Below are 65,341 nucleotides of genomic sequence, written 5' to 3' on the forward strand. Positions count from 1 at the left end.
ATAATTTTCCAAATCAAGCATTCATTTATTATTTGACGTTGGATAGAGAATATCACATGCCACATAGAGATAGAGTTCCGACAGTCCATCAAATCAATTTAAACTACATGCAAGTAGTGTCTCACCTTCTGGTATAGTAACGCCTATCTTTGTTGAATAATTATCCGGCCACTCTCATTGTAGCAAATAAATAAATTTCTCCTTCCCGGTAAAAATGATATATTTTCCTTTATAGCTAGTAATATCTCACTAAAAATAATATATTTTTTTATTAATAATATTATTTCTATATTTTTTCTCTCTGCATTTAACACATAAATTAGCACTACATAAAAATACATACTCCACCCGCCCCATGAAAATATATGTACTTTTTATTTTCGTTCGTCATATAAAAGTATGAGTATTTATATTTATAAAAAGTTGTTCCCAACTCAAACCCACGTACATCAATTTATTTAAAAACTAATAATAGTGTGCTATCCATCAACACTACTTTAATTATTCTTCTTTTCCTCTTTTTTTTACTTTAACAATTGTTTATTAGTTTTTCTGCTATTTCAAATGCAATTTTTTTATGGAATAGAAAGATTATTAAAAAACAAATATTCCGTATTTCATATTTAATGGACACAAAGAGAGAATATTTCAATTTTATTCATACAAAAATGGTAGTAGTTGATAGGACTCCACGCAACAAAAATGTGACGACCCGAACTTTTGATATTATAAATGTAAGAAGTGACGGCTAAATATGTACTATATGAATAATAATCGAAAACTAATTTTGGTTTTATGAATTTGAAGCCTTATACAGTTGTATGATAAAGTTGTGAGTTCAGGGCGAGCCATGTAGAAAGTTTCGTTGTAATTTGTTAGTGTCGAAGTTGTTGCCACCAATTATAATAAATGCTTAACTCAAATAAAATAATAATAACCCCAAAAAAGGAAAATATAACTCTCGCATATACGTGTTCGAAAATTCAATATAAATCAATTAGATATGCACACCTCTATATTTTTATATATATACACCAACACTTTGACTAAATATAAAAAAAAATTATGTTGGCCAAAGTTATGCATTGAATATAGTAGTCGATATTTTTAACTGAAGAATAATATGATTAATGTGATGAATGGTGAATCAAGATAAACTCTAGTATTCAATATAAAAAAACACAATATAAAAAGTGGAAGGAATAACAAAACTTATACATCCATCAAATATTAATTTAGGATAATGATAAAAAAAAAAAAGAAGCAGCCATCATTATATCTAACAATAGCAATGCTTATTAAGGTATCAAATAATATATACATCAACTATGCCTAAGCTACGTGTAACATCAGAATCTTGTGTATATATAGGTATGTGTCCCCCATCTCCTCACTTTTAAAATAAAACCAAAAAGACATCATCTAAATTTCCAAACTATACTATAACTCCTAGAAATCTAGAAAGAGAAGAAGGTATATTTTGTAACTCTTCATTTTTAGTTAAAGAAGGTAGTTCTTGTTTTGTATTCATTCCTTAGATAGAAATTGAATTGAAAGACTAAATAACACCTACAACATGCTTGATAAACCCATGATTTTTTAATTAGCAACATAAATTAGAGGACATTTTGAAGAATAGTTTCGGCTCAGATTCCGGGAACACCTCGGATGATCGCTCAGGCAAACCCCATGAGAATTTCGTCCCTAATAAAGATAGAAACCTCCCAACTTATCCAAAGAGTTAATTGTTATGTTAAAGATTTAAAATTTGATAAAAGAAAGTTATCGAGAATAATCGTATGATGCTGGAACGGAGAATAGAAGTCTTCCATGTTAGGGTTCGGGCGATAAGATTTTGATGCGACCGAGCCGCCACACGTACCGTGGGACTGCAAGGCTGGAGCGACGGCGTCAGTTTGGGCTGAACGTCTCTCAGTGGCGCGAGGCGTGGGCGAGTGGCGGAGAGACTGTCCCTTGTCCATGTCAGAGAATTTAAAAGAGAGGGTCAGCGGTTGTAACGTGTGAAACTTTTAACAGAGGGCTGCTAGGAGAGAGAGAGGTGTTGTCGACAACGGCCATGGCACCGGGGGTTGGCAGCAGGGGATCTCGGGAGAGAGAGCTACTCTCTCTTCGTTGGGTCTGAAATCGGGAAGGGATGAAAACTTCCAATCCTTTATACTCCCTCCGTCCCGCTTAAGATGACACGTTTTCCTTTTTAGTTTGTCCCAACTAAGATGACACATTTCCTTTTTTGGTAACTTTCTCTCTCCAATTAATACACTCAACCACTTTTTCTTACTCATATTAAAATATTCATCTATCTTTATCTCTCTACTTTAATACTTACACCCACCTTCTCTCTCTCCAATTAAACCCTTTAACCAATAACTCCTAAAATCCCGTGCCGGCTAAGCAATGTGTCATCTTAGCCGGGACGGAGGGAGTAGTTTTTATAGTTAAGCCCGCTCAACTATTTAATTGAGAGTTGAGATGTATGCATGAAATAAAAGAATCCATTTTAAGTTTTATTTGTTGCTACAAAAATAGTTGTGCCCCAGCTTCTTTCCAAAAAGCATTAATAACTTAACTATTAATATAAAAATAAAAGATGAAAAGATAAGAACTAGTAGCATATCTTGAGTTAAAATATTCCTCATAGCTAAACTTGGGTTGCATTTTGATTGAAAAGAGAGGAAACGGAAGGAAATTGTCATTGAGACAGAGTAATTCCCAATATCTTGGAAAGCGAATAAGGTGAGCATTCTATCCTACATACTAATGTGGATAAAAATCCCAAAGTAATTTCGAGATGAGTTTTGGTATAAATCCAAACTCATGCTCGTCAAATGTTATTGTCCTGTCATAAATGATTTATGCCTATCTGCCTTGGTTATGCCAAAAATGTTATAATCGAATTCGGGTTTAAGCAAGGCCGCAAACCTTGCTTGGACTAGTGTACATAAATGGACCGTGAGCTGTTGGCCGGTCATGTGACCGTCGTGGAAGGTGGCCACCTTCCCGGTACACAAATGTTAAGATATGGTAAAGGAAGTTAGACCGCGGTTGAAAATAAAATTTTAGAAAGCTCGGGCCTTTTAAGTGAAAATCCATGAGTGTTGCTGTGATGACTTGACAATACTTTCAAATGTATAATTGTATCTTTCGGCACTGTGTTCATTGAGTACTCCTGTACACAGCCCTGTATGTATTTCTAAATGTGCAGGTTGAGTTGCAAAAATGGTGAAGCAAGGGTGTTGAGAGAAAGTTCTTTTTGAGTTGTTTACTTCTGCTGTGAAAGCTAGAACTACTAATCCTATTTTGCATCATAGCTCTATCTTTTGGTCCTGTATAAACCTTTACTCAAGTATTCCAGGATGTAGTACATGATATTTTGATAATCTTCGGTTTGAGTTTGTACTTGTTATTGCTCATTCCTAGTTCTCATCCCCATTTCTCTTAACCCTTCCCTTTTAGTCACGAATTTTCATACTATATTATCCTTGGATGGACGTGACAAAAAATCTCCCCAATATACTATTATTTATAAATCAATTGATAGTCGACCTCCATTAATTCTTACTTAGAAAGGCTTTCATTTTAAATTCCAATGATTGAACAATTTGTAATTGAAATCTATTATAGGGAGTTAGGGACCATAGGTGGGTCGGCATATGTCTAATTGAATCTGAGTTATTTATATTTTAATTTATCAAAAGATTAATTGATTTGATACACCACTTCATGATACCACTTTGATATGAAAGATCTACTGAATATTTTTCGGATCGAGTATACTTTCTAGGACCGTTACAATGCCTCAAGTGCCACCATAATTTGTAATCAATTACATTAACATTCTTCATACCAAAAATTATTAAAAAAAAAAACTTGTTGTTTAATCCAAAATTATATTTAAAAAAATGTCTAAATTAATGGCTCAAAACTCACTTTGTATAATTATGATGAAAAATATGATGAATATTTCTCTCTTTAACATCGAAAATATATTAATAAAAGAGAAAATTTGTATTACTTGCAATTTGAAATTGGACGAACAATCAATCTTGTTTTCTATAGTAGTCCAAAATAATATTATATTGGGCTAATATTAAATTAAGGACATTTTAATTTAATAACACAAGTCCAATAAGTTGGCCCAAGTCCAATATCCATGAGTCAGTTAACCTAGCCCACTACAACTCAATAAAAAGGAGATCTTGAGAGAAACAAAAATCATAATCTTGTGAGGCAAAATTGGCGCCTCCTCTCCCATGTGGTGGTCGATTTTTTTGCCAGCTTTTCATTATCAGATCTCGATTTCTAGATTTGTCAGATGTTAGAATACAAGTTTGGAAATAAATCAGAAGATTTGCGGTACACGGCACAAGTGGAAGTTGCTAACCACTTCGATACTTCGATTCTTCGGAGAATCAATAGGTAATCTCAAATCTCAAATATGTAGTAGTTCAGGATATATGATTTATTGTTCTTTTCCATGAATGGAATGTGTTCAAGCATGCAATGAATGTTCATAACAATAAATAGATTTAATTTACATAATCGACTAAATAGATCTTGCTTCCACTTATGAAACATGCACCGAAGCTTTTGTAAGACATAATATCACCCAAAAATCTATCAACGTAGCTTACATTTGTGGCCGATTTCCTTTGGCGGAAATTTATACTTCCTTCATCCCAAGGTAGTTGAGTAGTATTCCGTTTTTGTTTGTCTCGAATTAGAGCATCCACATCCGTGCTCTTATTTAAGAGCACGAAGGTGGGCCCATCCCACTTTTACTCCATATTCTTAGGCAAGAGCACAACACCCACATCCATGCTCTTCTGCAGGGACAAGCTCAAAGGTCCCACCATTCTATTATTCCATTTAAATACTTCAATTACTAAAAATATTTATACAATATAAAAATACATTAAAAATATAAAATTACATAATTAAATCCTAAAAAATAAAAATTACATAATTAAATCATAAAAAATAAAAATTACATAATTAAAATCGAAAAAATAAAAATACATAATTAAAATCTTAAAAATAAAAAATTACATAATTAAATATTTTGGGAAAAAAAATTGAAAAATAAATTAAAAGTGTGTAGAAAACGGATATAATTTTATTGGGAAGTGGAAAATATATTTTTTTATTTAAAAACGATTTTTTAATTAATTTTGAATTATTTTTTTTTAAAAAAAAAGAAAATTGCCAACGGCTATGCCGTTGACCAATCGCGTGCCGCTACGTAAGCCTGCTCAGCAGCACGGACGTGCTCTTATTTAAGAGCACCGCCCTGTCGTTGGCACGGACGGACATCGCGCAGCGGCGGACATCACTCGCCTTGCCGCTGGCATGGACGGCGTCCATCAGCAAGGACGACCGCTGCGATGTTCTTAGTTGAGTCATTTTCTTTTTTGGTAAAAACTTTATTTATTCTCTTACTTTACTCTCACTTACTTTAGTCTCACTTCATCTCTCTTACTTTATTCTTTCCCCTTTAATCTTTAACAGATCAATTTCTTAGATATCGTACTAAAAGAAATACTCCAACTACTTTGGGACGGAGAGAGAGAGTATTTAATACTTGCACCTCACCAAATACCATCTGTATTTACACGGTAACAACCTAGCTGCAATTGAACATACACCATGATTATATTTACTGAGAAAATCGAATAAGTAAAATGTATATTGTTTAAACTATGATAATATCATCAGATGGAGATCCTCTATGGTGAAACAAAACACAACATTTACTGTTGGGCTCAAAACGCAAATTGCTAATTTGCTTTATATATATATATATATATAATATTTTTAAATTTATTGTTGATAATTATTTCATTTAAACATCTTTAAAATAATATAAAATTCAATCAGATTCATAAATGAGTATGCTTAATTTTTATTAATTATCATATCTGATAGGAGGATGCGTGTTAAATTGTTAACTACAACTAAATGATATGCATTACATCATTAAATAAAGGTACAAGATCATTTAACCACGAGTAACAATATAGTTTATAAAAAATGTCAATTAAGGATATTAATATTAGCAAAAAGTTAATTATAACTAACTTTTAAAAAATATCTCAAAACTTTAAATGGTTATAACTATTTTAATTTAAATTATTTTTTAACATAACTTATATCAAATTAATAATAATTTAATAAGGATTCTAACGAGATCTCACTTGCATATGTTCCAATGTCAAAATTTGAATTTTTTTTGAAATTTCATTTTTTTTTTCAAGTAACAGTTTTATGTCAATATAGCTATCATAATATATCAATATAATACGAATAAAATGTCAATGCTAAATTGTGTTGACATATTCAATGAATCTTATTGATGTTTAATATATTGACATTTTAATATAAAATCCTATGTTGGTAGTTTTTTAATCTTTTAAAATTAAAATAATAATAAATGAAATTATATATGACAAATTATACACCACTAAAATCTCTATATATCTTACGGTTTTAAATTAGTTGTAGTTAGCAATTAAATGATGAGTTAGCAATTGATCACTCCATCTATATTATTAATAGTTATTTATAGATATTATAATTGAATATAATTTATAATTTTAAAATTTTAATAAGAATTAGTTATTAGTAATTTATAATATGTAATAAAATAATATTTAATATTACCTTAATCATAATTTAATAATTTAATAGTTACTAGTAGTAATTGAATATAATTATATCTATATTTATAATTAAGTACCACAGTCGTCCCGCTAAAGATGATTCACTTCCCTTTTTTAGTTTGTCCAAATCATGATGACTCATTGAAATGAAGTAAAAATGTAGTGATATAAATAGAAGAAATTAAAAAAATAGATGAAAAAGTGTGCATCGTCCAGACATATCCTCCTTAGCCCCCGCAATGGGGCGGAGGATAGGCCGGAGGATGCAAAAATGGTTCATCATCCGTGGAGGATAGAAGGAGCATCCTCCGCCCACCTACAGTGGCGGAGGATAGGGTGGAGGATGCATCGAGTGGTCTATCCTCCGTCCTATAGGGCGGATGATAGAACGGACTAATACCTGCCCTATGCTCCGCCACATCATCATTCTATCCTCCTACCATTCCACTTGCAATGGGGCGGACTATAGCCCGCCATATAGTCCGCCCTATAGTTTTTACTTCTATTTTGTATTTAATTTATGTTTGCAAATATATCAATAAAAATAAATAAATAAAAAGCACCACAATTAAGGCAAATTCTACATTTACTTAATTAAAAAAAGTTACAAAGTTGAAATAAAAAACAAGTGCACTACAGATAAAGAGGCTAGAGGCTAGTCTAAAGCATTCTCAACTTGCGGCTGAGGCCGCCGATCATATCTTGGAGGTATGCGACTTGAGCAGGGTCGTTCGTCTACCCGAGGGCGTTGTGTGTGTCCAACAACGTCCTAAAGTTGGCGGAGACCACCAACTCCGTGTAGGCATGTCCCGCAGCCAAAGACGGGGCTGGGGTCGTGGTCGTGGTCGGGGCCGGCGGCATGGCCTGTGAGGATGTCGCCTTCGCCTTGCCCTTGCCCTTGGCAGCCTTGACGCCAGCGGGACGCCAGGAGGACATCGGTGTGCTGGAACTCTCATCCTCGTACACCGGATGGTTGAGGTCCATTGGGGTTGCGCCGCTGTCGCTGCTCGTATAATCACCGGCGAAGGTGTGCTTCGCCCTCTCCGCCGCCGCCGCCGCCGCCGATTGGGGCAGCATACCTCCAACGAACTTCTGCTTTTCCTTCAAGAGGAGTCAGGACTGGAAGTGCTTGAAATCGCCGTACAATGACATGTACGACGCAACCGCTTTGTTGCGCACATCCGTCAGACTCTCGCCGCTGCCCTGCTCCCTCAAGCACTTGTCATACTCCGCCGCGAACAAATTGACCTGCTTCTTTATTTGTTCCTAGTGCTTGTGGAGCGGCTCCCTTTGGCGCTTGTAGGCGGTCGGCGGCTTGGCCTCGCTGTATTTTTCAGCGATGCGCTTCCAATACGCACATATCTTCTGGTTGTTGGCGAACACCGGATCCTCTGAAATAGCAATCCAACACCTCGTCAAGACGATGGATTCTTCCGGCTGGTAGTTCGTCCTCCCCGGGGCGAACTCTTCATTCAGCGTCGGAAGCGGCAACTTCTGGGCTCTTGCCTTGGACCGCTTCTTCTTGGTGGCGGAGCCCGAGGCTGCGGCGGCGGAGGAGTGGCCGCGGGGTAAGGTGGGTGCGCGGGTGGGAGAAGGCTCCATGTCAGACAGCCGGTACGAGTCCGTGCTGAAATCGGGATCGCACTAGGTGTTTGAGTCGAAGGGATGGTATTCATCGGCTTCTGTACTCGGCCACCATGCACCACTACCACCGAATATTTCCGACTTGGGTAATCTCCGGGATTTGTTTTGTTTGAAATAGAGAGCGTGGATTAGTGGATGAAGTGAAAATGGAGTGAAAAATGTGATGTAGTGTGTGGTGAAAATTTAAAAAAATAAAAAAAACAAAAATGCGTTCTACCGTCCGCGGTATCGTCCGCGTTGCCCATAGTGGGGCGGACGATACCGCGGACAATGCGACGGAGGATGCGTATCGTCCGCAGAGGATAGATTGGGCGCGGACGATGGAGAAGCCATCGTCCGCGATGCTACAGTGGTGGACGAAGGGGCGGAGGATGCATCGTCCGGACTATCCTCCGCCCCATTGTAGATGACACTTCTCCCAATAAGAGTCATATTTCACTTTTACCATAAATGGTAAGTAGAGTCCACATTCCATCAATTTATTTCACTCACATTTTATTGTAACACTAGTAAATATGAGTAGAACTCATATTTCACTAATTTATTCAATCCAATTTTTATTATGGTTTTAAAAACATGCCTAATATTCAAATATGACTCCTTTTACTGGGCAAAGGGAGTAAAATTTATCCCTAATAATTCTAAAACTGATAAAAACAATACCTAGAAAATCTGAGAAATAAGATCCTGAAAAATTATAATACTACTACCTTTTTTTTCAAGATTCTGATTATTTTTTCAAATTAATTAAAAATAAAAATAAAAAACCACTAGATTTTGAAAATTGAGTAATCAAATTACTTTTCGGGGATACAATCCTGAAAAACAAATCTGCAAACATATATAGAATCAAACGCTGTAAATAAGGAATCACCCATATTTAGAGAAATCTCCACTTAGTTTGATTTCTTTGAAAAAGTTAGTATAAAATATAATACGAATATTATACAGAAAAAGAAAAAAAGCATAAAATAAAAAGAAAAGACTCCTAAATAACATGCGTCTTGTTCAGTGTCCCATGAAAATAAGTCTGGGTTTGCCAATTCCGGTAACAATAAACCAAATGATTTCCTGAATATTCTTACTTTCGGCTCCGGCCACCGTCTCATCCCACTGCACTGACTCATTGCCCACCGTTTCTACCGTTAATTGTTCGATTAGAGTCCACCCCCAAATAAAAAATCAATGTAAGTCCTAATTTTAATTTTATAGCGTTTCACCCAATCACAGTAGCTCAACTTGAATCTTTGAGCAGCATTTCATTGAGTTTGATTTCCAGTTATCGTTGTAAATTTTTAAGTGAAAGTTCAGTTTTTCATTTTTTGAAATTAAATATGCATTCATCGTAGAAGCACAAAGGTCTACTGTTGAGAAGCAGAATGATAACGGAATTTGAGATTGGTATGTTGCACAAATGCTACTGGAAATGACATTTGCAATTCAGTTGGTGATTGCATTGGCTGAATAAATCATGAAGTTTTGCATGCACTATTGTTTCATATTGTGCTTCTCCAATCAATACAGGTGAAATCATATGGAACAATCAAGCCACATTTATTAAATGCTAAATTCAGTATAACTTTTAAATCGATCTACGGTGGCGTACAGACAGTGAGTTATATTAGTTGTCAATGATACTTTTGATAGATCATGTATACATGCATTATGCACATTGTGTGGCACCATACAATGATTTGTATTTCATTGACAGATTGTAAATTTTAGTACACGGAAGATACGTTCTTGCCTGGTCTCGCTTAAAGCAAGGATATGTTTATTGTGCTTTATGGGTGTGACTTTGAACACCCTGCCTTTGTTTTCCACTTCTTCTGAAATTATTGGGAGTTTTTCTTATCATTGTGAATGATGCTGCAGTATCTGACTGACTATAATAGAAATTTCACATCTTTCTTTTCACCTTGTGAGAAACAAAAATACGATTATCTGATAAATGCTCAAGCACTGTCCTGATCTTTCTTGCCATGTCCAGTAGGGCTTCTCACTATATCTGGAAAAGCATTGCCTTGTCATATCTATATTGTCATTATATGAACTTGCTTGGCAAGACCAGTTATTTTCAGTGATCGGCTAAATGAATTTTAATTCGAGTTTTATTTATTGTGACAGAACGTGAAGCGCTCGAGTCTTTCTAGCTGACTAAACGAAGCACCTTGTGCATAGCGAATTTTTTTGCATGCCATAAACCTTGCTGCTCCACCCTAGAAGCTTTTGTTTTCTTCAGTTGTTGCAACAGTATGAAAGACACCTTTTGGGTGGAAGATTCCAGTTTACAGTCACCTGTTTCCACGAAAAGGAAGAGGAGAGTTGGGAAAAGAAAAATCGAGTTTATTGGATGGGGTTCTAGGCCTTTAATTGAATTTCTAGAAGCAATTGGTAAGGATACAAGCGAAAAGCACTCACGACAGGAGGTGGCAGCATTCATCAACAAGTACATAAATGATAATGGTCTTAGGAGTGCAGAAAAGAAGAAAAAAGTCCTTTGTGATGAGAGACTTTACGCTCTCTTTGGTAAGAAAACTATGTCGCGGATAAAAGTATTTGATATGCTGGAAGAGCATTTTGCTGAAAACCACGACTCCGATGATGAGTCTCTTGACAGCTCAGATGAAGATTATGCAGAAAAAAAATTGGTGGAATTTCAAAAGATTCCTATTAGTCAGAGGAAGAAGGTCTTTAAGACCCCTAAAAGCTGCTATGCTGCTGTTACTCCTGAAAATATCAAACTTATTTATTTAAAGAAAAGTGTAATTCTAGACCTTCTCAAGTTTCCTGAAAGCTTTGAATTTAAAATACTGGGGAGCTTTGTTAGGATGAAATCTGACCCTAATGACATTTATCAAAAGAATCGCTTCCAGCTTCAAAAAGTTACAGGTGATTAACTGTCTATGTATATTTTACTATTCTAAGCCACGTTAGTGATGCCAATTTCTATTATTTCAACTTAGCTACTTTGCCCAAAGGTACCTTGTAAGCAGTTGGACTTGTCAGATTCTCTTTTGAATATACCTGAATAAGGTTGCATGGTTGAAGAATATTGGTAGTAACTCAAATCATATTGCTGTCAGCCTCTGTTGTTAGTGTTTGTTCCTTATCTTCCAATGCGGAAGGAAAAATGTTGCGAAAAATAAAGTAAGATAGTAGATCATTAATTCTACTGGGAAATACCTTATCCATGAGTTACACTTTGGATCTGAGTTCTGAACCAGCTATTTCACCACTTCAGAGTTTCTGTTAGAGAATGCTTGGGGCTTGTATACTTTTTATTTTAAATTTGACTTACCTACTTAAAAATGTGCAGAGGTTTTAATTTTTTTAATTAGTGAGTAGGAAATGTTGGGACGGTTTTTCCTGCGAAATTTAAGTTGGCTTTCTGATTTATTTAGTTTGGTTGGTCCAAGATTTCAGTTGCTACTTTTATCAATACTTTTTTGGCAATCACTGTGTTATTATGCCTAGTCGACATTGGGAGAGTTCAATCTTATACTTTCTGGTCGCATGCTCATGCCATCCAAGTTACTTGACTGGCCATCTCTTATGAAATGGCTGGAGTTTCAGACTGAAATATAAATTCTTTCTAGTTCCCTTGCATATGGGGCATGTAACATTTCTGAATGGCTCTCACTTTTGAAATGCTTGATTGGCCTACTTTTACTGATCTCCTTGTCATGTCATTCTCCATTTGCTTTCATGCATATATGGGTCATGTTGTGTTTATTATTGTCAGTTGCTTAACTAACATTGTTATTTCACAGGAATAGAGAAGATTTCTGGCACTGGTGATGCTGATATTGAAATACGCCTAAGAGTTTCAAACTTCTTTAAGGATGTCACCATTTCCATGCTCTCAGATGATAACTTTACTAAGGTAAGTTTCTCTAAACCCTGAACTGTTTAGAGATGGTGTAGGCTAGGTTGGATGAGTGTTGTAGCACTGGTGAGATTATCAAAAAATCATATCATATGCTGTTATGGTATCCAAAGTTGGTTAACATGGAAATCGTCTTACTCTTGCCTGTTATATACTGAATCTTCTCAAACACCAAGCTCCCTCCACTAGTAAGTACTTGGGTGTCTCACTCTTATGCTGGAAATTTTCTGCTAGATGCTGTAAGTTTACGTGTAGTATATCTATATATGTTACCCCCTTGTTATGTCTTGCTTCCTAACTCAAAAGGTATTGATGGAGGAACTTATTGCTATGACAGAGATTCAGATATCATATAATTGCACTTAGTTTACTAATGTGAATCCATGTACTATCATGATATGAACTCTCACTTGAATTTATCTTGTATTCAGCTTTTTGTCATTTGTGAATTGTCTCATCCTTGTTTCTTAATTTCAGGAAGAAGTTGATGATGTTTGTGACAGGATTAAAGCTGGCTCACTTAATAGGCTTACCGTTGTAAGAATTTTGACTAAAAACAAACTTTTGTTTGCTAGTGAGCTACATTTTTATTTATGGGTACTGTTACGCTGTTTTGATTACAAGAAACTTTTTACTTCAACCACAAATTCTGAAACTGGGGAGATTAAAAAGATATTTTGATCAAATTCCACTCCCAATAATTGGCATCTCATACTTTCCATCTTTTCTTACCTATTATATGCCGAAAAGCAGAAGAAAATTTGAGATTGATCTGGGAAAATGTATGCAATAGTAGAAATTGGCTGCAATTATATTGTCTACAATTGTTGATTGTAATGATTCTGTTGTTTTACGTTTATGTTTGGAACTACATAGATTTTATTTATAATAGTGATTATAGTCAGAAATTCATTAATCTGGCCCTTAGGATACTATCAGCTACAGCTACTGCTGTTATAATTGTGAAGGAACTTTTTGTACTCATTTAAAGTCACCATTCGCATTTACCTTACTAAATGCTCTATCTGGACACTGGAGCTAACTACTAATTCTGTCACTGATTCTCTCTCTCTCTTCATGCTAGGGTGAACAATAGTATGTTCTTATAGTCTCTAACTCTTACCTCACAATTTTTAAATAAATTTTACCTGCGTAACTGCAGGATGAAGTTCAATTGAAGGCCCAAGCACTTCATGTTGATATAACAAATAATGTAAGATCTGCTACTTTACTTTTTCTTCCTTGTCTTAGCATTTTTACCATTGTCTATATTATTCAACTCACTCTCAAGTAGTATAAGTTCTACACATCATGTGTTTTCTTTATGTTTGTGATCTTAGGATGTATGCCTGTGTTGTATTTATGCTGTGCCATTGTTAACTATATAACTAAAAATGCAGTTTGTGGTAGATACCTACGATTGGGACTACCTTATTTATGTTTGTTTGGAATTGTTGATGACATACACTTACTAAAGATATTCTTTGTCCACTATTTTCATTGTGGGATCTTGCTGACCTGAATAATCTGTACTTTTCTACCTTTTATTTTAAACTATTGTGTTCACATAAAAATTACAAATACACCCGTTTAGGAACCATTTTCCTGACCCACATGGAAGTCCATGGCCATCTATTTTGGAGAAGGTCATGGTGAAAATTATGTTTATTTCCTATGCTTCAATGGTTCCCTGTACATTTCTGCACCTTGATAGCATGAATCCATTCTTTGTGTTTTGAGTGGTTCAGGTGGGGTTCTCATTTCAGAATCCAATTTGCTAAGTTAACTCCAATAGGATTTATTGTTGTGAATAATGTATGAGTGAGGGTTTAAAAGATTATGAGTTAATCAAATTTCTCAAAATAAACATTTGAGCATCTAATATTTCTAACTGAGGAACAGGAACTTTCTGTATATTTTTAATACTCATGTTTTAGTGTTTTACAAATTTACTACATATCGAAAGGTTAGGACATTATTGTGATATCATCCTCACATTACTATCTGCTAATGGTGCATATAATTCCTATCATACTACTTTTCTTACAGTTTGTAACTTAAGAAAGATACCTGTGCCTGATCCTTTTTTATTTGGTTCCAGTGGATTGCTAAAGAAATTTCTCTGTTGCAAATGCGTATTGAACATGCCAATGAGAAAGGATGGCAAAGAGAATATCCTTTGATCTACTTGCTTCTTCATGTCCTAAAATGCTTTTCTGCACTCAATATCTTGGAAATTTACCTTGTCTTTAAATTGCATTTAGCAAATTACTGCTTAGAACCATGGTTGACAATAATTGTCTATTTTGTCGTATTATCAGTTTAAGGCAATCAATAATGATTAATAAAGGAGTTGAACTTCAAGTTTAGGAGAAGGGGTGATATTATTTTGTTTTCTAGTACTTTTTTTGTTCAAAGCCCATATGGCATATATTCTGTTCTTGTAACATGTCTAGTTGTGCGAATGGCCCTTAAAGTTTGGTCTGTATCTTGCAAGTAATGTTAAAATTGCTCCAGTGGATCATCTGTCTGTTGGTTTTGTTTCTGGTAGAACATCAACATGTTTAATCTTTTATGCTGTTTTACTTTTTCCCCTTGGTGCAATTTTCACCTCAATAACTTTGGACTAATCTGAGATGGTATAACAATCCAGAACATCTACTATATTCTGTAACAAGGTTTTACTCAGACAGTGCAGCTTTTTTGGAACTTGTTTTGTAATATTGCATTTGCTGTTTATTTATTCGTTTCTTCAATTCATTTGATGGGCAGCATTGTTGCCTTAACCTCTAGAATTTACAAAGTTCGAGTACCTAGAAAGAAGGACATTGCTACAGAAACCATCTGAACGAGAAAAATTATTGTCAAAAATTCCTGAAGTGGTTGCTGCAGATTTAGAGCCCGAATCTACGGTAACCGCTACTTCCGTAAAAGCAGAATTAGGGGCCTGCTCTCCAAAAATTACTCCTATTAAGGAACGTTCTGACATCTCCAGTCCAGAGGCTGCAGGTGCACTGTCTTGTCTGTAATTCTGCTCGATAGGTCTTATGAATTGTTACCTGGATTATCCAATTCTAAGTTGCATGTTTCATGACGTGTGAACTCTGATGTATATATACTTATTATACATAAAAGTCTTCTTCAGCACAGCAGCATATGTAATCATTAAGCATGCCTGTAAACACATACAATATCAGTAGCCATTAACTCTGTAGTCTATGAGCTCATTGAACTTTATGTTTTAAACCAATTTCTAGGGCCTGGAGAGATTGACACTCCACCTAAAGTTAATTTAAGTGATTCACGTACTCTCGAGGTTCAGAATGGAGGCATTAATTGGGTTGCCGACATCCCCCTCAAGGATCTTGAAGTTCAGATTGGAGGCATTAATTGGGTTGCAGACATCCCTCGCAAGGATCTCGAAGTTCCGAATGGAGGCATTGATTCTGCTGCAGACATCCCTCACAAGGATAAAAAAGGTAAAATTAGTATTTATCACTTTCCAGACTAATGCTTCATGCTTGTGTCTTTTTCTTGAGGTCCAATTGATATTCAAATTAAAACGATTAACACCTTTCGTTCAGTATTCTAACAGACTAATGCTTCATGCTTGTGTCTTTTTCTTGAGGTCCAATTGATATTCAAATTAAAATGATTAACACCTTTCGTTCAGTGTTCTAAAACTGATAGGGACTTAGAGCACCCAAAACACTTTCACGTAAAACGTAAGTCCTCATTGGTCTCTCCTGATTTTCTCCGAGCGTTAGGGCCATTTTCCTAGTGTTCTAAGAGACAGACACCATTATTCTGTCACCATATGTTAATGCTGTATGGACAGCAGAAGAAGCCTTTTTTCGTTTGCCAGTAGTATTATTTAATTGGATGGACCTAGTTAATGCCTGTTCATAGGTGCTTTCAAATTCATCCTGCGGTTTCTCACAAACGCTTGATATCGCTCCAGCAGTCATTTCCTTGCTGCATTTCTTGATGCATATTGACAGTTTCCCATCATATCTGCTCTTTTCCTACATGGCAACACTACTTTGGTGAATTACTGCATTTCTGTTAATACTTAATTTGGGCAAATCACCATCCAAATAATTAAGTCCCTGGTTATATTCAGCTATCACAGTTTTGTTATGCACTAATACCTATGCTTCCGTATGTGATCAATCAGTTTATATCATCAAACAAGGAGTGCTGGTTGCTAAGGTTAACGACAGCAATAACGAGATGCAGCACCCTCAGGGTCGGGAAGAGCCAGAGCAACGACTTACTACTCCCATTGAGACCAATACTGCGACGCAGGTAATATGTTCTGGAGAAGAGAACCCTCAACCAGCAAGTTCAACTACGGTGATTGAGTTAAGCGATGGCGACTCAGAAGATGATGTGCAAGAGCAAGAGGTTGCAGGCATAAATGGTGAAAACCCAGAGGAATTTGAATGGCACTACACTGATCCCCAAGGGATAACTCAAGGTCCTTTCTCACTATCTTCGTTGAAGATTTGGAATGATGCTAATTTCTTCCCATCAAATTTCGTAGTGTGGAAAAGTGGTCAGACCTCTGATGATGGAGTTCTGTTAGTTGACGTTCTTCATCGGACATTCCCAAATTGATGTAGTCTGTAGAGCCAATTTTTTTTCCAAAAGAAAATGATAAATGGAAAGAAAAAACAACTGTTTTAGGGCTGCCAGTTTCTGTTACTTTTTCTCAATAAAATTTGTTCTTGTTCAGACAAGATAGGTCGCCGGGAGGCTGAACTCACATTTGAGTTGAATTAAACATTTTTCTGTATTAACTCCTAGTATTAATGTGAGTATATTTTTTAATTTTTGGATGCTACTTCCTCTGCTCTTGAATAGAAGTTTCATTTCTTCCAGATTTTAAAACTCTTGAATAGAAGTTTTATTTCTTCCAGATTTTAAAAAATGTTAAGAAAACATTGGATGGAAAAAGGTTAGTTGAATGAGTCCCACCACTTGTATATACTCCCTTCATTCCGTGGTAGTAGAGGCGTTTTTTTTTGGCACGTGATTAAAGAAAAATTGTGTTAAGTGAGTTAAGTAAAGGAAAATGATACGAGTATAGAGTGTTAGGACGAGCCAAGAGCCGAGACGGAGAGCTCAAATGCCAATAGCAGAGAGAGCGAACAAGGAAAGGCGAGGGAGTCGAACATGCAGGAGCAACGAGGAATAACGGTGGAAAAGAAGCAGTGTCAGCGCCGACAGGTGAAAACGCCGGCACGCTATTGTGACTTCGTGTCGCATTAGGGGAGAGAGTCAGTTGCTTTATCCTTATTTTTTGTTATTAGATATTTTCTTATTTCACTACTATTTAATTGTTACGAACAATTAGTTTAATTAAGTGAGTCGAGGGTTTTCTTTGTTGGTTCTTTTTCCGTGATGCATAAGAGAGTCGAACCAACCCTAGGTCCATAGTCTTATAAATAGGGATTCTCAAATCATTAATGATCATCGGAAGAAATTTCCCTAATTTTATTCCTTTCTTTTATCGCAAGTTATTTTCTTTTCTTCTTCAAAAACCCTTAGTTGGGTTCTTGAGAAATGGTTGCTCGATGGAAATTCCCTTCCGCGAACGGACCGCACCCCATCATCTATAACTATCGCCGAGGATACAATTAGCATCGTATCACGAGAAAAAAGTAAGAAATGAAAAAGAGAATAATATAATTCCATTATTATGAAACGTACTAAAATAACTCAGCTATAATAAAACGGTGGAAGTATTAGTTTTAAATGATACATGTGTTCGAAATTAGTTAATAGAACTTTGATTTATATTTACTAATGAACCAAAATGAAAAAAAAAATGATACTCCTATGATTCAAGACGAGTATCTATGTTGAATTTGAATAGTTAGAAGTCGACATAAACTGTCGCGATCCAACTTGCACGCATTATTAATGGGCCCGTCTAATTACAGAGTATGTTTTGCTGACATCTCACCATCCTCAAACTTGCCAAAACTTCACAATATCACAACTTTTTATGTAAATATAATTTGATTCCAATCTTTCCCTTCATATATTATAATAACGGAAACAAATAATTAATCGCCATACAAACACACTTACAAATTCAACATAAATTTTTGACAGTAATTTCCGTTTTTAATTTTTTGTAATTTAAAAAACGAAAAGTAGACGTCGGATTTCCCATCGTTCCGCTAATCCTTCCGGCGACTCCTTCACCGGAAGAGCTACAACATAGCCGGAGCATCGATCTTCATAGGCTGAAGATATGGCGAATTTGACTACGCGCCCGGCCGAGGATGCATATTTGGTTGACTTTTTCCCTTCGTTTCATATTTTGACGATTTTCGCGGCTTTGACCACCGGATTCTCCCTCGCGATGGCTTCCCGGCCGGCGGATTTGTAATCGTAGCTGCAGTCGTGGCGATCGGAGTATCGATGATCGGCGCAGAAAAGGTCGCCGCATCGGCATCTGAATCCGGTGAGACCTACCTTCCTCCGGCAGCCGGAGCACCGATTAACTTCTCTCTTCATCGGAACCGCAGCTACGGCGGCCTCCTTTTTCAGATCTCGGCTCGTCCCCGCCGATGCGAGCCTCCTCTCCGGCAGAGACAGGCTAGACGAGCTAGATCTGAAGGATTTCTCCAACAAAACGTGATTCAACGGCTTCGCCGCAGCACCGACCGGCGATGAGGCGGCTGCGGTGGCCGAGGAGGTGGAAACCGCCGTTGTGGCGGCGTTGAAACACTTCTGACAGAGATTATTCGCCGCGGAGTTGCCGGCGACGCCGCACTTGACGCACAGGGAGATGGTCTCAGGCACGACCTTGAACTCGGTCTCCTCCTTCTCCGTCCTCTGCGCCATTATTGACTCAAAAATTGAAACCTGAAAGCACAAAAACGAATGATTTCGTGCAGAAATGTTGGCGTTGATTTGTAGAGAGAGAGAGAAGTGGGTTGGGTTTGAGAGAAGGGAAGAGGTGGGATTTGAAGGGGGCGAGAGGTCGGTAAATGGCCGCATAGAGACGCGTATCTGGCAATTTCTGGCTGCCGAAATGACGGTAATGCCCTCCTCGCTTTTTGTGGATTTGCGGTGGGTTTTTGGGTAGGGGTTTTTTTAGATTAGCTCTGACGTGTTATTCACTGCATATGGAGATATTTTTATTTTTTTAATTGTTTGGTGTGGGAAAAGTAATTCTTATTTTAATTAATTATGGTCATTATTTTTTTTAATCTGACTTGTTCGGATACTTTGGATTATCCAATTCAATCACAAATATTCACTTTCTATTTGTTATTCCTTTCAATAATTGTCCCACTCCTTTAATCAAAAAAGTAGTTCGATTATTGGTTCCTAATCAATTATATGCGGAAATATTTATTTTAGTTTGATGATCTCTTTTTCTAAGAGAGAGTTGTTAAATTTAAATTGATTGATAATCACATGAATTCCTACTTGTGTTAAACCAAATTACACCGTGATAATTGCATTTAGGCGGGACAAGGAGTAGAAATTAAGCAAACAGCTAAAAAGTATTGGCTCTTTCCTAAGAATAGTAATGAAAAAACTAAAAAATAAATTGATTTTGGTCGTCATGATAACAAGAGGGGCAAAACAGAGAATTACAGTATTGGGAAAGTGGGAACAAATTTGATAAGAGCGAAATAATGAATATAAAAATAAGAAGGAAAAGCCAAAGCAAAAGGCGTTGTCTCAGCTCCAGCTTTCAGCCGCCCACTCTGACCGCCTCGTTCCTTTTCATTCATGTCGCTTTCACCACTCTCGCTCCGTGTGCGGACGCGCTACTCGAGAGCGCGTGGCCTCTGTTTCAGGTCCGCTCCGATGTGGCATCTTGTCATTGGTTCAGGGTGAGACCTGCTGACCTCTTCTCAACTGGCCCCACTGGGAGCTGATTTCACACGTGGTGTCGATGGAAGCTAGGGCGTAACTGGTGATGCTGCCGTCAGGCGTAGGCGATCACAAACCCTCCGTGGTCCCCACTGGACTTTCTATGGGTAGTTTAATTTATGTGGGCGCCGAAGTCTTGTGCGTGGGTTCTAGTTCTACTTTAAACTTTCTATTTTTTAAACTTTCTATTTTTTATTAATTGAAGCCGATGCCCCTATCGCGGGCCGATAGGGAGCCAATAGGGGCATCGGCTTGGCCGATTTATCGGCGGAAGGCCGGAGGCAAAGGGGAAGGGAGATGGGCTCCTCTCCCACAATGGTGACCCATGGAAGGCAATTGAGGGGCTGATCCATCGGCTCTGGAAATCGGCCCCCATTTCTAATGCCCTAAATGAAGAGTGAATAAAGTAAAGGATATAAACAGAAAATAAAATAAAAAAGATGATTATTTTTTATTAAAAAATATAAATGATTTAATTAACTTGAAATTTCTCAAATTAGTAAAATGACTCTATTACTCCCTCCGTTTATGAAATATTGTCCAAGTTTAACTTGACATAGGTTTTAAAAAAATACAAAGAAAAATGAGTTGAAAAAGTTAGTGGGATGAAGTTTCATATTATTAATTTTACAATAGAATGTGAGTGTAAATAGTTAGTGGAAAGTGTGGCCTATTCACCAAAAAAAAAAAGGAAGCAAAGTGAACAACTTTTTATGGACGGATCAAAATGGACTGAATAATATTTCACGGACGGAGAGAGTAATATGGGACGTAGGGAGGAAATAGTACACATCTATATTTATTTTTATTGTTTTTATTTGTTAAACCATTCCCTTTTCATTTTCTTCATTTCTAATCCAATTGTGTATTTTTCTTGGAATTTGTGTTTTCTAATTAATAGCTTATTCGTTGGTTGTTTATTAGTCTTTTACTCCCTCCGTCCCATAAAAGTTGAGTCGTATTCCTTTTTTGTCCGTCCCAATAAAGTTGAGTCATTTCTTTTTTTAATAAAAGACAAAATATCTAATCACTCTTACTTTATTCCATCATTTACTTTACTCTCTCTTATCTTTTCTATTTTTTTTTCTCTCTTATTTATTTAATATAAATTCTTAATATCTGTGCCCAAAAGTTTTGTCCCAACTTTTATGGGACGGAGGGAGTATCATGGAATCACGTGCACAGTCGTGCATTAAGCACAAGCAGATGTGTTCAAACTCCGAAGCACGGTGTTAAACACGCCTAAAACTATAAAAATAACAATGAAGAAATATTAAATGTAAATGGAATGAATTTTTAGTGTTAAAAACTCGTGAGTATTGGTGAAATCACATGAATAATACTAGTTCTTACTATAAATGTTTAATTTCTTTAGTAATCTCCGTCCCACAGTAGATGACACACTTGTGAAATGATATGGGATTTTAAGAGATGTTGTTTTGTGTGATAGACGGAGAGAGAAAATAATATATTTATATTAATGTGAGAGAGAGTTTTTTCCATAAAAAGAAATGTGATATCTTTTGTGGGACATACTAAAAAGGAAATAATATATTTATATTAATGTGAGAGGGAACTTTTTTCATAAAAAAGAAATGTAATATCTTTTGTGGGACATACTAAAAGGAAAGTATGATATCTACTATTGGACGGACGGAATACTATAGGTTACTACCAACTACTCCCTCCGTCCCACTTAAGATGACACGTTTTCCTTTTTAGTTTGTCCCAACTAAGATGACACATTTCCTTTTTTGGTAACTTTCTCTCTCCAATTAATACACTCAACAATTTTTTCTCACTCCTATTAAAATATCCATCTTTCTTTATCTCTCTACTTTAATACTTACACCCACCATCTCTCTCTCCAATTAAACACTTTAACCAATAACTCCTAAAACCTCGTGTCGGCTAAGCAATGTGTCATCTTAGCCGGGACGGAGGGAGTACTTAAAATAACTTTTTGAAATCTAAATACTTCCTCCGTCCACAAACAATAGATCTATTGTTGTTCGGCACGAGTTTTAATATAAAATTGGTAAAGTAAGAGAGAGGAGGAGAAAATGTAGTTAAAGTAAGAGAGATAGGGAGAAAAAGTGAGTAAAGTATGAGAGAGGGAAGAAAAAGTGGGAAAAAAATAAAGAGATAAACTTTCCATTTTTAGAAAGTGATCTATTTTTTGTGGACGTCCCAAAATGACAAAAATAATCTATTTTTTTTGGACGGACGGAGTATATAGTAGTACTACATTTTTAACTCTACATATTGCGCAAGTACAAAACTGTTAAAAAAACCCGTGTAAATATGTGATAAGTATTTATAACACTTTTATAATTATGTGGATAAGTAAGTGATTTCCATATAATATAATCAAGTTGTTAGATGGTTTTCAAGTTGGAGGGGGCGTGTGAAGTCAACAAAGATCAACAAATCATGAAAGAGTCAACTTAATTTAGTTTATGAACATGGCTTTGTTTAACCCTGTGAGCAATTGTTACCACTGAAATCAAAGTCAAACATTCAAAAGTATAAAAAGCTTTAAGATCACGTTCCATATCATTTCTTCCTTAGTCATATACAGTGAAAAGAAGGGTTAATTATAGAGGTAGAAAAGAGCATATTCAAGATATTAGTATTATTGTACAGGGAAATCAATGGGCAAATATTGTTAAAATCCAATGCTATCCATAGAATTGCGGTGCTAATGTCATAAAAATAACTTTTTTATCATATGTTTTAATACACTGGTTCTGCTGGGCAAGAATAAAATTCAAACTCTAAATATTATACATACTCTAAACTATAATCTGGAACGTTAGAAAATGTCAACAGATGACAAATATATATCAAAAAAATATGCCAACACAATATCAACACAATATCAACTCATTATAAACTTTCAAGATTTTGATGTCAACAAAGTGTCAACCGTTGACATTTTTTCTTGACACTATTTTGTCATTTGTTTACATTTTCTAACAGTCCGGATCATTGTTTGAAGTCTGTACAACATATTGAGTTTGTACTTGATTATATCGCACCCACAAACCTTGTTTTGGCGCAAAACAATCCTAAAAAACATAGATTACTGGTGTAAATGATCACGACCAATAATTTGATTTGATGGACATTAGTTGATGTTCATCAATTGTCCATTTTTGCATTATAAAGCTTCCCATCCAATTACTTCATCGCATGACATCTAATCATTAGATTATTGGAAGATGATACTAAAAAAGCGCATGTTCAAATCTTCCTAATCGACCATGCCATGGTATCTTTGAAGTATGCAGCTTTAAATTGCCATTTATTTATTATGCATCTTATACATGAGTATTAGCAATGCAACATCCTACAACCTTTCAAGCAAGGTTTTAATTTGAATAAGATATCCAGTACATACATACATAAACTTATTTTATCACTATATACCAAATACAAGTACATACATAAACTTATTTTAGAAGATGATTCTTGGGCAAATAGAATAATACTATTAATGATATTCTCCATGGCACAAAAAAAGAACTATCCGAGATTGAAAAAACTCTTGCTCATCTTACACATATAGATAGCTAGATTAAGATTTGGGAAAGTAAACTAATGCAGAAAAAGGTTTTTATCTTTTGGAATTTGATACGAGCAGGCTGGCAACATGGATTTGATGCATCATATATATCAAATCCTATCTTGGACATAAGAAACAGAAAATGGGGTCCACATGCTGAGGAGGACAAATTTAAACTAGGCTTTCAACGAATCATAATCCTTTCCGTGCATAATCAATGGCCACAAGAGGAATATTAGGTTGTGTTTAATTATTATCTACTATATTAAACATAATTCATAATACTCGCTCTTTCGACCTTCGATCTAATAAACTAGTAAATGCAACACTAGCATAGAAAGGTCCGAGTCGCCTCATGATAGATGGGGTGATCAAAATCTAGTGACCAGGACGGGAGCGTGATTGGATAACGAGCTAGGGCGATATTCAAGAGCGACGGTGGCGCCCCAATGTTATCTATCAATACATTTTAGTCCTAGACTAAACCCAAACCTATTACTCCATGTTATTTTAAACGAGGAAAACAAAAATATTATTCCTTTCATCCCTTAATTTATCACCATTTGATCCGACACAAGTTTTGAGAAATTTAATAGCAAGTGGGTTGGAAAAGTTAGTGACATATGAGTCTTATTTTTATATATTAGTTTTATAATAAAATGTGAGTGAGAATGAGTTAATGGAATATGAAGTCCATTAAAAAAATGGTAAAAGTGAAAGACGACAAAACTTTAAGGACGGACGAAAATGAAAATAGTAACAAGTTTTCAGGGACGGAGGGAGTATTAAATTTATGTATTTTTATATTATACTTTTTTTTAAACTACAAAAATTAACGGATGAAGAAAATAATATCCTTTAAATTCATCATTTTTCCCATCGTGTTTCGCAACCTTTCTTAAGAAAACAAAAACTTTGGGGAAGAAAACCACTTGTTGGGCTTATACTTTTGTTTATAGGCCATTTGTTATTAAGTTCTATTGAACGAGAATTTGGGCTGATACTTCTAATTGGACAATTAATGAAGCCCTTAAAGTCCATTCTCCTCATCCTTTTTTATTGTTAGAATGATTTTTTTTGAAAAATAGTGTTAGGACAATTTATTAGCCCTAAAACTAATTGAGCATATAGTGTAAAGATTAGATATTAATTTTGAAATTAATTCTGGAATTTCAGAAATCATCCGAAACGAATATCTTCGAACATCCCGAGCATAGGGAATTGTTGTGAAAGCCAATATTGTGGTCGTTGATGGCACTGATGTGGCAGTGACTGCCGGCTAGGCGCCATATTCTGGAAAGAAGGTATGCCGAGCATGAGAGAGGAAGAGAGATTAAGAAGGATGCACACAAGGTATCCAATAAAATATTCTATGTGACTTGAATTTTTGTTTTTTATTTTAAAATTAGAGTGAATTACACAAATGGTCCCTGAACTATGCGTTTCGCACACAAACCACGACAAAAAAAAAACGCACAATAGTGACGGAATTAGTGACGACATCCAATAGCTCAACAACTAATCACAGAATTAGTGACTGAAAAGTGTCAGCCACTAATTAGTGACATATTTATCTATCACTAATGTGAAGCAGTCGCATGTGGTTCCGTCATAGTAACTTTAGTGACGGAAAAATACGTCACTAAAACTTTTTACTGACAAATTTATTATTGACGGATCTGCCGGAACTTGATCTATCACTAATCTGTTAAGTGAAGAAATTTCACTGATTGGCGAGTTTTTTTTGTAGTGAACGGTTCCTAAACTCTAAAAGTATCATGGTAGTACCTGAATTAAAGTGTAACCACATTCACAGAATTTTTTCACTATTCATCATAATTTTGCACTAAAAATGCCCCCAAGGCATGAAGAGCATTTTTTTACTTTTATATCTAGGTACTGGATATGATATTTTCTCAACCTCTCTAGTATTCGATATGATATTTTCTTATAGTTTGAGTGTCTGAAATGATATTTTTCACTTCACTTTTTCAATTATTTTATGCCAGATCCTCTTTTCTCTCTCTTTCTGTTAAACTATTATGTCAGATAATTTTTCTCTCTCTTTCTCTTAAACAATAAGAAAATAAGAAAATATCATATACTCCATCCGTCCCGCTTAAGATGACACGTTTTCCTTTTCAATTTATCCTAACTAAGATGACACATTTCCCTTTTTGGTAACTTTCTCTCTTCAATTAATACACTCAACCACTTTTCTCACTCCTATTAAAACATTCATCTTTCTTTATCTCTCTACTTTAATAATTACACCCACCTTCTCTCTCTCCCCAATTAAACACTTTAACCAATAACTCCTAAAATCCCATGCCGGCTAAGCAATGTGTCATCTTAGCCGGGCGGAGGGAGTACAATATTAAAGAGAGAGATAGAGAAAATATCATATCCAGTATCTAGGGTATGAAAGTCCAAAAATACTCCTACGACTTGAGGGGCATTTTTAGTGCAAAATTGTGACGAATAGTGAAAAAGTACCATGAATGTAATCCATGGACTACCCATGATATTTTGAAAGTTCAGGGACCGTTTGCGTACGAAACGCATAATTCAGGGGCCATTTGCGTAGTTCACTCTAAAATTAAAAGCAAAGTTATTTTGATATACATCCTCCGTCCCTTAAATTTTGCCACATATTGACCAGACACAGGTTTTAATAAATGTAAATAGTGGGTTGGAAAAGTTAGTGAAATGTGAGTTATACTTTTAAATATTAGTTTCATAATAAATGTGAGTGAGATTGAGTTAGTGAGTTGAGGTCCACTACCAAATGGAAGAAAATGAAATGTGATAAATTTTATGGGACGAACGAAAATAAAAATATATGAAAAATTTTCAAGAATAGAGGAATTATACCATTATGACAAGCTACTACGTCAATTTTAATTTAAGTAAAACAAATTTAATGAAAAGTTAACTACAAGTTCAAAGTTCTACTAAAACTTTTACGGCAACTTTAAAATTTCGGCCTCTGTCTTAGTCTGTATGTAAACATATTAGGTCTTGTCGAATATAAGACCTTTTTTGCATTTCTTGAGCAAGGCTATATGTGTTAACCAATCTTTCATTTTCTAGAAGTGCATCATGGCCAGGATAAGAATATTAGTGCTTCACCTTTAATTAAAATAAACTACAATATTAAAAATATACGAAAATATAGTATTAAAAAAATATTTTTTTGATTATACGAACTTTAATTTACCAAAGTATCAATGTTGATCCATAATATTTGAAATATTTTTTGAAGTTCATTAATTATAATATAATATCATTTGAACTATTTTTTATTGTTTGAAAGTCTTTTTTAAAGAAAATACCCTTAAAATTCCTAAATAGTAAGAGTGACTATTTATTGTTTTATACTATATGTATTTTTATTGGTCTTGAAATGACTATTTTATTAATCTCTCATTTATAAATATAATACTTTAAGCATTGTATAAATCATTAAAGATAATTAGAAATTCAAAATGAATTTAACTATATGTTGGCTTATTTACTGTAGATTTTCAAATTTTCTTCGGTTCAGACTAGTTCAACCTTTCAATTCAATTTCGTAAACCTCTTATATACGTATCCTACACTCATTGCATTAAGGTAACGCAACAGTCAAAACTAACCTATCAATTATTACCTTAAAAAATAAATAAACTATTAACAGTATATACATTTACGGTGAGACTTTAAAGAAAAGCTTAAAGACTTTTTTTATTAGGTTAACCAATTAAAATTGATCCGTGTAATAGATTACAAACGTACGAGAACACATGTACACCCAATTGTTGAACGACTCGACCACATTATAATCACAAGGTCATAAACTGTTTTGAAATTATTTGTTACAATTTAATCAGAGAGTTTTTAACAAATAAGGTTTTCCAAATATAGTAATTAAGGGCTGTGTATAATCTGAGTGAAGATTTCGTTTTTTGAAATAATAAACTGTTTTAATATCTGATTAATTGAATAATATCTTGTTCTATCGTTCTCTTGTATTCACTTATTATTTTCCACACAATTTATTTTCTTAATTATATAAGTTTAAGATTTTCGCAATGTAACGGGTCTCTAGATGACACATGTGGAGTGAAACGACCATAAGATTATAAATGTGCAAAATATACGAATAGATTATAAGGGGTGTGATCCATGTATATTATTAGTACTGTGATAGTTGCTAATTTTTCTTAAGTTACTAACTTACTAACTCATTAATGCAACGTATTAAATATGTCAACACGATAATACTGAAATGTCAACATAAACTTAAATTGATATTTTAATCCATTATATTGATATTGATATTTAAATGTCAATGTAGGTTATTAAAATGTCAACACAAATGTATTGACATTTTTAATACACTACGTCGATGAGTTTAGCAAGTTAGCAATTTAAGAAAAATTAGCATTTTAACACATCCCTCTATGATAATTTATACTCCCTCCGTCTCATTGAAGATGACCAACTTTCTTTTTTAATTTGTCTCAACTAAGATGACTCATTACTTAAAATGAAAACACTTTATCTCTATTTTATTTCCTCTCTCTTACTTTACTCTCTCCTCTCAACACACAAAATAAATTTGCATAAAATCCCGTGCCGCCCAAAAAATTGGTCATCTTCCTTGGGACGGAGGGAGTACTAGATATTTCTCTAAAAATTTGAACCCCTAAAAATATTTGAAAATTGGTTGTAAAACCGACAAAAATGGAAACGCTGTTGGATTTTAAGAATTTAAGAAAAATCAAAGCTTGAAGAATAAAAATCGTATGCCAATTCATGCCACCTTACAAGATCTGATTAATAATTACGAATTCGGTTATAATCATCAATATATTTAAAGCAACACCCCATGTGAATGCCGCTTCAAAACCTAACCGATTCCAACTGTCTAGGCTCTTCTCTAAATTCAATTGCTACAAAATTTATGTCCGATTTTGAGCTATATAATACTATCCTTTAAAATATTAGCCCAACGATAGTCGAATTAACTAAAAATAGAAGCCATAAAGCTAGACAAGAATTATAAAATCACAAAAAAATAAAAAGAAAATTAGTAAACATGACGAATATGTCCATATAATAACAAAAAATGAGAAATCGAAATACAATAGTGAATAATATGGGTACACCGACTTTGAATCTTAGCTTAGAAATCAAGAAAAATAATTAGGTGAACGGCCCATTCCTTTTCAAGGCCTAACTCAAACCAGCTTGGCAACATGTGTCCTAATTAACCTCCCTTTCCCCACACACCATGTGTCACCCCACCCCAATCCACAACAATTGTTTCTGATTTAATAAATCTCTAAGAATTCATGTACCTAAATTAATAAGTTTGAATCATTCACATAATAATTCAATAAAATTATTCATCATTGGCTGTAAATTTGTTTACTAATTCAAAACAACATTTTCCAACATGGGCATGTCTCCCTCGCCACCTGTCCGCGCTTTCCATGGGCCCCACACGTAATCACTATATATACTCCCCTTGAGAGTTGAGAGAGTATCAAGAATTTAAAGTTAAAGAAGAGATTTGAGTTGAGTTGGTTTATTGAATAGTAAAGAGCAATGGCAATTTCTAAGGCTACGGTGATGTTGATGTTTGTTGCAATCATGTCTGCTCTCTCGGCTGCATTTGCCCAGGTGGAGGCCCCCGCGCCGTCGCCTGACGCCGGTGCTGGTGCCTCTCTGCCACTCTCTGCCGCCGTCGTCGCTTCTTCATTGGTGGTGTCCCTTGTGGCTCTCGTCAGAAACTGATTTTATTTTATTTTTCGAGATTATTCTTGTTGGATTTGTGTGTTTGAGAGATGTGATATTCTTTTTCCATTTCTTGAGAGGTTAGTAGCATAGTATTGATTTGTATACATATACATGGAGTATTGTTTATTTGTTATTTATCACCATATATGAGACCTCTTTGTACTTAATTAATATATTACACCGGTTGTACATTGTTTTGATATTAGTGTGTTTGTTTGTGACAAAAATTTTATGCAATTAGTTGTTACCTATAATAATCATGAGAGAGTAGCATATTTTAAACTGCTGTGCTAATTACTAATGCTCAAAATCAGCATAATTCAACATCAGTTTCAAAAAAACAAGCTATTACAAGAGCTACCAAAATGGGTGGTACATACATACATGTTTCAAAACTACTAGAAAAATACAATGCACAACCATCCCAGGTAAGCCCACTTTCTCAAGTATAGCATCATCAAAACAACTTTTTTTTTTTCTTTTTTCCTTTTTTTTTCCAGACAGAACAAAGCTCAAAAAACCAAAAAACCTCACTCTTGATATTGTTTACATTTTCACTTTTCAATATAGTCCAACAGAACTATCTGTATATTTAGGAATGGCAGGCTTCAAATCATGGAATCAGTGCTCACATCAACTGAAATAATAGCTGTATCTGAACGACAAAAAAAGAACAACACAAATCACAATTTAGACTTTTAATTTCTCCCTATAATTATATAAGATGAAAACAAATTAATCTTACTTAGCCAAAGAAAATTGTCGAAAAGTTAGTTGAATAGCACGCAAGAGTATCCTATCCCACCGAATTCCCTGCTGCAATTATAAGCTCCTTATTTTAGAACAAAAAAAAAATCCTTGTACTATAAACAAAACAAACATTCTATGAGACTAACCTGGAAGAATTAGTAGAAATCAAAATTGTTTAATCATCTTATCTGCAAGTTAAGGAAGTCGGGTATCCTGAAAGAATCGATCGTAATTAGCACGTACGAACCAATGCCTCAAACGATGGTACGAAAAAAGGACCTTATGTCTTTGGCAACGACAGCATCTCCATCATCACCACCAACATGGCGTACAACAACTTCCTCAAGACGACCATCGTGAAATGCATGCTGTAAAAGCACGTTTAGACGAGAAATTTTACTAGCAAAGTGTGTTTAAAGGAGAATAATAATGAACATACATACCCTGTAGAAGCAGCTTGTCCCAAATGGACATGTTCCATTCCCAAAGTCAAAGTGCTTGCAGTCAATAGATCTCAGTTTCGTCTTATAGCTCTGAACGATTTCTTGTTTCTCCTCGCTCGAGGAGTACCAAACGACGCTGGGGATGACAAAGTACGAGAGCCTCCGACACAGAGGGCAGGCTCTCACAGCAGAGTTAAGATGAATCCCAGAAGTCGAAGAGCTACTACGCCAGTTTCTAATACACGAAATGCAGAACGAATGGTCACACTCAGACAGAATCCCGAATTTCCTTTCCGCGGATGTAGGCTTTGAGAGGACAGCCTCAAGACACACACTACACTCTATTTCTTGACTGCATCTTAGCGCCTCCATATGTTTACGCCTCTTCTCACACGACTTCATGTGCTCTTCCCTCTCTTGAGGCCTAAAGGGATGCAGGCATCGTTTGTCACAGATCGGACATAGGTCCCCATGGATGTGGGGGCAGTCCTCCCCTCGCGGGCAGTCACCAACACCGGAGAAAGAACATATAACATGATTATCATCGGTTAGCATGTCATCATGTCCTAACACGGGCGGAGGTGTGGAAGCTGCGGTGGAGACTGCACCTCCGTAAGGAAGCTCGATGGGGAGAGGACTATCTGATGAAGAACGACATACTTTAACGTGTTCATATCTGCATCGACTGCCATACGTGCAAATCCCCTTCTGATAGAAGCTACATATCTGTAATATATGAAAAAACAAAATTAGCAAAACTGATCTTGAAACTATTTGTAAAAATGATCAATATATTGTTACATTGTTTGATGGGGCCTTCCAATCATGCGCAAACTCACAATGCTCCCCTTTCAAGCATGCGCCATGGGCAAAAAATTTACAGAGAACCCTGTAAAATTTTAATATCATGCACAAATAAATATGTTATTATAACATATTGAGACGGACGAAAGAAGAGAAGAGCGTACGTACCCCTTAGACATGGCGTTCGTGAGAATCCGAGGGGAGACTCACGAAATTGCTTGCTTGACTATAACGAAAAGAAGGCTCGCAAGAGAATGAATCAAGAAATTTGGAAGAAAAGAGGGAGCGTATATAGGGGGGTGATGGAAACCAGAGTCCTCCACTTTCAACGATTACCCCTAGTTTTTCTCTTTGCTATTGGCCGTTGCTGCTTTTTCCTCAATATAGGACAATCCAACTTCAACGCTCAATATTAATTGTGTAACCATTTACATACATTTGATTTCGAATAAATCTCATTACTTTCATTTTCAATGTATGGACGAGATTCAAATAGTATTCGATTTTGAATAAATTGGTAAACTTTATGAGGTTATCTTCTAATGCATGCACTCCTTAGGTATGATTAGTAAGTAGAACATCATTTCAATTCATTTTAACAGGCTTATTAAGGGAGATTAGTAAGTAGAAAATCAAACAACCAATTTAGAAACTGAATTGTGAAATATTGACATCTTGATATATCTAGATATGATTACTATAAATACAACATCTTCAATATGATTGTGATATTCCTTCAAAAAAAAAAAAATTGATTATGATAAAGTACGACATGATACTATATAGTACCAAATTTTCGATATACGGTGTAGTCATATTTTCACACTAACATTTATATACTACTACCTCCGTCCCCCAAATTTTGACACAGTTTACCATTTCGAATTTGACATACTTCACTTTTACCATTTTTGGTAGTGAATCTCATATTCCACTAATTCATTCCTACTCACATTTTATTACTCCCTCCTTCCCGGCTAAGATGACACATTACTTAGCCGGCACGGGGTTTTAGGAATTATTGGTTAAAGTGTTTAATTGGAGAGAGAAAATGTGAGTGTAAGTATTAAAGTAGAGAGATAAAGAAAGTTGGATATTTTAATAAGAGTGAGAAAAAATGGTTGAGTGTATTAATTGAGATGAAAGTTTCTAAAAGAGGAAATGTGTCATCTTAGTTGGGACAAACTAAAAAGGAAAACGTGTCATTTTAAGTGGGACAGGGGGAGTATAAAACTAATACTTTAAAAGTAGGACACACATCCCACCAACTTTTTCAGCTCACTTTTCATTACATTTCTTAAAACTCGTGCCGGATTAAAGTATATCAAAATTTGGGGGACGGAGGTAGTAATATAATAAGAAATACGATACCGGTTTAATAGTATTTCAATATGCCATATAAAAAGTCGGCATACAGTAACAGTATTGAAAATTCGCATAACAAAAAATCGGTAAGATAAAGTTAGGATATTTACTCGTACCAATATTTTCAGTAAAATATACTCCGACAATATAACAGTTTCGATAAAATATACCCTACCGATCCACCTTAATTTCAATATTATCATATTGATTACTCCACTCTTAAAGATTAATCATACCAGCCACAAAATTTTTGTAGATGAGATGTCACTCTGTGATTGGTGAGGGTAAAGGATAAGGAAATTAAAGACAATCATAGAAAACAACACATCCACCTATCCAAACACTCAACTAAATTAATCCCCATGGCCACCATTTTCTCCCCCTCCGCCCTCCTCTCCTCCACCGCCACCACCTCCTCCGCCGCCAAGCCACCTCCCCTCGCCACCATCCCCCAATCCAAACCATCATCCACCGTCGCCACCACCCTAGCCGCCACCGCCCTCGCTGCAACCATACTCTCCGCCTCCCCTCCCTCCCTAGCCGAGCCGCCCTCCTACAAGCTATACTACGGCACCGCCGCGAGCGCCGCGAACTACGGCGGATACGGCGGGAACTCCGACAAGAAGGCCTCCGCGGAGTACACGTACGAGGTGCCGGACGGGTGGAAGGAGAAGCTGATCTCCAAGATACAGAAGGGGACCAACGGCACCGACAGCGAATTCTACAACCCGAAGAAGAAGGCGGAGAAGGAGTACCTCACCTTCCTCGGCGGCTTCCCCCGCCTCGCGCCCAAGGAGATCATCCTCAACAACCTCGCGCTGTCCGACGTCGACCTGCAGGACTTGATCGCCGCCGCCGACGCCGTCACCTCTGAGGAGAGGAAGGATGACAAGGGGCAGGTGTATTACGTGTATGAGATCGACGGCGCCGCGGGACATAGCTTGATCTCTGTCACGTGCGCTAAGAATAAGCTGTATGCGCATTTCGTGAATGCGCCGGCGCCGGAGTGGAAAAGGGATCAAGAGACGCTTATGCACATTCACCAGTCGTTCAAGACTGTCGACTGAGACGTACGCTTTTCATCATCTCAGCTTCCTTGTAATAAACATATATGAGAATTGTTACTTGATTTTGATGAAGTTTTATCTCAAATTGTGTATATACAACATAGACAATTTCCGTTTAGATCAATTTTGATGCAAAAATCCTTTAACATGCCTCATGAATATAGTTTAAGATCATTAATTAGTAACTATATTATGTCTCTCCCATCCAACCACATGGTTTCAATTTTGATTAAGTATTATGAGGGGGCGTTCGGTTGGTATGTTTACTTGTAAGTGAAGGACATGTCTAATTTTATCTCCTGTTTGGTTACATTTTTTTTTCAGAATCTCGGTCCATGACAATATATTTTGATTTGTGTCCACAATACAAAGATTATATTGTATCTCATGATTAATCATCTCATATGCACTCCTACAACTAATTTAATCTTAAACAAACTTACTTTTGACATATCTCGTGTTATATCTGTTGGAGTTATGATAGCTCGATCATTAGATAAAGAAGAATGAAGTTAGGAAGAGAGGAATGAGCCACGAGCTCATCTCAAGCTCGCGTGATTCAGCAGCCATCGGATTGAATGAGTTCTGTTTAAATGATCTAATCTGAGCCGTCCGATTGAAATTAGCCGTTGGATAGTTAGTTCAAATGTTTGTTAGTTTGTTTTTTCTTCTCATTCTTTACCTTCTTCTGATTCTGTATATATCAGCTTGATTGAAGTTGAAAGAGAGAAAAACACAATTCTTAAATGCCTAAGGACATACAATGGCCTTAAATTTTAACTAAAGAGTTTGATAGCTATTACAAGGGGAAAGGAATTAAGAAGCATAGTACTGTACCCTTAAATCCTCAACAGAATGGTGTGGCCGGAAAGAGAAAATAAAATAATTTTGGAGAGAGTTAGATGCATGTTGTTGGCTTCTAGATTAAAGAAGAAGTTCTAGGCTGACAGCAGCTTCTACTGCAGTAAAATTGTTGAATATGTGTCGCTCATCTAGTATAAATGGGGATACTCCTGACATGAGATGGAATGAGAGAAATGCTGAATAAAATCAATTGAGAATTTTTGGATGTAAAGCATTTGCTCACCTAAAGCAGGGAAAGCTTGATGCTAGGGCATTAAGATGTGTGATGCTAGGCTATCAGCCAGGAGTGAAAAAGTATATGCTTTGGTGTATAGAGCTGGACAATCACAAGATTGCAGATGCATGTGTTGATGAGTCTCAGGTGGAGTCAGGGAGCTCAGATGTTGAAGTTGAGGCCGTAGAGCCTGAGGGGCCATCTCAAAGCAACCCACATGATCTAAGGAACTACATGCTTGCCAAAGACAGAACAAGAAGAGTCTCAAAATTACCTGCAAAATATGCTGCCACATATAGAGATGTCATGAACAACAAAGAATGAGATAAGTGCATAAAAGTTATGATAGAAGAGATTGAGTCACTTTTAAAGAATGTGACTTGGGTGCTTGTGGAGAAGCCTGATAGAAGAAAGGTAATTAGATGCAAATGGATCTTCAAGAAGAAGATTGAATCATCTGATTATGATAAGATCAAGTTTAAAGCAAGATTGGCAGTTAGAGGCTTTACACAAGAAGAAGGGATTGACTTTATAGAAGTAGCTTGATGTAAAGACCGCATTCCTACTTGGTAACTTAAAAGAGACTATATATCTGGCCCAACCAGAAGGGTTCATAAAGCCGGGGGATGAAGGTGGCCTAAAATAGGCAAGCAGGCAATGGCACAAAACCTTTGATGAACATGTGCTAAAAAATGATTTTATTAGGTCTAAATATGATGGTTGTGTGTTCGTGAAGAAGAAGAAGGGGATTCATGTTGCCTATCTTTTGTTATATGTTGATGATATGTTAGTGGTTGGGGAAAAGATGAGTGTTGTACAGGAAGTAAAAGATGATCTGAGGTCAGCTTTTGAAATAAAGGATTTGAGGGCAGCTAGAAGAATCCTAAGCATGAATATTGTGAGAGATATAAAGAAGAGTGTACTATGGCTAACACGGTCTGGTTACATTTCCAGAATGTTGAAAAGGTTCAAGGTGGAGAATATGAGGGAAGTCTCAACTCCACTGGCTATTCATTTCAAATTGTTTGCTGCTCAAAGGCCATAGAATGAAGGTGAAGTAAGAGAAATGCAAAAGATCCCTTATGCTAACATTGTTGGGAGCATAATGTATGCTATGAGAAGTATAAGGCCAGATATCTCACAAGCTATTAGTGTGACATCTCGATTTATGTCTGACCATGGAAAGGACCATTGGGCAACTCTAAAGTGGCTGCTTATATACCTTAAGCGTGCAGGCGATTCTGCGACTTAGATTTTGCTAGCAACATTGATACCAGAAAGGCTAAGTCTGGGTATATCTTCACAATGTATGGATCTGCAGTGAGCTGGAAATCAAATCTTCAGCATGTAGTGGCTTTATCTACTATTGAAGCTGAGTATATATCATTCACTTCTGCAGTAAAGGAAAGTTTTTGGCTCAAGAGAATGCTTGGGGATTTTGATCTAAAGCAAGAAGCAGTAAGCATTGGTTGGTTGTGATAATCAAAATGCATTGAACTTGGTAAAACATCAAATCTACCATGAGAAGCGCAAGCATATAGATGTGCGCTTGCACTTTATCAGAGAAGAGATAGAGAAATGGAAGGTCAAGGTATTCAAGGTGCACACTTCGAAGAATCCCGCAGACATGTTAACCAAACCTCTGTCAAAAGAGAAATTTCAGTTGTGCATGAGATTGGTAAATCTGTGCAAACTAAAGCAAGATGATGATTGAGCAATCAACGTGGAGTTTGTTGGAGTTATGATAGGTCGATCATTAGATCAAGAAGAATGAAGTTAGGAAGAGAGGAATGAGCAGCGAGCTCGTCTCAAGCTCGCGTGATTCAGTAGCCGACGGATTGAGTTCTGTTTAAATGTTCTAATCTGAGCTGTCCGATTGAAACTAGTCGTTGGGTAGTTAGTTCAAATGTATGTTAGTTTGTTTTTCTTATCATTCATATCTGCTCGTTGAGCTTTGAATTCATATTGAATAGTTTACTTCTTCGCACAATCAATCTCTCCACAACATAACTCTCAATTTCTTGTATCGATTGTTTCACGATTAGATCCCATTCCTTTTAATATCTGAATATTATCTTATTTAACGAATCACATGTTGAATGTTTATTTCATTTATCGGTATCACCGACCATCTAATAAATACTACCCCTTGTATGAGTCTTTACTTATATCTATACTTATTTTTATTAGTAACCCCTTGTTAATTAAGAAAGGTGCATGGTTTCCTTTGCAAACGAAGCATGACGCTCACTAATACCCCTTCATCCATAAAAAGTATAAACTATTTCTTTTTTAATATCTCTTCATCCATAAAAAGTATAAACTATTTCTTTTTTAATATCTCTTCATCCATAAAAAGTATAAACTATTTCTTTTTTAGTCTATTCCTGAAAAGTATGAACATTCTAATTTGGAAAGTCTTTTCTCTCTAAAGAGATGTGATCCATTATCCACTAAGGGGGTGTTCGGTTGACAAGACTAAATCTCATGATTAATTATGTATCATGTTTGGTTCATAAAATTGACCCCCTCAACTTAATCCTAGATGGATAGTCTCATGATAATTAGTCATAGTCTTTCTCCTCCAACTAAAATAATCCCACAACTTAATTCTAAATTGATAGTCTCACGATTATTAGTCATGACAAGCGAACGTCACCTAATAATACTTAAATTATCTTTTTTTTCTCTATCTCTCTCTTACTTTACCAATTATGCATTAAAAACTCATAGAAAACCAAATGTTCATACTTTTTCACGGATAAAGGAGCATAAGCTCCAAACTCCCAAAATCCATAAATTAAGCATTATTATGTATCCATTCGAGATGCCAAAGATCTAAATTAACCACGCATACTTCCATGATTACATAAAGAAATCTCTGCCCCCAAGCTTGCTATTAGAGAGGTAAAGAGACAGAGTAGGGGATTAACACAGTCATCAAGAATCTTGCACATGTCAAACCATAAACTAATAAGGAGTATAAAGTTGCAAACTTTATGAACGAATGAAAAGTTAAAGTGTGATTGCACTTTAATCCGCAGAAAAAATTTCGATGGTTTAGCAGAATAAATTATGTAAATAAAAGGAAAGAAGGGTTAAAAAAAGGTGTTGCAACCTCAAGCACCTCTTCTGGATTCTCAGTATCTAATAAGTATTGGGGATTATATGCTCTTCATTTTTGATAATCTTGATATGTCAATATGACAACTTGTAATTTTTATTTTTAGGGTGTCAATCAGTGAGTCATATTCTAATACTTATAACACCCCAATCCAAAATCAAGATCAAATTTCCATCCTTAGATTTTAAAATGAGTGAATGAATTTAAATCTTACGAATCTTGATAAATAGTAAAAAGGGTAATATCGTCATTATGTTATCATATGATCATTTTCGTGAATGCTTTTTTATATCAACATAGTGTATTACAAATATCAACAATATGACATAAGAATATCAACACTAGTAAAAGAAAATATCAACACATATTTATTGAGATTTTTACATGGTTTTATTGAGATTTTTATATGGTTTTATTGAGATTTTTTGATGTATTTATTGATAAAAATCTGGTTATCAACATTTACGAAAACTAAAATTAAAAAATATCAAATTTCATCATCCGAACGTCGTCGGAACATATGCAATTGAGATCTCGTTGAAATCCTTATAAAATTATTTTTAATTTGATATATTTTTTGCGAAAAAATAATTTAAATCGACAGAGTTACGTAAATTTAAAGTTTTAAGATGATTTTAATGAGAGAAAATTGACATTAATACCCTCTAATTTTATTTATTAATTTTTTTAATTAAAAATATAATACATGTGACATTATTTCAACCACTATATCTTCTAATCTGATGGCTAAGATTTAATATTAGTTTGAGATTGCTAATTAGTTAGTAATGGATCATTCCCAGTCAATTAGTACGTGTTTAATTACATATTTTTATTAATGAAAATTGATTTTTTTTCACTAAAACATATTTAATTGAAAATATAAATAATAAAGAAAAATGTTAATAGTGTTAAGGAGTTGCATTCATTATATGATCCAAATTAATTGATTAATTTATTCTTTTGGAAAAAATGATCTCTTGTTTACTCTCATACTTTTTTTTCTCCTTCTTATTTCCCATATTTTATTCTGTTTTTTTTTTTACTTATTTTCTCTTATGTCTAATATTTTTTACTTTTTCTTCTACTTTATTAGTTCATTTAATTTGCTAAACTTTTTTTTTTCTTAATTCAATGCTAAATGAAATGTTTCACTTGAGCCTGAACGAAGAGAGTAGTATTTAACTAATGATTTTATATAACAGAAAATGTGTCAATATTATTTTTTCCGGCACTATTATATGCCCCAATGATGGCTTCATTCGATATCACCCAAAGGAAATCATTAACTTGATAATTAACGTGGAATCATCATTTTTATTTCATGCAATCGCCCCGAGTTCAGATCTCAATCTTATTCACACGATTTTGAATTCAAATTCGAGAAATGACACGTTCAACTTAATTATTTGTATTTATTTAAAAATACTTTACTCATTAATCCGAATGATAAGTAAGCATGATCAAGAGTCCAATAATTGAAGAAATCGGGAACAAATGAGAAATTTAGCACCCAGCCGGCCAGCCCTGGTCATTGGCCATCAAATAATAAAGCAGATCAAATGTTACCTAAAGAACAAAAATCAACCATAATTTAAAATGAAATACAGGGAGTATGTATGTCAATAAATAAAAATACGGTGGTACCCAATTTTTGTTTTATACTTTAGAATCATAGCCTAATTAAAAATTTGGCAAATAATAATAGGCAAATAGGCAAAAAGTTACTACTATTATTATTAGTAGTATAATAAAGTGTATCTCTCAAGAAATTTTTCCAGATTTTTGTGTAGTAATAATAATAGGATAACTTGGAAAAGTTGAAACGCTTCCAAAAAAAGTATTTCAGCCTTGAAGACATACTGCTATATCCTTTCAGAAAAGAAGATAAAAAAGATTCCAGCTTTTAAAAAAAAAAAATTTATGTCATAACTAAATGCAAAATCTATTGAAAAAAAAGAGAATATGGCGGGTACTTCCGACTTTTTTTTAATGTGACGTTAAATACGAGCCCCACTGTGATTTTAATTTTATTTGTTGTAGTAGTAGTACCTTATTTTCTGGCATCTTCCTGGATCCCACTTTCTATATTAGAGCATCTGCAATGGTGCTTAGGCCAACCATTCTCTCCTCTGCCACGTCAGCAACACTAAAAAAACCATCTGCCACGTCAGATTTAGGCCAGCCATAGGCCAGCCGCAATAAAAATAATTCAAAATATACTACATTTACGGAATTAAAATTGCGATATACGGAATTAAATTTACGACACATATACGGGAAAAATAATCCATTCCATTAAAAAAAAAGTACAAAGATTTAAAAAAAAAGTACATGATTTTTTTTTAAAAAAAAAGGGCTTCAACACCCGAGCCCCGCCACTCTCTACTCCTCATCGCCGTCGCCGTCGTCCTCCTCGTCGCCGCCGCCGCTGCCGCCACCCGTGGTATCTGAGCCCACGTCGGAACCCCCCAGCCGTGACCTCACGATCTCTAAATCAGCACGCATGCTCTCGAGCATCTCGTAAAGAAACCTCTTCTCCGTGGGGTCAGTGGCGTTCTTCCACTCTCGGAAGACCTGTAACATCTGAGCCCGCGTTTGGTTACGCGAATGGAGAGTGTACTCGAGTGGGGCGGCTGGGAGGGCGGAGGACTGGACCTCGCGGGGCGATATGGGGGGATCCGCCCCTCGCAGCCCGCTGCGCCCGCTTCTGTCCAACCGGGCGGGGGCGACCAGTAAATGAAGGAGGGGATGGAAACTCCTCAGCATCCGGGGGGAGGTCGTGGGATCCGCCGCTGCTGCCGCTGTAGTCGCCGCTATAGTTAAGTCGCTGCTTCTTCGGCCACCCAGCGTCGCACCCCGCCCGGAACTTCTCCGAGTCCTTCAGCAACAAGAAGCACTCCCAGAAGGTGAACTCCTTATACTTCCCCTCCAAGGGGAACTGACTCGCGGCTATCCTCCGGGCGTCGTCCTCAGTCTGCCCACTTCTGAGCTGACGGAGGGCGTTGGCGTACAAATTCGCAAAACGGCCCACCGCGGCCCTGGTGCGCTCCCACCCCTTCCGGACCTCCTCGTTGCTGAAGTCCTTCCCGTGCGGGCAGTGGTTCTTATAGGCAGCCCTGATCTTCGCCCACATGTTGACGACCCGCTGGTTGTTCGCAACCAGTGGATCGTCGCACACCTCCAACCACCCCTTGGCCACCGCGGCGTACTCATCCTCCGTCCACTTCCTCCGGCCAGTGGCAGTGGGCTGCGATGACTCGCCGACCGCCTTGCCCTTCCCCTTCCCCCTCGTCTTCTTCCTCGGCGCGGCCGGCGTCGCTCGAACGGGAGTATCATCGTCCCCGAGATCGATCCCCATATCATGCAATGACAGAAGGTCATCGCCAGAGAACTGCGTCTCCACCGGGGTCGACGTGTGAGACGAAGCAGTCAAAAAATCAAGCAAGGGCCGATATACCGCGTCCCCTCCCGGTGACCCCTGCACCCCCCCGGCATCCCGGGATGCATACCGTGCGGCATCCCCCCCTGCCCCATCATCCCCATCATCTGCTGCAGCATCATTTGCTGCTGCATCTGGGGCATACCCCCCCACCCGGGCGCTGACTGCCCGCCACTCGGCATCCCCCACGGCATACCCCCCGGCATACCCCCCTGGTTCCCCCCCATCGCCCCCCCCCCGGCGCACCAGCCATCATCCCCATCATCTGATTCCAAGGGATGTTAAATCCCGGGCCCATCTGCCCCCATCCAGATCCCACGGGTACTGTGGGAGTCTGAGAGCCGCTCGTCGCCGGACTGGACTCGTTGTTGTGATCCATCACTCGATGATGCTCTTGAACAGAAAGTTAGAGAGAGAGAAAAAACTCGTTAAAACAAGTGGTGCAAATGAAAATGAAATGAAAATCGCGTTTATATATGATTTTAAAAAAAAAAAAAATCGAAAATTGGCGCTGGCCGATCGCTGGCCGATCGGGCCTCCACAATGGCGGCTAGCCGATCGGCTAGCGTTTCGGCCAGCGACGAGCGATCGGCGAGCCCACGCCGATCCGCTCACCGATTTTGCGCTGGCGGACTGCAATGGTTCGGCTAGCCGATCGGCCAGCGCGACGAATCGGCTAGCCGGTCGCTAGCCGACCATTGCGGATGCTCTTAGATTGTGGTCTAAATTTTCCTGTATTTCCATTTTATTTTCATTTTTAACTAAGAATTTTTTACTGGTTTAATAACATTACGTTAAAAATATATGGATCAAGAAAGCCGGCTGAAACTGGACTAGAGTTTAGTGAGAACTGAGAAGTTTTGCATTTCAATTGCATGATTTTTGTGTAATATGTCACACATTTCTTACACATTTTACCCATGTATAAGAAAAATTGTAAGAAATACTTACAATTTTTATTTTATTTTTTGATAAAGAAATAGTTACAATTAATAGTAGAACATGGAATGTAGTTCCTATGAGAAGTGACCGTGGGGTACTCGTGAAAGGTATGTGTAAAAAATATTCATATATGATACTCCACTTGATTTTGCAAATAATTTGACATGTTTTTTTATTACTCTGTATTTAAGACAAAATAAATTGAACAAAAATAAATGTTTTTTTATGAAGATTAGCAATTTCAACATACAACTTATAGCATAGCATTTTGAATTTTCAATCCTATATATTCCACATATCAATTTGAAAAATATATGGAATAGGAATTGCGTTTCAACTTTCTATTATAATTAAAGCCGCGGTCACAATCTATCCCAATAATAAAATTAATTCTAAGCAAATAATAGTACTACTATTTGTGTTTTTTTCAAATCTTTTAAAAATAGGTAACGTGAGTGCGTTGTTGCTGTCCTTTCCTAACTTGCTCCTCTCAAGATAAACTTAGGAATTGCCATATTTAAGCCAAATAATGAAATAGACAAAATAAATTAGTAATAATGAAACATGGAAATAATTAAATCAATAATTAAGACTACCTGTACTTTTATGAACGTTCTTAAAAAAGCAATCTTTGAAACGGACAAGGGTCAAATACAAACCAGAAAATGAAATTTATTAATCCACGCTGTCTCTAGAGACCACTTCCGCCCCGATTTCTCTGGTTCATCTTTCACATTCCATTTTCCCGAGTATCCATCTCACTCTCTCACTGGACTAATTTTTCACTTGAGCTTACCCCAACCTTTGCTCTTTCAATAAGCTCTCATAATCAAGTTTACAACTTTTCTGCTGTATGTGAAATTGACCCTATTTCACATAAGTAAGTTTTTCTCTGCTCTAATTACTGCTAATGTTTCCCCTTTCAATGCTGCTCTTTAAAGATTCTTGGGTGCTCTCTCTCTTCATTTCTTTGGGTTGTGTTGTTTGTGCATTGTGATTATGCTTGGCTCGAGTAATTTTCGACTTGCTTTTACTGCCCTTGTGAAATTATTGCACAAAGATTTAATTTTTTTGACCTGTTCAGAAAGATTCCCTGGTAATAATAATGTGGTTTTGCTACCACTCCCAGCTTTTCTTCAAGGCAGGATTTTCTTCTGGATTCTGTTATTCTTAGTTTCTTGGTTCCAGCTTTGTTAACTTGTGATCTGGAAATCTGGAAAACAATATTTCTGTGTAGTCTTCTATAGTAGTGTACTTATTTAACACCTTTCCTAGGAAAGTTTCAAACTGGTATATGGGTATGAGATCTGTGGAACAAGATTTAACTTATTTTGGACATAATTGTGTAGGTTTAGGCATCTGATGATCAAATCCTCAATTTGTGATTTTCAATTATCACTAGGTTTGTGTATAGCTAATGAGATTGAATGGGGTTGTTAATGTTGGGGTATGTGTTTAGCATTCCTCTTGGCATCTGTTTGATTGGGACCTCTTTGTATATTAACTGGAGCTGGATTTTCTGGCACATTCTCACTCATAGCAACTTCTCTAAGATCTTTTCATACATATAGTTTAACTTGGATTAGTAAATTCAAGATGCTGAACTGTCATTCGAGCCGAATCCCAGATTCACTTATGCTAGTGTTAATGTTCTACAAAGTCCATTTCCTTGCATTTAGGTAGTATGTTAGTTCAAGATGGACATACGATTGTGATACATAAGTTAACTGATTTCCCGGATGTGTCTTGCTACCATGAATACTCGTGCATGCATTGAAAGGAATTGTTCTTGCCCGACACTACAAATTCATAGGTGCATGGTGTGTATTGAGAATTGTTTGCAAGTAGATCTGCGTATATATGGTATGTTGTCTCACAAGCCAATGGAGACTTAGTTCTCAGATTATTGGTGCAGGTTTGTTTGCTTGTTGTCACTCAGAGGCCATTTGTTGTACAATATTCAAGGCAGCGGACCTATTTCCTATGTTTCTTCGACACATTTAGTATTCTGAGGGGTAAAACTTACTGGTTTTCCACTGCCAATAACAACTTTGTCAAAGCGCGCATTTCAGTCGGAGGAAGATTGAGCTGAAGCTCTCTGGCTCTAGCTGATGATGTTCCAAATATGGCTTCATGCTGTCCTGCTATTTTGTGGACTTTTCTCCAATGTAACTGGTGAGTTCTTGAAATTTAAGCATCCTTCGATATATAGATGCCTGTCTCGTAATTCTTCTGGATGGACTCAAATTATTAGCATGTGTTCATTTGAGCTTAGAGTGATGAATTGAAGATAATATAAGACCAAACTAATATTGAGATTTGATTATGGGATGGCGGAGGAGATCACTATTAATAAATATTTAACCATGATATTAGAGAAGTATGATTCTAATAAGGGTAGTGACACTTGTAGTGCATTAGGGGAAATTGCCCCACTCGAATAATGACTCTGGCAAAGGAAGGAATACGATAGCGGTTAATTAATTATGTGATCCTACACTTTGACTGGCTTAGTTTCTTCTGCTTGTAAACTAAGATTTTTTAAGTTTCTTTTGTTGATTATAAATGGTTAAAAAAACAAATCTACTGCTCTTTTGTGTTGGAGTTTTGAAGAACAGTTTATGGGATCATGTAGGAGCGTTCGTGGGCGTCAACATTGGAACTGCTATTTCAAACATGCCATCGGCTCCGGATATAGTTGCCATGCTTAGAGCTAATCAAATAACTCATGTCCGTCTCTTTGATTCTGATGCGCATATGCTGAATGCTCTTGCAAACACTGGCATCGAAGTCATGGTCAGCGTTACCAACCAGGAAGTCCTGGGAATTGGGGAATTGCCTTCAACGGCAGCTGCTTGGGTTACTAAAAACATTGCAGCTTATGTTCCTTCAACTAATATTACAGCGATTGCTGTGGGAAGTGAGGTGCTTACTACGTTGCCACATGCCGCGCCTATTCTAGTTCCTGCCATGAGCAACCTGCACAAAGCTTTGGTTGCTTCAAACCTCAACTATCAAGTGAAAGTTTCAACGCCAAATTCAATGGATGTCATTTCCCGTAGTTTCCCTCCTTCTGCAGCCACCTTCAACACAACGTTTAACTCTACCATCATTCAGATCCTTCAGTTCTTGAGAAGCACAAAGTCCTTCTACATGCTGAATGCTTATCCTTACTACGAATATGTGAAGAGCAACGGCATTTTCCCTCTCGACTATGCTCTTTTCAAGCCACTCTCCCCTGTCAAACAGATTGTCGACCCGAACACCTTGTTTCACTACAACAGCATGTTCGATGCTTTGATCGATGCCACTTACAGCTCCATTGCGGATCTCAACTTCTCAGGAATCCCTATCGTTGTCACTGAAACTGGCTGGCCGTCGTTTGGTGGTAGCATTGAACCTGATGCTACTTCAACAAATGCAGAGTTGTATATCAATAATTTGATAAGGCGCGTGTCAAATGATTCTGGTCCGCCTAGCCAGCCAGCGGTCCCTATCAACACGTACATCTACGAACTGTTCAATGAAGACAAAAGAGCAGGGCCGGTTTCTGAGAGAAATTGGGGTCTACTTTTCACTAATGGAACTTCTGTGTATAGCCTAGCTTTGGGGAATGCAGAGATTACCGGTGCGAATTCTTCAAGCTCGTTTTGTATTGCTCGACCAGGTGCAGATGATAAGTCACTACAAGACGGACTTAATTGGGCTTGCGGGAATGGCCAGGCTAACTGTGCAGCGATTCAGCAAGGGCAGCCTTGCTTTAACCCCGATACATTGCAGAATCATGCTTCCTATGCGTATAATGACTACTATCAAAAGAAGCGTGGCTCTGGCGGGACTTGTGATTTTGGTGGCACGGCCACAATAACTACAGTTGATCCTAGTAAGTTTTTCCTTATCAGCTTAAATATAATTAGAAGCCTATTGCTATCATTCACTTAATCTGTTAAGCCAGATTACTTCATCTATGAGGACACGAAACTTGTTCGTGTACATTTGTGTTGTGTCTCACATCGACTTCGCAAATGATTATGGTTCAATACATAAGTTTAGAGTACCCTCTCATCCTAAAAGGCCTTTTAAAGGGAAGATACGCGGAATTCTAACTGAAACTAACTCAAACTAGGTTCGATCATGACCAAAAGACGTGTACATTTGTTGTTTGCATTTCTATGTTCGTATTTATTAATTCTAACTACTCCGGTGTGTACGTTTTTTTGTGGCAGGCTATGGATCTTGTAGATTTACAGGAAGGTGAGGCTCAGATTGATCTATTCTTTACTAGACCTGCTTTTTATGTTAGTATTAAACCTGTCTTATATATGATAGTTTATTGATGTGTTAAATGGCTGCAGTTCGAACTCCTCGGGTGGGGCGTTTCCACCTCCAGCATTTGGACCAGTTGGGCCGTCCTCGGAGAGCGCAAGGACAGTCGCCATCCGTTATTTTGGCACAATAGTTGCTGCTACTCTGTGTTTGGTCCATGTGAATTTGAGAAGCTTTTTGTAGACACTCTCAGATTCTATCCATATTTTGCAGAAATGGTGTTTATGTTGTGTTGATTTTAGCACCCATTTGAGAAACTGTATATGTCAGAGCAAGAATTGTATCATTGCATATTTGAACTTGTTAGGAATTGGTGTGGAGTCTGTAGACTGTAGAGGTTGATCAAATCCAGTGATATTTGTTTAATTCTGGGTTGTCAATGCTTCATTTTGTTTCCTTCAATTCTAATATGCGTCATTTAAACTCTTTATGTTAATTTTATAATAAAACAAACACCTTTTCTTTTCTCTTTGCTAATAGCCCTTTATTTGAATACTTAAGGAATGCTTCTAATCAAATCCATACATAATCACTCAATTTATAATCCTCAAAAGAATTCAACACATGTTACAGATCTTAAAGTCAGGTGACAATCCAATAATACAATATTGCTGCTTCATATGTTGAAAATCAAATCAAAATATAAAGAAGTCACTTCAAAAGTTGTAGAATCATCATGCTTTGATTTACATAATTACATTACATGTGTATAAGTTTGTAGCAGCTTATTCAAATCCTGAAAGTGCTCTCCTGCAAATCATAGTATTGGCTTGATTAATGCTGCAGAAAATACCATGAAGCCTAACTAAAAGAAAGGAGAAACAATTAAATTGGAATTCAACAAGCAATATTCATCTTTTAAACAGAATTGACATGGCAAATACAAAATATGGCCATATGAACTCACATTGCTCCTTGACGTCGTTGCTACGGCATAAGCCTACCATCTTCTTCAACATTCTCTTCCTCGTTCCCCTCATCTGTTTCATCATCAACACCCTCGCTTAAATCCTCAGCATTTGACCAAATTTTCAGTAAAAATTTGAAAGTTGATCATTAAAAAAAGCTACTACTCTCCTAATTGCTCCTCATCATTCATGTTGTATAGTATACCTTCACCATCCTCTCCTCGAATTGCAATTTCTTCATCATAATCTTCTTCCGTAACCTCATGATCGTGCGTGTATACGCCATCACTCTTTCCTCAGTTATATCCTCATTAGCGCCCTCGCCTATATCCTCAACATTTGTGCCAATTTTTCAGTAGTAATTCAAAAGATGATCATTGTACAAAGCTACTACTCTCTTAATATTTCCTCATCATTCACACATAATACCTTCAGTATCACAAGTTATATATGCATCACCATTCGCTTCCTCACGATCATCCCGATTAGCAATTTCTTCAAAGTCATCCACTTTGTTCTCTTCTTTGTCTAACCTTTCCTGCTCAGCTATATGGTAACCTCCATACCTGAAAATTGATATTTTAAAACACTTAATATACATCAAAATTAAAATTAAGTTTATTACTATGAGACTAATAAAATTTGAAATCTCACAGTTATCTTCAAATATACACTAAGACTAAGACATGATTTCAATTGCAGTTGGAGAACTAACTAACCTTTCACATTTGAAAGTTGTCGGTTTCTCGTCAAAAAAAGAAGACGCAATAACACGAAGCATAATGCCGATACATGGTTGTAATTGGTTGGCCCATATCAAAACTAAAGGATTGCAGTCCACTAGTTCAATCTCTATGGTACATGGAAATTGGTCTAGAAAGCCAGGCCTCCCTTGGATCTCTTTTAGTTTATAGCAATGTTTCATACTTAGGTATGTTAGCTCAGGGAAGCTTCCAAGTCCTGGTGTCCATTGCACCAAATCACTATCTTCAATCAATAGAAACTTAAGTGCGAAAAAACTCCCCGTCTGTGCTTCCCACTTTGAGCCTTCAAAGGCGTACGATCGTAACTTGAGCACTTGAAGATAAGGCAAATAGCCGATAGCATCCATGTATTCCCAAGGAAAGCCGATACCACTCAAATGCAACTTTCTCAAAAAACGTGGCAACTTCAATGATCTAGGACTCACCGGAAAAACATGACCATACTTAACCACGGGATTCGTGATACAAAATTTGAGCGTTTCCAAACTTTCAAGTGTCGAAATGCAGCCAAAGCAACTCAAAAGGTTATCATGTTCATCAGAAGGTGTTAACTCAATATGCATGTCTAATTTCTTTATGTTAGGAATTCTGTTGGAGAGTTCCAAGACAGTACAAATGCTAGCATTTACACCTATAAGTGTTGAGAGATTATGTAAATCAACATGAGATGGAACCACGAGGCTCTTTCCCAATATCTCAATATGCTCTAACTCTTGTATATCCCACATTTGTACTGGTATATACGATGGAGCTCCACAACGTCTGATGCTCATATGTGGATGGATTATCAAGACTCGAAGATTAAAAAGTCTGGATATAGTTGAAGGGAGTTCTCCATTGCAAGTTAAAGCAAGGTACTTCAATTGCACTAGCGATAAAATTTCTGTTGGGAAAGTATAAAAACGTTGTGTAAGAGCATCTATTTCTCTTAGCAACCTGAAACCGACATTTATATGGATTGGATATTGGTGGTAAGGACCATAGAAAAGGAGAGAACGTGTTGAGGATGCACAATTGGATCTCACTGAGTTGCAAAACTTTTTGATGCCAAATAACATGTTATTTTCAAGACACAAACCGTGCAGACCTTTTAGACCTTCTTCTTCGGCATCAATTAACTTATTTAAGACATGATAAAACATGTTCTTACAAGCTTCTACTCTACACACGTACCGCCATGAAGAATGAAGCCAACACGCTTTATATTCACTAACAAAAAACTCTTCAGAAGTTTTATCTACACTCTTCAAGATACGTAAAACAAGACTGTAGTCGAAAGCTAGCTCTCTCAGACATTCCCGAACATACCACAACCCCTCAGCGGTGAGCATAACGATGATCTTGTGAGCGGGTGTGTCATAATCGTGAGGGAAGACTCCCATAAAGAGAAAAGGCATTTTAAGACGTTGAGGCAAGTAGTTGTAGCTGGGAAAAAGTACCTTTGATATTTCATTATATGCGTCTGCAAAAACTGAGTTTCTCTTCTCTGCTACTTCATTCCAATAGACTGGATCTCTAATATGCTCGGATTTTGACAGGATGCTAGCAACAGTGAGTATCATGAGTGGGAGACCTTCACAAAGCTTGGCAATTTTGATGGCAGCTTTGTGAAGTCGAGGAGGGCAACTCTCGTCACCAAACACCTTCTCACATAGTAGTTCCATACTTTCTTCATCATTCAAAAACCGCACCTCGTACCAAGATTCACTACGCCCATATTTGATCAATTTTCGATGTCGACCAGTAAGCAACACATGAATACATCCTATTTTCATGTATGATGAGGAATGTCTCAAGAAATCCTCTATTTGCATCTCCCAGACATCATCCAACACAACGAGGCATTTTTTGCCATGTAATATTCTTTTCAAGGAGTCACCTATTTCTTCATCTCCTTCAGTGTGAGTTGATAATCCAGAGAGTTGAGCAATAATACCTCGTGAAATTTGATGGAACGGTTGAGGTACTCTGCCTACGGTGACCCATGCCCGACACTCAAATTTGCTCTGAATATCTGGATCTTGATAAATTTGCATAGCTAGAGTCGTCTTCCCAATGCCGGCTGTTCCATAAATTGCGTACAAACGATTCAAGCCGACGATAAGATCAGTTTTGATTCGTTGGAATTGGTCAGATAATCCAACCATCTTTGAGTTGGTTCCCCGGAAACCAATGAATGAGGAAATAGGTTGGTCTTGAGGCATATTGTCAACTTCATAAATGTAGGCCTTCACCACACCCTGGAGTGCCTGGATCAAGAAATCAACACCATTTTGCAGACTCTGCAGATCAATAAAGAGTATCTCTGGAAATGGAAGACTTTGTGATTGTGAGCGAATCTGTTTTGTGAGAAGGGATTCCAATGCGTCTTCAAATATCCATACTGCCTCTTTGATTTTTCCATCCAAAGCGTTCACCTTCTTCCTGCTCCTGCTTGGACTTGTCTTGTCCAATCTTTCAAGAATTTGCTGTAATGGATCCAGCTCGCTGTACACGAACTGTATGAGTTGTGTAGAGCGACCAACAAGGCTAAAACGAGAACAACTCAGAATATTGCTAATTGTGTTCATAAGAGAAAACACAGCACCAAAAGCCGTCATTATTCATATGGAGATGGTAGGAACTAGGAACAAATTTGGTTGAGTGAAATAATGTGATTCATATGGAGATGGATTTTGTTATTAACTAATTTTATTGTCAGTCCAGACTCCAGTATAGCTGGCCTCGTGTCGTCCGGTTTTCAACTCTCTTTAAAAAATCATTACACGATGATAACGCCTAATAAAAAAATTTGATTAAATCTTAGCCAATCTTATGTTGTCGGTCAATGGATTCAAACAGCTCGTTTCACATGATTTTAAGTTTTAGGAATTAAGGCATTTGTAGTAGTTCATTAAGAGCATCAGCAGTGGTGGTCGGCAAGGCCGACGGACGCCGCTGCACGTTGTCCGTCCATGCGAGCGGCAGGATGGTGCTCTTAAATAAGAGCACGTCTGTGCCGCTGAGCAGACTTACGTGGCGGACTGCAATTGGCCAATGGCATAGCCGTTGACAATTTTGTTTTTTTCTTTAAAAAAAAAAATTGGAAATTAATTAAAAAAATCATTTTTAAATAAAAAAAATATTTTTCCACTTCCCAATAAATTATACTCCCTCCATCACACTTTAGGAGTCCGATTTACCATTTTTGGATGTCTTACTTTAGGAGCCCCGGTTAGAATATTCTATAATTGGTTATAAGCCCCACATTCCACTCACCTTTTTTCCACTAATCACATTTTATTATAAAACTAATATATAAAAGTAGGACCCACATTCCACTATTTTTTTTCATCAATTTTCTTTATATTTCTTAAAACTCGTGCCGAACTCAACCGAGACTCCTAAAGTGGGATAGAGGGAGTATCCGTTTTCTACACACTTTTAATTTATTTTTCAATTTTTTCCCCAAAATTCACATTTTTATTTATAAATACCTCCACTTCAACACAAAAAAATTCCAACCACACTACACAATTCTCATCTATTCTGTCGTTGTGGACCCTCTTGGGTAAACTCAATGCGGCCGATAGGTCTAATATGACTCCCGACCAACTTGCAACACATGTGATAATGATACGGGGTCTCCGAAGAATATTGAGGATAGAGGACTAGTCTTCCACGGGGAGTATTTTTTAGTCTTTAATTATGTAATTTGTAATTTGTAGGATTTTATATATGTATTTTTTTTATTTTCTAGGATTTTAATTATGTATTTTTTATATTTTAATGTATTTTTATATCGTAGAAATGTTTTTAGTAATTGAAGCATTTAAATTGAATAATAGAATGCTGAGTCTCTTGAGCTTGTCATTGCGGAAGAGCTTGAATGTGAGTGTTATGCTCTTGCCTACGGACAAGGAGTAAAAGTGGGTTCGAGCCCACTTCCATGCTCTTATGTAAGAGTACGGATGGGGATGCTCCAATGGTTAAAAATAGATTTAATTTAGTTTGGGAATGAAAAACTTTGATAATTTCCATTTTTTAGTTGTCCATGACGGAGACATGATTGATTTTTTTTAAAGATAATACTACTACTTATAAAATATTCAATTTTACATAATGTATTTGCAAAGTTGAAACGTAGTAATATTTTCTCTGTCACATTAGCAATTAATATAAATTTTTTTATATAAAAAAATAAAACGCTATCTAATAGTAATACAAATAATAACTTCATCACTTGATTATATGAATTATTAAATTCATATACGTAGCGCATAATACAAAATACTTTCTCTGTCCAAAAATATGGATAATGGGTATGACACGGGAATTAAGATAATATTGGTAAAGTAAGAGAGATGGAAAGAATAGTATGGTAAAGTAAGAATAAGGAGGAGAATGATATTGATAGTTAAAGTATTATTAGTAGATAGTGAGACAAACATTACTAAATTGATACTATAACTTACTTAAAATTAAATTCACATATTTTTTTGGGACGAACGAAAATAAAAAGTGCACATATTTTTACGGGATTGGATTAGATACTATTACATGAATTGGAATTAGAAATTGATATAAATTTTTTGATAAATTAATTGAAAAAGAAGAAGTAGATGGACGGTTTAGAGTTAGAGAGTTAAATTAATTAGTGGTCAACGATTGATTAAATATAAAGTTCTACTTCTAAATGATAGTTAATGCCTTAATGGAATTTGCCACTAAACCAAAATTCAAATAATATTACTAGCGAGTGACTCAAGGCAAACCACAGGGCTACAAAATGCTATTGGGCTATAGAGCACTTAAATTTTACTAAACATTTTACAGCCCAAAAACCAAACATATTAACCCAATTCATCTACTCCTCAAGATACAACAGTCGCCAATTGGATGCAGCGCACCAGAGCCTCTGTAATTTCCGGTGGAAGAACTAGTGGTCCAGCACCGACCAAGAGCTGCGGCGGCTTGGCCTATGCTAAATCTGTCACTGGTCCATGCAAGTAAATACTCCGTCCGTTCCTCGTACATTTCATTTTGCCCACTAATTTTTGAAAAATAATTATAAATAGTTAAAGTGGAGAAAAAATAAAGTAAGAGAGAGAATATTGTAGATAAGACTCTTCTATACATTATTCTCTCTTACTTTACTCTCTCTTAATTTTAACTATTTAATACTCCTTCTGTCCCAGATAATTTGGGACACTTTGACCCGACACGGATTTTAAAAAATCTAATGGAAAGTGAGTTGAAAAAGTTGGTGGAATGTGGATCCTATTTTAGTATTAGTTTTATAATAAAATATGAGTAGGAATGAGTTAGTGGAATATGGGGTCCACTACCAAAAATAGTAAAAGTGAAATGAGAAAAATTATGTGGGACGACCTAAAATAAAATACTGGATCGAATTGTCTGAGACGGGGGAAATATCAACTTTTTAAAACAAATGGAGAAAATGAAATATCTCTAGGGAAGAGTATAAGGGATTGATTTCCATTTTTAATTTAAAAATAAAATATATTATTTCTCTTATTTTATTCTTTTTATATCTTCTACTCCAATTAACTTAATAAAATCATTTTCTTAAATTCTTTCTAAAAAAATCAACCGCACGCAATGAAGTGAATAATTCATACTATGAAAATAATCAAAGGTTAATAATTGGAAGTTCTTAACTGTTCAAATATTTTTTTTTATGTTAATGTAACCTGAAAATTTACAATTTTAACTAAATAAAATATAAAAGTATTATAAATAAAAATAATTGGCTAAAAAGGGAATTTTTTTAAAAAAAAAAATGTAGTAATCCCTCTTTATCTATCATTAGGAGTCCCCATTTGAGTTCAAAAAGGGTTTTAAGAAATAGTACAATAAAGGAAAGTGAGTAGAAAAAGATAGTGGAATACTGGAATGTCCCCTTTTTATATACATTAATTTTATACTCCCTCCGTCCCATAAAAATAAAAGTCTTTCATTTTTAGTTCGTCCTCTAAAAAATAAGAACTTTCTATTCTAGGAAATTTCATTCTCTGCAATGAGATGAGACCCGTTTCCACTAAACACACTTCTCTCTCTCTCTCTTACTATACCAATTTTGCATTAAAACCCGTATTGTTTCAAAAGTTATTATTTTTAGAGGCAGAGAATAATAGAATGTGAGTGGAAAGTTGAGTCAACCTACTATATATAGTTAAAGTGAATTGAAACTCATAATAGCAGACGAACTAAAATGATAAACCGATACTCCTAATAATGGACGGAGAGAGTATATAATTTGAAAAAACAATCTTTCAAAAATAATGGGTTAATTTATAAATGGTTATTTAATTATAGTATTTGTATTAATTGGTTATTAAACCTTAATTTATTTCAAACTAAACGTAGACTCACGTGCTAATAATTTTTTCAATTTACTTTTTAAGTATTATGGAGTATTTCTTAAAATTTGTGTTGAATCAACGTGAGACACGTATTGGGGACGAAGAGAAGTACTCCCTCCGTCCCACAAAGATTGTCTCATTTTTCCATTTTCGTTCGTCCACAAAGTTTGTCCAATTTCATATTTTACCATTTTTGGTAGTGGACCCTATATTCCACTAACCCATTCCTACTCACAATTTATTATAAAACTAATATATAAAAGTAGGACCGACATTCTATTAACTTTTTCAACTCACTTTTCATTACATTTCTTAAAACCCGTGCCCGGTCAAAGTGGGACAATCTTTGTGGGACGGAGGGAGTATCATTTAAAGATTTAACTCATTTTTAAAAATTATTTTTTATAATAAATAGCAGTTAAATTGTGAGTTGGGCTATAATGTGCTCACAGATAGTACCAAAAAAGTGAAAATCTATGGCCATATTCAAAACACTGATACAATAAACCAACCACCACACAAACAGGAATGCCATTTACAATTAGAGAGGAGGAAGAGCCTGATTAACAGTATTACTAAAAGATAAAGAATGAAAAATCTTGCAGCAACTAACTGTATATATAGTGCAAGCTTGTTATCACCTCCCAAACACAACACATTCCATATTTAAACAAACGAAAAAAAACCTTTAAACATACAATAACTAAAATTAATAGTAAAAGACTAAAAGTGGGTGTTGTGAGGAGATTGATCATCCCCAGCTTGCTCAATCTCGGAGGTGGAGTCATCCTCCTCGCCGTCGGCAATGCCATGGCCGGGGCCGAAGGCCTTGACGTGATCCTTGAGCGACCTCTTGTGCTTGAAGTCGGAGCCGCAGAAGCAGTACCACATCTTGCCGCAGTTCTTCTCGTGCGTGCGCCAGTCGCCCTTCACGGCGAAGGCCTTGGCGCACTTCCGGCACATGAAGGGCTTCGCCCCGTGCTTCCGCTTGTAGTGCGTTTGGAGGGTCCGGAAGTCCTTCAGGGGCCGCGCGCGGGGGTGCTCCACGTTGTGCTTGCACCCCACCGTGCAGCAGTAGCACGGCAGCCGCAGCATTGCTGTCGGCTGCGTGCCTCGTAGGGACTCCGGACCCTTTCTGTACTGAGATCCGTGGCCCCACATGTGCATCTGATCAAGGGAGTTACATTAGTTTGTAGTTGGAATCCTCTGTTACAAATTATGGCTCTATTAATTGTCAATTTAGAATTGGGGCATTAACCTAGAAGGGGAAATTAAATATGAGCTCATCCACTTTGACCTAGCTATGATTCTAATTCCTTCCTTTCTTTTCTCTATCTGATTTAGGATAAAATGAATCATATTACACAGCCCTAAATCCAAAGATACAATGGCAATAAGCCACATTGGAGAATCAAGAAACTTACTACTCCCATAGTAGTGGACCCATTTGCCATTTTGATACGTTCTATTATAGTGAAGTAATTTCCTTTTCTAGAAAAAATCAACACACTACTTCGCTCTTACTTTATTCTTTTCATATCTCAACTTTTTTCATTTCTTATTTATACTTCCTTTATTTAACTCACTTTACACAATTTTTATTAAATCGCATGCCGAAAAGAAACGCAATCCACTGCTATGAAACAGAGAGAGTACTACTAACCAAACAATTGATCAAACCTAGCCAGCCAAATTAGTGAGTTCGATTTGTCATATCCAAAATTGAAAAATGCAAATTTGAAATCCTAAAAAGAGAAATGTGATTGCAAGTTGCAAATCTGGAAAGTTATTTCATATTTCTAGTATGGATATACATATATACAAACATAGGAGGACATTCAAATAATAAGCTGGGAAAATAAAAACAAGAATTCGAGATAATATATTGCTCTAAAAATGAAGTGAAATACCAAAGTTAATTATTTAACTTGCTAGACAAATAAACAAATTGTGGTATGTTTATGAAATATTTCAAGACTGCCTAAAAAGAAAAACCAACTCTAAACGTTGTAGAAAATTTATTCGTTTCTCGATTTCTTGAATTAATTGGATGAGCAGACATTAATTAATCAGGAGTTTTCATGCAGTAAGAGCAGTGGATCTTTACATTTTGCAGTTGAACAGATAGAAACATATACTGAAACAACTAGTATTACCTTTGCAACTTGTCAGTGTTTATTTTCAACCTCACATGATTTTTGGCTGAGATAACAGTGTTCATGCACATATTTCAAAGGTTCAACACATTTAAGCTCAGGCCCCCCATCTCCCAGTTACAAAAAAATGGAAAAACCATAATGAATTAATGAGAGAGATAGAGTTTTATAGTACTAGCCACAACAAGAACAGGAAAGAAGGAAGAAAACTGATATACCTAGTTTGGTCGTATATTAATTGCACTATCAAATTAACAGATCCATCAAAATGAGAAGTGAAATTGGATTAAGGTGCAACTTATTTCAACTCAGAAAAGTTTTTAGCTTTACTTTCAAGATTTGATTGAAAAGACAAACATATGAGACTGATTGACACAAGACACTGTTGATTGGATCTCAAACTAACTTTTGCTTTCCTTGACAAGACAAGTAATAATACAAGCTGCCCGGCCAATAATATCTCAAAGAAAGAAAGAAAGAAAAATTTCACCCCCATTTGGGATTTCCATGTTGTTTTTGATTAATTTCACAATACTAAAATTTCAAAACAAGTTAGAGAGTAATCCCAAAATCATACAGCCAACAAATACACAGTTTTTTAGCTAAAAAAGGGCACACTTGATAGAATGTATCAAATCAAGAAAAGATAGATCATGTGAGCAATCAAAAATTAGCTTAAAACAAACATATCCCACTATCTCTCTTCTCTCTCTCCTCTCAAAATCAAAAGCCATAAAGAGGGTTTTATACCTGGAGATTGTTGTATCTGTTAAAAGTCTTGCAACAAAGGTGACATGAAAACTGCGTAGGACCGGTGAGGATTTGGGAAGGGGTGGGAATCCAGTACTGCCCCATGTTGAGCCCATTCAAGGGCAGCCCGGAGAGTATGTCTTTCTCCGGGGATTCTCCGAGCAGAGAATCCCCAGAGCCCGGGTCAGAATTAGGGCTAGGGAGCCCTATCTGTAGTGCTACCGTCACATTTTGGTCGCAATTGAAATGTTTCTCGGGCTTGATGGGGGTGATATTACATGATTCTTGTGAGGAGTTGAGGGTGTTGAGGAGAGGGAGGGCTTCTGGTGATGAAGATGAAGATGGAAGATTAGTGCTATGAGGGTTTGAAGAAGAAGTGGAGGGGGAATAGTGATCTGAGTGGAGAGGGGAACTACAGTTGTACAAGAAATTATAGTAAGGTTCTGTCATAATAGGAGTAGGGTGGAATTGAAGGGAATTTGTTTTGAGTTGATTAATTCATTAGGGTTCAGCAGAGATTAGCTGACACAGCTAGAGCTGGTGAGTTTTTGGGTCTATATATACACTGCATAGGAGAGAGAGATATTTGGCAATGGTGGAAGGGAGGAGTAATGATCCTCTAGAGTTTGGAAAATCAAGAAACTTGAACCCTGCAAAATAAATAAAAATACAGACAATTAGGAGTAAAATGAACAAGTGAATTCAGTATATGACTTTTACCTCTAGAAAAGTATGCACCTTTTTTCACAAACATTTTTCTTCTTTAAAGATTTGTGACTTGAAAGATTTTTTCATGACAGGTCAACAGTGTAATGTGTTGTGAAATTTAGCCTTGTTCAAGGTATACTACTCCAATACTCCATAAACAAGCATAAAGTCACACTCCCTCTTTTGTTTTCTTTTTGGAATACTTTTTCTTTATTTTAGCACCTTGGTTGGTTAAAAAGAACTGTAGCTTCATGTATGTACATTGATAAATTGGTAGTTATCAATAATGAATACCCAATTTTCTTTTATCAACTATTCATTAAAGAAATTAATGATATATATATTGTGAAAATTAACATTAATTCTTAACTATCATGATCATACATCACTACCTTACAAGTAATGTGAACTTATATATACTGTACAATAGGATTAAATAATTTATACATACAATGTTCAGACTATATGAATACACATACGAATTGGTGTTTTGACTCTGAAATACTATGTAGTATAACTTTTAGTGAGGCAAAATTACCCATTTTTTCTAAATAATTTATCATTTTGTAATTTTGACATTATGTGGAAAAACTTTTTTATGAATGTGGTAGAATGATTTATTCAATATTCTATCAAAATAAATATGCCCAGTTACATTTTAAAAAGGGATATTGGCATCTAATATCATGAAACTTTCAAAAAGTTTGAGTTTTTTCCACGAACTTTAAAATTGGCAAATAATATCACGAACTTTGCCCCGAGTTTGTTTTCTCCCACGAATGAAAAAGTTCCCACAAATAATATTATGATATAGATTTTTTTTTCGTAATTTCTCGACAACAATTTTGAGATCTTCAAGTTTTTCAATCTTTGAAGATAATTTTTCGTGATATTATTTGTCAATTTTAAAGTTCGCCCAACTTTTTGAAAGTGTCGTGATATTAGATGTCAATATCCCTTTTATAAAATATTTATTTTACACTTTCAATAATTTGAAAAAATTATAAAATTTTAAAAGTAAACAATGAGAAGTTAAAAATTTTCAGCCTCGCCAAATAGCGGGCTATTCGATTTAGGTCATTTGTATTGAGATATTTTTGAACTCTAAATTAACATACTTAAATCTCATTGGTTATATTTTACCACAATCCTATTCAATTTTAATACGTTTTCAATAAATTTACTCCATAGATCTGTTTCCTAAAAAATGAAATTCTTTCCTTTTTGCTTTGTTTTCTAAAATTAAAAAACTTTTTACTTCAGGAAATTTCTTTCTTTCTATGAGATGAGACCCATTTTTCATTGACACATTTTCTTCTTTTTATCTCTACTAAATTTACATTAAAATTCGGATCGTTTCTAAAGATCTTATTTTTAAGAAACGAATTTTGTGTAAGTAGTTAATATTGGAATATAAATTAATCAATGGACAAAATGGTATATACGCCCACTGAGAATTGCAAAATCCCTATCTAACTTGGACTGCATTTAAATTTAAAAAGTGGGTGTACTTAATTCTCTTTTTCCGCGGATATTTAATTTTATCTCTTTACTAAAAAATGTGGTATACATGATATTGATGTTTCCAAGAGTGCACGAATGTGTGTGTGTTTCTATGCATTTTAAGATGTCGAAAGTGTCCACATTTATCGTTGATGATCTCCAAACTATATGTGCCTTCCAATTTAGTAATTCTAGATGGACCACTTCATTTTTCCTTGAACAAATCAATCTAAAATTAAATTAAATACTGTACTATATATTAGCAAAATTAACTAGCTACCAATAATAAAAAAAAGATAATGATAATGATAATGATACTAAATTATTCAAACTAATAATCTTTCTTTTAGCTCAACGAGAATTGTAAATCCATAGATAGAGAACGGAATGATCATTAATATAGAAATGTCGATATTTCGATAAAAGAAACGTATAAATCATAGAATTATAATGAGAATATTGAACACGGAAATTCTATTTTATATATTCATAACTCATTCTACCACATCAATTATACCATGACTAATTCATGCTTGTATTGAGTAGAAGTTTTAAATGATTATTGGTGGGTGAGGGCAGGGTGTAGAAGATATTAATTACTTTGATGGTGCATTTCTTTATCGATACAGAGATAAATGGTTTTGATACATGAAGTTTCAATTGTGACTTTACAGACTAATAGTAGTAATTACTATTGACTTCTATTTATTGATTTTACTAGTTTTTGTCACGTCGAATCTCTTTGAAGAGATGGTTTCTATGCTATCTTTTCACTGAAGAGATATAGTACTTCTAATAAATACTCCCTCCGTCCCATAGTAGATGCCACACTTGGAAAATGACATGAGATTTTAGGAAATGTTGTTTTGTGTGTTAGATGGAGAGAGAAAATAGTATATTTATATTAATGTGAGAGGGAACATTTTCCATAAAAGGAAATGTAATATCTTTTGTGAGACAAACTAAAAAAGAAAGTGTAACATCTACTTTGGGACGGAGGGAGTACATCAGATCTTGAAAGTTCTGTCATCATGAATAAAAAATAGGGCACTAAGCTCAAACCAATTTCATTTTCTTGAAATCTTTTATAAGATTTAAAACATTGCAATACAATAGATATGAGCAAATCAAGGCTTCATTTTTACTAGGTAAGTGAACGATATTTTCCTAGCCAATAATATAAATAAAAAATGAGTATTCAAATAGAGAGGAAGAAAGTATTGAATTAGAGTAGACAAGCTGGATCCCACTAGCATGTTGTGAAGAGGAGGAAAAACCTTGATTGATGAGTTTAGTTGCAGAGAAAATAACAAGTGAATTGGTGGGGGAGAGAGGTGGTAGAGTAGATGGTGGGGACTTAGTTGAGACCTCCATTTTTCACTCACAAAAAGTAAACTTGTACATATCCTTCATTTTTTGTCAAATCAAATTTTCTCTATGAAAATTGAATTTAATGAATTGATATATTTTGCAATGATTAGAAGTAACTGTTTAGATAAAAAGATGATGTCATCCATACTTATTGGCAATTGCTACTTTGCCTTCTGCTACCTATATGATATCGATGTTTTGCCCCCCTCCCTCTCATTCTCCTACCATTTTTACCCCTGCACATACTAATATATATGGAGTGCTACTTAACATATGTACATGCAAAAGGAGAGCTGGATTTGGTTATTAGTTATTACTGTCCATTGCATATATCCCATGTTAGGTGCTCCATGAAAAACATATGCATATTGACTAGTCTTATATATATGCTATACATGTTGATGTGTATTGAACTCTATGTAGCACAAACTTGATAATGTCAAATTGATACTATTGGGGTACACATCGAGGAATATTCTTGCTTCATAATCATACATATATATATACTATTTGTCATAATATTTACACAGCGGCTTGCATCAATTGAAAGACAATATAAATGATGTAGCCTGCATGCATATGATGTATACATGAATATTTTATGATTCATGATTGGTTCTTTTGCAGAACTTACTACTGTGACAAGAGAAAGTGTAACTGTTGGAGATTAATTGTTTTCCATGAAGTCATGGACCTCATTGCTCAAATAGTCCTTTTTTGCGGTGGTGTCGGTTTCCTAATAAAATATTACAAACATATAATCTAGAATTGAGTTGTGAAATTCTTTTAATGAAGGGAATTGACTATAACTAATTATTCATTGATTGTCCACGTAAGATTGAGTTGTGAGATTCAATTTCATGAACTGAACACACTACATATTTAATCTCGAGATACAATCTTGTAAACTGAACAATCCTTATATGTAAGGTATCCGCCGGGGCGAAGACTTATTAGCTAGTGAAGGGGTATCTGTAAGCTCAATAGACTTTTATAGTCATATTCAAATACTCCTCCCTCCTTTTTTTTTCTAAAGCCATTAAAATTGGCGAGCAAGATAAGTCCAACATAAATTAAAAAAAAAAATAAAAAAAATATCAACATCCATTCAAATAGAAGGTTAATAACCCATTTCTAATATTGTATTATAAAGTACTCCCCCGTCCCATTGAAGATGACCCACTTTCCTTTTTAGTTTGTCCCAACTAAGATGACCCATTACTTAAAATGGAAACACCTTTATCTCTACTTTATTCTCTCTCTCTTACTTTACTCTCTCCTCTCAACACACAAAATAAAGTTGCATAAAACTCCGTGCCGCCCAAGGAAAGGATCATCTTCCTTGGGACGGAGGGAGTATTAGAGTAGACCTAAAGTTTCTTTATTGTAATCGGGGAAGTCCGATTATTGTTATGGCCCACACATTGTGAGATTATATTTGAAACCCATTCTTATCCTACGTCAACAAATTAATGATCACGACCGCCTCTATAAATGAATGGATAACCCCTTTTAGAAGGGTCAATTTCTAAAAACTATGACGTCTCAAATCAAATCTGTGTTTAATGAAATGAATGCACGCTATGTTTGTGACCAAATTCTACAACGACCACCTATGTTAAAAATGAAAAATCCCCCACTTAAAAATGGCTATATTTGTCCCTTTAACTAAAATGTATTGGAATCATCCAATGACCAAAAGAAAAAACTGAAAAGCTTTGGTGAGACATGACCCGTCACTTCATTTTCTGCACCAATGTCCCAGACCACATTAAAAACCCCTAAATTTGGTTCAAATCTTGCTAATGCTGGAAAATCTACCCTTCCTAAAGTGGCACCATGCCTCCTCCCAATACCAATACAAAACTCTCCAAATAAAAATGAAAATTGTGGCCATCACTGTACTAAATCCCATATTCCTTGTTTCGGACAAACAATCTATCCAAACACATTGGGAAATGAGAGAAATTGAAAGCAATATAGTATTTATATAAGTGTTGAACCAAAAAAAAAAATATCATGGTCTCTTTAATGTTGTTAGAGAATTTTTATAATGGTGATTTAGAGTTGTTAATGAGAAACAGAATAGTGTGCAGTGAAATCATGTAGGAGGCATGTGATAATGTGTAAGAATTATGGAAGAGCAGAGAAGAATCCAAAGATGACCAATGAAAAAAAGAAAAGAAAAATAATTAAAGAGAGGGGCGGTGAGTCGTGAGTGTGTGCAGCAACTGCAGTCGCGAGCAATGCTCACAAAAGTGAGTGAGGCAAGAAATAGACGACTCAAAACAGCATGGGGCTCCTCCTCGACAGCGACACCCATCCCATTAATTTCTCCATTTTGTTAACAAAAACTTATATATTATTACTCCTTACCCCTTATTGTATATATTAACAATATTACACAATACCCAATTTTACAATTCGGTGAAATTACTCCATTTGGCATTGAATTGGTTACCTAGGTAGTTTCTTTTTAAAAAATTGATGGTAATACTAATGTAGTAGGAGCTAGTAGTATTAAAAATTGGATTGGGGTTTTGTCCGAACAAGTGTTTTATTTAGTTAAGTATATAGGGGAAGAAATGAATTGCCAAATTCATTGTGTTGTTAAAATCTTTCTTTGCACCTCAATACTTGTGGGAGAGCATTCATAGTATAGGACATAGGTGGAGTACTATTTTTTGTCTTCTCGATAGGTTTACTTAAAACCTTTGGTGATTCAAACTATGTTTCAGGACTTCATCACTTTTATGATAATAATTACCCATGTAGTTTTTAAAAATCACAAATTAAGGCTGAAAGTATTTGTCATGTACATTAAAGTTACTTGCTATATTAATAATTGATAATAATACTCCATTTATTAAAAAAAATAAAACAAAAAAAGGGAGATGAAAACCCACAAAGAAAGGAGGTACTGGAGTAGTTAGTTAAATTATTCATAAATATGTGAAACATCGGAAATATGCATCAATAGCTAGATGAACAGTCCACATCGGTAGTTTTTCATTACATTTTGGCCCCTCAACACGTTGAGTTGGTCATATCCCGCATATCCTGCAATAAATGGACACTTCATGAAACAGATTTCTATCCTCAAAAATAAAGCCGTAATTTCAGACTTTACATATGTTGCTGTTTTCCCTTTTGGTAATAAAGGTACAAATAGTTAGAGATAGCGTACAAGCCGCCTCAACCACAAGAGAAATAGTAGTACTAGTAAAAATTAAACACCACTGGAAAATGATAAAACTGAGGATTTCAAAGCATGCAAATCCGTTCTTCTTCTTTTTTTTTTTTGGAAAAGGAGGGTTGTTTTGATGAAAATGGGTGGGAAAGGTTTATCAATTTTGTAAAAGGTGCATTTATTTATTTCTGTGTTGATGATGAAGAAATGGAGTTGAATTATCTTGAAATGAAGGACCACTTCTGCAATCTACGAAATCATGAATGCATTACTTACAAGTTTGATTCAGTTTGAAGAATAGTTTTGGAAGCATTAGTAACAAGTTTGACCAGGTACGTATTACTATATTAACACTTGTGTTTGTCATATAAAGTATATAGTTAATCGCATAGGAATATGATCAAATGAAAACTCTAAATATTGTACAAACTCAAAACTATGATCTGGACCATTGAAAAATGTCAACGGACACAAAAAAGCATCAACATGAAAATGTCAACAGAATTTCAACGGTAGTCAATGGTTGATGTTGTGTTGATATTGTGTTGAGACTGTGTTGACATTAAAATCTTGAAATTTTACACTGTGTTGATATTATATTGAAACTGTGTTGAAAAGTTTTGAGTTTGTACAATATATAAGTTTGCATTTTATCACTACCATAATCATATAACTTTTGAAACTAGAATATAAATTGATAACTTTTTAATTTTTCATAATTATTTCATGATGGTTAAAATTAAAACTGACGTGTCAAAATAGGATGATATTATCATTTCTTAAGGTCATCTCCAATCATTTACACCAAATCAAAC

General features: G+C 35.8%; 7 protein-coding genes across 10 annotated transcripts; 3 read left to right on the forward strand and 4 right to left on the reverse strand.

The window, feature by feature from the left end:
* The first annotated feature begins 9,299 nt into the window (after nucleotides 1-9,299).
* Nucleotides 9,300-17,043, forward strand: LOC125204832 (SWIB/MDM2 and Plus-3 and GYF domain-containing protein). Of its 2 annotated transcripts, none has more exons than XM_048103576.2 (9): nucleotides 9,300-9,508; nucleotides 10,449-11,213; nucleotides 12,095-12,207; nucleotides 12,688-12,747; nucleotides 13,373-13,423; nucleotides 14,312-14,382; nucleotides 15,011-15,219; nucleotides 15,468-15,689; nucleotides 16,388-17,043. In XM_048103576.2, exons 2-9 carry the CDS (start codon nucleotides 10,577-10,579, stop codon nucleotides 16,828-16,830), a joined length of 1,806 nt encoding a protein of 601 aa, XP_047959533.1. In that variant the 5' UTR covers nucleotides 9,300-9,508; nucleotides 10,449-10,576; the 3' UTR covers nucleotides 16,831-17,043. The 2 variants fall into 2 exon arrangements, with proteins under 2 accessions (XP_047959533.1, XP_088922342.1); XM_089066216.1 differs by having other exon boundaries at nucleotides 10,449-10,850.
* Nucleotides 17,044-18,235: 1,192 nt separating this feature from the next.
* Nucleotides 18,236-19,191, reverse strand: LOC125201712 (zinc finger A20 and AN1 domain-containing stress-associated protein 5-like). The gene has a single exon (XM_048099936.2). It carries the CDS (start codon nucleotides 19,069-19,071, stop codon nucleotides 18,538-18,540), a length of 534 nt encoding a protein of 177 aa, XP_047955893.1. The 5' UTR covers nucleotides 19,072-19,191; the 3' UTR covers nucleotides 18,236-18,537.
* Nucleotides 19,192-29,780: 10,589 nt separating this feature from the next.
* On the reverse strand, nucleotides 29,781-31,741 carry LOC125217145 (putative RING-type E3 ubiquitin transferase C3H69). 2 transcript variants are annotated; one of them, XM_048118987.2, is made up of 7 exons: nucleotides 31,636-31,741; nucleotides 31,465-31,552; nucleotides 30,664-31,389; nucleotides 30,500-30,588; nucleotides 30,367-30,433; nucleotides 30,216-30,283; nucleotides 29,781-30,125 (listed from the first exon to the last, which is right to left on the reverse strand). In XM_048118987.2, exons 1-5 carry the CDS (start codon nucleotides 31,644-31,646, stop codon nucleotides 30,400-30,402), a joined length of 948 nt encoding a protein of 315 aa, XP_047974944.1. In that variant the 5' UTR covers nucleotides 31,647-31,741; the 3' UTR covers nucleotides 29,781-30,125; nucleotides 30,216-30,283; nucleotides 30,367-30,399. The 2 variants fall into 2 exon arrangements, with proteins under 2 accessions (XP_047974944.1, XP_047974940.1); XM_048118983.2 differs by having other exon boundaries at nucleotides 30,216-30,286.
* Nucleotides 31,742-33,179: 1,438 nt separating this feature from the next.
* Nucleotides 33,180-34,017, forward strand: LOC125207213 (thylakoid lumenal protein (Mog1/PsbP/DUF1795-like photosystem II reaction center PsbP family protein)). The gene has a single exon (XM_048106462.2). It carries the CDS (start codon nucleotides 33,195-33,197, stop codon nucleotides 33,897-33,899), a length of 705 nt encoding a protein of 234 aa, XP_047962419.1. The 5' UTR covers nucleotides 33,180-33,194; the 3' UTR covers nucleotides 33,900-34,017.
* Nucleotides 34,018-43,142: 9,125 nt separating this feature from the next.
* LOC125199228 (glucan endo-1,3-beta-glucosidase 4-like) lies at nucleotides 43,143-47,177 on the forward strand. 2 transcript variants are annotated; one of them, XM_089063557.1, is made up of 5 exons: nucleotides 43,143-43,365; nucleotides 44,401-44,660; nucleotides 45,091-46,368; nucleotides 46,712-46,739; nucleotides 46,841-47,177. In XM_089063557.1, the coding sequence occupies exons 2-5, from the start codon at nucleotides 44,597-44,599 to the stop codon at nucleotides 46,992-46,994; spliced, it is 1,524 nt and encodes a 507-aa protein (XP_088919683.1). In that variant the 5' UTR covers nucleotides 43,143-43,365; nucleotides 44,401-44,596; the 3' UTR covers nucleotides 46,995-47,177. The 2 variants fall into 2 exon arrangements, with proteins under 2 accessions (XP_088919683.1, XP_047953292.1); XM_048097335.2 differs by having other exon boundaries at nucleotides 43,144-43,365; nucleotides 45,121-46,368.
* A 954-nt stretch (nucleotides 47,178-48,131) lies between these two features.
* LOC125212267 (putative late blight resistance protein homolog R1A-4) lies at nucleotides 48,132-51,083 on the reverse strand. Its single transcript, XM_048112379.2, has 2 exons — nucleotides 48,439-51,083; nucleotides 48,132-48,285 (listed from the first exon to the last, which is right to left on the reverse strand). Exons 1-2 carry the CDS (start codon nucleotides 51,081-51,083, stop codon nucleotides 48,132-48,134), a joined length of 2,799 nt encoding a protein of 932 aa, XP_047968336.2.
* A 4,355-nt stretch (nucleotides 51,084-55,438) lies between these two features.
* On the reverse strand, nucleotides 55,439-58,450 carry LOC125212274 (zinc finger protein WIP2-like). The gene is made up of 2 exons (XM_048112390.2): nucleotides 57,755-58,450; nucleotides 55,439-56,015 (listed from the first exon to the last, which is right to left on the reverse strand). Exons 1-2 carry the CDS (start codon nucleotides 58,202-58,204, stop codon nucleotides 55,572-55,574), a joined length of 894 nt encoding a protein of 297 aa, XP_047968347.1. The 5' UTR covers nucleotides 58,205-58,450; the 3' UTR covers nucleotides 55,439-55,571.
* Between the last annotated feature and the right edge of the window lie 6,891 nt (nucleotides 58,451-65,341).

Source organism: Salvia hispanica, chromosome 2 (assembly GCF_029641045.1).
Source record: "Salvia hispanica isolate PSC_SH4W2 chromosome 2, Shi_PSC_v1, whole genome shotgun sequence".
Lineage (NCBI taxonomy): Eukaryota > Viridiplantae > Streptophyta > Magnoliopsida > Lamiales > Lamiaceae > Salvia > Salvia hispanica.

What these genes read in the sequence shown, in the direction of transcription:
- LOC125204832 (XM_048103576.2), top strand. Translation starts at nt 10,577, where the DNA reads ATGAAAGACACCTTTTGGGTGGAAGATTCCAGTTTACAGTCACCTGTT. An exon ending in CCAGCTTCAAAAAGTTACAG is followed by an intron (nt 11,214 to 12,094) that starts GTGATTAACTGT and finishes GTTATTTCACAG; the next exon opens with GAATAGAGAAGATTTCTGGC. An exon ending in CTCCAGTCCAGAGGCTGCAG is followed by an intron (nt 15,220 to 15,467) that starts GTGCACTGTCTT and finishes ACCAATTTCTAG; the next exon opens with GGCCTGGAGAGATTGACACT.
- LOC125201712 (XM_048099936.2), bottom strand. Translation starts at nt 19,071, where the DNA reads ATGGCGCAGAGGACGGAGAAGGAGGAGACCGAGTTCAAGGTCGTGCCT.
- LOC125217145 (XM_048118987.2), bottom strand. An exon ending in GGAAGGCCCCATCAAACAAT is followed by an intron (nt 31,390 to 31,464) that starts GTAACAATATAT and finishes CATATATTACAG; the next exon opens with ATATGTAGCTTCTATCAGAA. An exon ending in GTCGTTGCCAAAGACATAAG is followed by an intron (nt 30,434 to 30,499) that starts GTCCTTTTTTCG and finishes CGATTCTTTCAG; the next exon opens with GATACCCGACTTCCTTAACT.
- LOC125207213 (XM_048106462.2), top strand. Translation starts at nt 33,195, where the DNA reads ATGGCCACCATTTTCTCCCCCTCCGCCCTCCTCTCCTCCACCGCCACC.
- LOC125199228 (XM_089063557.1), top strand. Translation starts at nt 44,597, where the DNA reads ATGATGTTCCAAATATGGCTTCATGCTGTCCTGCTATTTTGTGGACTT. An exon ending in ACTTTTCTCCAATGTAACTG is followed by an intron (nt 44,661 to 45,090) that starts GTGAGTTCTTGA and finishes TTTGTGTTGGAG; the next exon opens with TTTTGAAGAACAGTTTATGG. An exon ending in AATAACTACAGTTGATCCTA is followed by an intron (nt 46,369 to 46,711) that starts GTAAGTTTTTCC and finishes TTTTTGTGGCAG; the next exon opens with GCTATGGATCTTGTAGATTT.
- LOC125212267 (XM_048112379.2), bottom strand. Translation starts at nt 51,083, where the DNA reads ATGACGGCTTTTGGTGCTGTGTTTTCTCTTATGAACACAATTAGCAAT. An exon ending in ACAACTTTCAAATGTGAAAG is followed by an intron (nt 48,286 to 48,438) that starts GTTAGTTAGTTC and finishes ATCAATTTTCAG; the next exon opens with GTATGGAGGTTACCATATAG.
- LOC125212274 (XM_048112390.2), bottom strand. Translation starts at nt 58,204, where the DNA reads ATGACAGAACCTTACTATAATTTCTTGTACAACTGTAGTTCCCCTCTC. An exon ending in ACAGATACAACAATCTCCAG is followed by an intron (nt 56,016 to 57,754) that starts GTATAAAACCCT and finishes TCCCTTGATCAG; the next exon opens with ATGCACATGTGGGGCCACGG.